Consider the following 72,089-nt stretch of genomic DNA (forward strand, 5'->3'; position numbering starts at 1 on the left):
CAGGCCTTTCATTCAGGATGTTTAAAGGACTTATATTATTGCCTCCACCCTTGTAGTTCTGTTATTAACCCTCATGTTTGTATTTTTTTCAATAAAAATTTGTGAACATGTATCAGCTTTTGATTGACTAAATATTTTAAATGAAGTAGTTCACATTTGTTCTTTGTCATTCATTATAAGATGTTTCATTTTGGGTAAACAAAAACCAACAGGCTTGTGTATGACTGGATAATCACTTTTCTGCCTATCATTTGAAAAGACTTATCTAGGAACATGCATAGACAACAATGTAACTCCACATAAATCATAGCATTTTCTTTATGTTTATATCACCTTAGATTTTACATATCATGAGAAAGCAACCATACTTGTTAATGACTGTACCGAGAGTCCTTTTAGCCTAATAAATCCATATGATTGGCTAAGTAGTCAATGTACTATCATTTCCCAATATATTAAGTTTAATATTCAGTCACCCCAATTTCTCTTAATTGGCAGGTAAATGGTTGTTCTGTTTGACCAAAAATGGTCAACAGGACCAAACATACATTGTGAATATATGTCCTTTCAAAGTCAGAGCTATTGACATAGTTTTAAGTGAAGAAATAGAAAACAAGTTACAATTGCCAGTTTTCTGGTTAATGGCTATCCTATAAATCTTTACAGATTATAGGACCAAACATACACAAGTGTATGTCCTTCCAACTTGTGCAAATGACATTATTTTCAGCAAAAATAACTTCTTGAGACTTTCCATTGAAAATCCTTCTTTTAAGCTTCTATAAAGCTTGAACTGAATAGTATTATCATGTCTCAACACCATTAACAACTTACTCATGTTTTGACCAAAATTGAGTGATTATGCAAAATTTATTAGAAAATTCATTTTACCATTTAATTTTCACATAAAACTCATTTTGACGCAAACAGTTGTAACATATTCAAATCTTAATCATTCTTAACATCATCAGAACAAGCAGACATCTCTAACATTCATAGTCTATCCTTTCCTAATAACATCAAGATGATCAGATAACATACATATTCACGCAATTATTGACACATAATCACTCATGACATCAGATATGCATTTAATCAGTTTAATCAATCCAAACTACTTATCATAATATCAAAAACAGTTAACTGTTAAGCAATCAAAAGTATCGAATGACATATAAATTGTACTGATAATCACTTGAACACATATCAGTTAACATCAAACAAGTAACATATTCATAACATATTCAAACAACATTCAGTGTGTGTGACTTTATTCAAGAATAATCAATTAGCACATAGAGACACACACTAAGCACACATCCTCAATCAGACCTCATCTGAGTTGATCATTTCCAGGGCTTTCAAAAGAAAGTTGAATCTGGTTCTGTCAAGTGGCTTGGTGAATAGGTCAGCCAAGTTTTCACTTGTATCAACTCTTTGCATTTCAATCAAACCTTTTTCACTACAATCTCTTATGAAGTGATGTCTGATTTCAATGTGCTTAGTATTAGAATGTTGCACTGGAATTTTAACAGTAAAATATGCAGCAGTATTATCAATGAAAATAGGAGTGTTCAGAAAATTCAAACCATAATCCAGCATTTGGTTCTGAATCCAGAGAACTTGGGCACAACAAGAAGATGCAGCAACTTATTCAGCTTCTGCAGTTGAGATTGAGACAGTTGTTTACTTCTTGCATTGTCAAGACACCAGTCTGTCTACCAAAAATTGATATCCTCCTGAGGTTGGTTGACTTCTTGCTCACGTTGCAGCCATCATAATCACTGTCTGTGTAGGAAATAAGGTAAAAACATTGGTTCCTTGGATACCAAATTCCTAAGTCTGGTCTACCCTTCAAGCATTCATGTGGGAGACTTTTGGACTTGCTTGGATCTTGCACATACACATACAGAAAACATGACATCTGGTCTTGAAGCAGTAAGATACATCAGAGACCCAATCTTTGCTCTGTATTCATGTTCATCTACTGGCTCCCCCTTTTCATCAGCTACCATCTTTTCTTTTGTGTCCATAGGAGTTGAAGCAGTCTTCAAATCATTACATTTGAATTTGTCTAGGATGTCCTGCACATACTTAGACTAGTAGATGAAAATCCCATCATCTGTATGTTGAACTTGCAATCCATGAAAGAAGTTCATTTCCCCCCATTGAACTCATGCTTTTTTTGGATTTCATTACCCGTTCAAACTCCATGCACATTTGTTGAACCAAAGATGTTATCTTCAACATAGACTTGTAATATCAGCAAGTCTGATCCCTTTCTCTTGTAAAAGAGTGTCTTGTCAATGGCTCCTCTTTTGAAACCATTTTCAAGAAGATGATTTGACAGCTCATCATACCATGCTCTTGGAGCCTGATGCAATCCATAAAGGGCTTTATTTAGTTTATACACTATGTTAGGATACACTGGATCTTCAAACCCTGGTGGTTGAGCAACATACACCTCTTCATCAATCTTTCCATTTAGGAATGCAGATTTTACATCAAGCTGGAACACTCTAATGTTCTTTGTGGAAGCATATGAAAGAAAGATTCTAATTGCTTCAAGTCTTGCAACTGGTGCAAAGACTTCTTCAAAGTCTATTACTTCCTTTTGAAAGCATCCCAATGCCACAAGTCTAATCTTGTTCTTAATCACAATACCCCTCTCATCCCTCTTGTTTCTAACCTTGTTCTTAAACATGTGGATCTTTGAACTATGCCAGTTCCTCCTGCATTGCCTCCACCCAACTACTGTCTTTTAGTGCTTGAACAATGTTCTTAGGTTCTATTTGGGATAGAAAGAAGGAGTATAAATAGATGTTTGCAGATTCAGAAAGACTTCTAGTAACTCTTTCTTTTTTATCTCCAATGATGTTTTCAGATGGATGATTCTTTTCAACATAAGGGGTTTGAACTATCATATCTGCAGACATGTTTGTGTCAAGATTTGATTCATTGAGATCTGGTTCTTCAATGATCAATTATGTTTCAGCATCATGAAACTCTGGTGCTTCTTCAATGTTCCGTCTTGAGGTAGATGCACCATTGTTTCCAATATTCAAGCTTTCAAACAAATACTGAAATTTTGCAGTAGTTACATCTTCTTTAGTTGTTTGGTTGCTTGGGTTCTCTTCAATCTGAACCTGATCATTCTCTACTTCTTGATTGACTTGATTAAGCTCTGCATGATCTTGTTCTTGGTTAACGGTTTCATTTGAGATACCCTTGATAAATGTATACTCCTTTTCTTTGACAACAACCTTCTTCCATAATCCTTCCAAGTCCGATGTTTTCTTCTTGTTCTCTTCATATACACTGGTCTTGTAGAATGAGTGATTAAAGTCTTCAGGATAAATCTTGAAAGACCTTATCAATTTTTCATGATCAAACAGCCATGCTGCACCATCAACTGTATTGAACTGATTCTCATTAAAGATGATGTCAGATGACTCAATAACACTCATATGGTCTTTCACATATACTCTGTAAGCTTTTTAGTGTGTAGAATATCCAACAAAGAAACAATCCAAGGACTTAGTTTGAAACTTGTTCAAGTAATCCTTGGTGTTCAGAAGAAAACATTTGCATCCAAAGGGCTTGAAAAACTTGATATAAGGCTTTCTATTGTTGAAAATTTCATATTGTGTCTTGTTATGCCTTTTATTAACAAGTACCCTATTCTAAACATAGCATGCAGTATTTATGGCTTCTGCCCAAAATGTCACTGGTAAATTTGCATCTACTATCATTGTTCTTGCAGCTTCAATATGTGTTCTGTTTCTTCTTTCTGCGACACCATTTTGTTCAGGAGTTCTAGGAGCTGTGAATTGCTGAAATATTCCCTTTTGTGTGCAGAATTCTTCCATGACTCCATTTTTGAACTCTGTACCATTATCACTTCTCATTGTTTTAACTTTCTTATTCAGTTTGTTCTCAATCATTGTCACACAACCCTTAATCAATTCTGCAGTCTCATCTTTTGTACTTAGGAAGTAGACCCAAGTATATCTTGAATAATCATCAATGATCACAAGACAATATCTTTTCTTTCCTATACTTGGCACACTCACAGGACCAAAGAGATCCATATGAAGTAATTCAAGTACTTGATCAATTGAACTAATGAGTTTTGATTTATGAGTTGATTTGTGCTGTTTGCCCTTTTGACATGAGCTGCAATGATCTTCTAGTTTGAATTCTCTTGTAGGTAATCCAATGACATGCTCACCCTTAACAAGTTTATTCATATTCTTCAGATTCACATGACATAGTTTCTTGTGCCACAATTTGACTCATTTTCAGTGGCTTTGGAAACAAAACATGTACCACCTCTTGAAGCAGCTTCCTTCATGTTGAGTTCATATAGGTTGTTATTTCTAGGTGCCATCATCATAATCATTTCAGGTGGGATAACAAATTTAGGTTTTAAGATGAAACAATATGAGTCATCAAAACCAACTTTGTATCCCTTATCACACATTTGTGATATGCTTAACAGATTGTATTGTAAGCCTTCAACATGAAACACATTATCAAATGAAACTTTTCCATTTTTTAAAATTCCTTTCCCAACTATCTTTCCACCATTTTCATCACTTCCAAATGCCACAGGACCTTCAAACTTTTCTTCATAATCAACTAGTGACCTCTTTTCACAAGTCGTGTGCCTAGAACATCCACTATCCATGTACCATATGTCATTCAGTGGAGTGGACTGTTCCTGCACAAAAAGAAAGTTTGATTAGTTGAGTGATGAAGTGCAAGCTGTATCAACTTGCAACTCATCAGATTCAGTTTCAGAGGTAGCTTGGGAAGTGAGTGTTGTTGGTTTAGGATCTTCATGAGTCAACTCAATATTGTCTGAGTTATCAGTTTCATATCCACACTCTCTTTGAATTTTCACAAATGATGTGGTGATCTTGCTTTTATCATATGTTTTTATAGCTTCTTGCACAACATACTCCTTTTCTTCAGAATAGTCTCTTACTTCAGGAACTTTCTCCACCTTGGTTTCAACCTTAGATTTCCAATGGAATCCTTCAGGTTCAAATCCATGTTTCATCAGAAACTTTTCGTCACCAGTGAGTTCTATTGGTTTCTTTCTAGGAAATGCACCTCTTTTTCTTGTCTTCTCACTGCTTGATGATCCTTGCGAACTATCAGGTTTGACAGATTGAGTATCCTTTTAAGGAATGATTCTCAAAGATTGAGAGTTCTATTTAACCTTCCTCTCATACTTCACAGGAGATTTACTCCTTTGAGCATGCTTATCCACAAGTTCCTTTGCTTTCATTTGAGGCTTTTGGATTTCTTTCTTCAGAACTTCCTTTTCACAAACTTTTCCCTTTCCCAGGTATTCATCATACTTTTTCTTGTACATAACAAAGTCTTGTCCATACTTTGTTTCATCTGGGACATGAAAAGGCTTGAATTTGAGTCTTTCATTACATGAATCTATGTGGTGACCATATTCATCACACTTTTTGCACCAAACCTTTCCTTTGAATCCTTCATGCTCTTTTGGTTTCTTGAACCTTTCACTTGGTTTAGGTGACTTGACTCCAAGAGTCTTCTGAGTCTTCAGACTATCAAAATCAATAGAGAAGGGAACAAACTCCTCAATTTTGATGTCTTGTCTTTCAGCTTTGCTTTTAACAAAGACAATTTTCCCCATAATCATTGGTTCCTCATCACTATTCTCTCTATGCCTTGACTGCCTTTTCTCATATTCTTCCATAGTTTCCATTTCTCCAACATCAAGCACTTCATGACTGGAAATGATTGGATAAACAGGGATAAAATTTTCTGCATCAACTTCTTCAATTACTTTCTCCTTTTTGTTTTGTTTTATCCTTTCCAACACAGCCTTCCTTGGTGGCTTGACTGCATTGTAGCTTACCTTTCTCTTTTCATAACTGTCATAAGAAACATTCTCTCTTCTTATCTTCTCATTCCGTTTCTTCATTCTAGGTGTTACAGGTGGATACTTAGGAAGTTTGTCAATAGATTCTGGTTTTTTGTATCTTCTACCCCTTTCAGCTTCTTTGATCTGTTCATCTGTGATCTGATCACTCAAATCATCTTGATTGAGATCATTAGAATCAAAGTCATCCTCAAAGATTTGAACTCCAATTGACTTATCTTCTTTTACTTCTTCTTTCACAATAAATTCACCTTCTTCATTCACTTCAACATTTCTGTATAAATCAACAAATTCTTCTTTATCTTGAAAGACATTTCTGAACTGTTGCAGGTATGCATCTCTTTTATCTTTATCAACTTTGGGCATAAAGTTGTTGTTGAAGGGAGGTGGAACAGCTTTATATCTGTCTTTTTCATTTACTTTATTTAGAATACCACAGATGTTTCCTATAGAGACCAAGTTTTTCAGGAATTCAGCTTCAACTTGCAGTTTTGTATTCTTCACATTTTCTTGAACTAACATCTTCTTTAGTCCATCTATCTTAGTGATATATTTGGTTTGAGTTCTGTAACTGACCATGCAGTCATCTTCCAGACTTTTAATCTTTTTTTCACTGATTAGTTCACTAGACTCATACCCATTGATAATACTTTGTTTCCCAAAACACTCACTTTCCAGCTTGCCTACTTTTGTTTTCAATTCATTGATAATTTCATTTAAATCAACAGTAGGAGAAGAGTGTACCTGAGATGATGAACCAACTTCTTTTTCAATTAAGGACATGAAAGCCACATTTGCCCTCTTGATGTCATCTGCAATGTCTTCTTCATGATTACTCCAATCAAAATTACCCTCATGCTGTAAAGTTACAGCCACATTCCCATGATTTCTGGGTTGATTTTGGTTTGATGGAACTGAATTGTTTGGAACAGTTTGATTATTATGATAGTTGTTCCTTTGAAATCCTTGATTCTGTGGCACAACTTGTTGATTATTGTTCATTGGAGGCTGTTGGAAGTTGTTGAAGTTGGGGTTGTAGTTGTTAGAGTTGTAATTGAAGTTGTTCCTTGGCTGAGTCTGTTGTTGAAACTGATGCTGCTGGTTTCTTGGTTGGTTTTGAAATTGGTTCACTTGATAGTTCCTTGGCATGTTGCATTCTCTAGCACAATGACCTGGCTGTTGGCAGTTGTAACAGATGGCCCTTGACTTGTCAAACCCAATCCTTTCATTTGGCCCTGATAGAAGTGATCTACCAGTTCTGTTATACAGCCTCATGCTTCTGAGTGCCAACATGGCAGCTTGCCATTTCAAATCCATGTCCTCCAAATCATATGCATCAATTTGCTCCAAATCATCTTGAACAATGCTTGTATGAACCATGTTCTTTGCAACAAAAGCATTATAAGATTCAGTGAACATTGAGAATAAACCATGATAGTCTGATCCATGACTTCCATTGACAACAACAAAAGGTGTATGTCCACTAGCCATTGAGGCTGAATCATGTTCTTCCAAGAGTTGGACAATAAACCTCTGCTGATATTGTGAGTTGCTTGAACCACTACCAACAAAAGCCTTAGGTGTATCAACACCATGCTCATTTGCTTCTTCAATGATGGGAATTTGTTGCTGGTTTTTAGTTGACAAGTTCCCCATATGTGAAATGAGAGCATTGGTTACTTGAAAACATGGCTTCTCTTCTTTGATCATTTCATTCTCAATCATTTCTATTTCTGCAGCTTGAAGGAAGCATACTACAGCATCCACCTTCAACTCATTGAAATTGGGCTTTTGAAGGATGAATATGCAGGCAGTGTACCATTATTTGGGCAATGAATTGAGCAACTTGGTACTCAGGTCAAGATCAGTCATGATATAATCATTTGTCCTCAACTCATTCACAATAGCTAGAAAATGTTCTAGTATTGATTTCAATCTTTCTCTCTCCTTATACTTGAACCTTTCCAACTGCTGCTTCAATCTTTGCTTCTTTATGTTCTTTAGCTCAGTATTCCCCTCATACATCTCAAGTATGGCATCATACATTTGTTTGGCAGTTGTATGATGTGCCACCTTGGTTAAAATCTACCAAGACAGTCCTAGCTTAATCATAGCTAAGGCCCTGTCATCCACCTTTCTCAGTCTTTCTCTTACAGCAGGAGATGCATTTGCATTAGCACGTTCATTGTTGTCTTGTGGACCATTCTTGATGGAGTTCCACATATCTACATCATTGTAGCAAACGGATGCTTCAAACAAGACCATCCATTTAGTGAAATTTTCCTGTCCATACAATCTTGGAATCTTGTTAGTAGACACTTTTTGTCAGGTCCCCGATTTCAGCTGGATCTTACTAAAATCATGCCATAACTCACACAAATGGATGTGTCGACAAGGGAGTTAATGACGGGTTGCTATATTTAGAAAGATTACTGTTTATTAAAGGCGGAATCAATAATAAACAGGGTAGTTGCCATCAATAATCAAATGTAACTAACACAAACAAGATTCACTCAAAATATTTCCATTTATATAATGTTCATCATACAAAGGGTAATCGATTTAGGGTTTCTTGAAGGAAATTTTTATCCGTACTATATTAAGACAGCCGTCACACACAAAAAATATTCTCTCTGAATTAATGTGTCTGCCTGCCTTGGCCGCCGTGTACTCAGGTGTGCCCTAATTATTCCTTTTATAGGCCTGACACCCTTTGACAGCTTTCATTCCTTCTAGAAACCCTAAATTATAAGACATACTCAAATTACATATTCAGAAATAATCCTAAGTGTAAAACAAGTCTTCCGGGTAGGCTTTGCATCAATTTTGTCTTTCCGAGTATGCTCTGTCATCCTTCATAACTTGGTAACATAGAAGTGTGCTTGGAATCAGTTTCCGGGTAGACTTTACTTGAAGAGTATCTTACCAAGTAAAATACTCACCGGAAAGACTTCAATCTTCTTGACTTTGCCAGACTTTGCCCGACAAACCCTTACGAGCAACCTTGCTCTTCAATGGTACCTTCAACTCTTTGTTAGAAAATAACTTATTAGCAAAGTGTGCTCTGTAGCACTGTTCCTTGCTTGAGTTGAACCTTGCCCGATGATACTTGGAGATATATCATTAAAACATCAAGAATACTTGGATCAATTTATTAATCAATACCTTGCCCGGTCTTCCAATTACTTGGCTTCATGAGCTTGGTTAGCCAAAAGCTTACTCGGAAGTGAACTTTACTTGGCTTGAAGAACAGACTTGCTTGATAAAGTGAACCTTGCTCGGATTTGCATAAACTAGTGAACCTTGCCCGGTAATACACTAATTTGCAAACCTTGCTCAGATATTCACTAAAGACGACTTTATGAAGATAACCTTGCCCGATAGACAAAATCTCGTACCCGGCTAAGTAAAAGCTTGTTCGGAAGTCTAAGGTGTGCCCGGATCCATACTTAGCGAATTCTCAGGAGGTTGAGAAGATTCCAATCTCCCATATGTTCCTTAGAACCAGTCTTTGACTTAACAATCTCCCCCTTAGGTCGATTTCATGACTCAACAATCTCCCCCTAGATTGGAACACATCAGTTGACCCAAAACATTTCTACAGTTACTTACATAGGATGAAAATACATATCAAATTAAAGTCAAATTACATATTCAACAAAACATAAGCAAATTAAATATTCAGAATTCTGTCCGAAGACATTACATGACAAAGCCTAATCTAGGAATCTTGTCTCTTCCTTGCATTGTGTGCGGCTTGCCTTCTGTTTGCTATCACTGATGCAGAGACCAAGTCCCTTATATCCATTAGATCTTCAGATGCAAGCAATTCAAGTCTTCATCCTTCTTGATTATCCCCAGTACTTTTCCATCAGAGTTTTTCAACAAGTAATGTTCAACATTTTCTTTGTATTCAACTTCAGTTATGATGCCATTTCTTTGGACTGTGTAGTTGGGGCGTGTCATTCTTCTTCCAAGGCTTAAGCATGTGTTCATGTTTGACACTGGATTCCTGTCTCTGACATTCATTTGGTAGTACAGTTCAGCCTTGTCCATTTTCATTAACTTCTCTGACCTTCTTGATCCGTGAAGTTGAATCATTCTCCAACTTCTCTTTTCTTTTAAGAACCGGAATCCCTTATCAGCTTCTTCCTTCAAAAACTTTGAGAGATCATTCATTTGCCTTCCTGCCATCTTGTTTCTGTCTCTATAATCATACAGGTCAAGTGTGGCCATTCTTTCTAGTTGTTCTTGAGTGTACTCATAAAAGTCACTTCTCACAACTATCTCTCTCAGCTTTCTGCTTTCCATAATCACTCTTAAGAATTCAGATATAGAATCATAGTAGAGTTCTCTTGGAAGATCCACATCTGATTGTGGTCTTGTTGTTCTTTGTAGTACAGACCTACTTGATTCAACTCTTCCACCTTGTTGATATCTTCTTGAAATTGGAGGCCTGAATGGAATAGACTTCTTTGGTTTTCCAGGCCTTAAGTTGAAAGTGTTGATGTAGATTGCCTCTACCATCTCAGGTGGAAGGTTAGTTAGTTCAACCATATCCTGTCCAACTTGTTCATTAAGAGTTTTTATCATCTTAGCTATCCCAGGACTATTTGACAGTCCTGCAGGAACAAATTTTCAATCCACAAAGTTTCTAGGGTTATCTCCTTCCCTTAGAGCTTTCTCCCACTCAGCCTTTTGGATATAGAATAGTGCTTTCAAGTCTTTCTTTTCCAAGACATTAAAAGAGGCTTCATTCATTCCCCTTTGATTAATCATTATCCCCCTTAGAATATTTATCATTTCTTCATTCTCCCAAGGAATAATTAGTTCATCATCAGGTTCAGGTTTGACTTCTTGTGGAGTAGGGGTTTCAACAACAGGTACTTCCTTTGACATTTCCTTATCACTCTGAATCTTCTGTTTCTCCCTCAGAGTCATTATCTTTCTCTTCTTTATTGGAGGCTCAACGGATGTTTCAGATTGTTTAGTGGAGCTCTCAGTTTGGACCCTCTTCAGTTTTTCTTTTCTTTTCAGTTTATTGTATTGGTCCAACACTGATTATCTTGATAGGTTCTCAACTATTTCAGGTTTCAATCCTTTCTCCAGCAGGTATCCACACATACCTCCAAACTTCTCTTTCAAAGTTTCCAATTTTTCAATCTTCTCATTCTCCTTCACACATTTCTCAATCACCTTTTCTCTATCACTGTTGTAAAGGTCTTGGAGTTTATCATGATTAAAATGGCTCAAATCTTTTTCAGAATATCCATGCCTTCTCAGATATTCTCTGTGTTTCTAAGCATCTTTATTCTTTTGTTGCATGGCTCTTTTGATCTTTTCATTTTCATCTTCAAGCCTCTGATTCAACTCACTATCATTCATATGAGTAACACTTTCAAATTTCACACCAAGTGCCTTCAGCTTCTTAATCAAAGGATTGGTTATTTTGGCATTCAACAAACTATGCTCAATGTTTGCTCTCTTCTCATCAGTCATTACTACTTGTGGAGTCTCAACATTTGCAGTCTTGGCAGTCTCTCCTTGATCATCATTAGGATTATCATCATCATCCGAATCCTCATATTCATCCTCCTCTTCAGTTAAATCATTTACAACATCAATCTTGGGTTCATCAGAGGGTGGATGATCTGTATTTTGTTCAGATCTGATAGGTACATCAGGAACACCTTGAACCTTTTGACCTGGTTGCATTGTTTGAAGTGGAATTGCCCTGATTGGGCTTGCCTCATCATCTACAAAGTATTTATTTTGATCATCCCATCTTCCTTTCTTTGCAGACTCAGTACCTTTAGTTGGCCTAAATTTTTCTGGTCTATCACTTTTTCTTAAGTATTTCTTTCCATACTTGGGATCATCCACATACTCCCATTCATCAGGATTTTGTCTAATGTCATCTTTAATCTGTTGAGCCCATTTCTTTGCAGCCATTGAGGCAATGGACTCACCAATTTCCTTTTCATTCATCATTTCAGTATTCAGATTTGTAGATTCAGCAGTTTCTGTTGATTTACTTTCTGGTTGACTTTGAGATTGAAACATGCTAACCACTATGGCTAAGGAATTGTCAACTTCCTCATTTCTCTTCAGATCTATCAAAGCCTCAATCACATCTTGATCAACCACTTCTTCAATAAATTCTTTAGCAAGATTGGCTTGATTGATCAAGGTTTCCTGCTCTGCCAATTCTTCTGCAGTCAAGGTTTGGGCAAGTATCTCCCTATCCATTGTTTCCCTCAAAATATTCTCTTGTTCTCTTAATGCAGCAGCAGCAGCTTCAGCATCATCTTTGAATAAGATGTCTTTCTCTGGATATGCTTTATTAGGCTCCTTTTCAGTTACTTTAGGCTTTCCTTTACTCAGCCTTCTCTGAATCTCTTCTTCTGTTTCAGGCTCAATTACATCAATGTCTCTATCCAGTCTTTCCATCTCTTCATCATACTCTACAGTCTTGGAGCATTCATGTCATACCCCGAGTAGGTAATTGCGGAAGCGTAATACGGGAATGTAACAGACAAATCTGGTATCAACCACATTGTTTATAAAGAAATTCAACAAACTAATTTACATCATATTACATGGATTGGTACTATGTTTACAAACTAGATGAAAATCACATAACCAGTTCATGAGCTTCTTATTCATTACTATGTATTTACGTCTATTCATAGCTATTCAACTTCACTTCTAACACCAAGCACGTAAGCAAATCATTCCAACTTTGGTTTACCTGAAAAACATGTTAAAACGGGTCAACTACGTCTAGTTGGTGGGTTTCAAGTTTCACGAGTACGAACAAAATCAGTATTCGTAAAGTTCACAATACGTATGTATTTATGTATATATGTGCATGATGTTTTTATACTAAGCCACAAGTGAAACCAAGACAGCCCGCACGCATGGCCACCCTTGCCCATGTACTCCCGTTGGCATTTAACAGACATTTTGCCCCCAAAGTATGTACTATGTCTAACACCACATAGCAAAATGTAACAAATTTAAATGACAATGTGCAACTGGGTTAACATGTTCCGGCATACACCTCCGGCCCTGTCAATTGGGTTTGTCAAACCGATAGTACTATCCACACGTCACTGGCACGAAGTTAATCACTTGTGTTTGTGGGGACTTTCAAGTGTTAGTATTTAGATAATTCACATCATCACAAGTTTTCAAGTATATAAGTACATGCTTTCCACCCCAAAAGTTCATAAAAGAGTTTAGAAAGTGGGGTCGTGAAACTCACCTTATCGTAGTTTGAGCTGGTAATACGTGTCAGTAAGTAATATGTCTCGATTATAGCTTGAATCCTATAACCGGTATTGTATTGTTAATACTAGTACAGTGTTTAAACCAAATCGGGCTGTATAACTAGTCTGGGTATAGCTGTTAGGCCCAGAACATGACCATAGTCTAAGATTGGGACGTTGTATACTATGAAATGTTCAAAATCAGACTTGGCTCAGTTTCACCGTTTTCCGAGCCTAGCCAAGTTGATCGTTTATGCGTTCCGGGATTAGGTAAGTTCACACAAACTTAATTAAATATATTGATTGAATAAATCATTTGATTTATGAAAGAACTTTTGAAGTTTTGGTATCTGGATTGATCGCAGGGTTTGTTTCCGTTTTCACACGGGTTTGATTATACAAAACGCGTACAATCCACCCAAATTGTCCGGAATTCTCGTAGAAGGTTCGTTTTTATAAAATTCATTCAAAAATATGATATTTGACCACTTTTGACATTTTGACATACCAGTCAGTCCGTTAAGCACAAAACTGCTGGTTTCGTTAAAATTATTATAGTTTAAATATTTGATTAATCATAACTAATTATGCACTTATATATAAATTATGAAAATTTTGTAAAAATAAATTAAAATATGGAGAACTTCATAAAAATATTTTCAGAAATTTTATGATTAATTATCTATTTATAAAAATTCATTTAATGTGTTATAATTAAGTAATAAATAGCCCGTTTATACCAAACGCATCTGAAAAAAATCCTATAATTTTTCCAAGTGGTTAAAATATCATAACATAGCTCCTGAAAAATCTCTAGAATGTAACGCTTTGGCCAAAATGCCTTTTTGCGTGTTTTTCGGCAGTTAAAACTCGATTAAAACACAATTGCACAAAAAATACCTATGCATCTTCAAATCATTCCAAACTTTTCCAGTGATGTTACCATAACATTTATGGGTTCCAAACCAATTTACATAATTTTTCAAGAGTTTAACTATTTTTCCCAAATAAACGTCAATAAACGGTAATAAATTCGCCAAATATTCTCCGTTTATCGAAAAATTACCAAATTTGAACAGGGACTCACATATGTGATCCCTGATGTCCCTGAAAAGTTTCATAACCTAAAAACAAGCAGGTCACAATCGAAGCACAAACAGCGCCTAAACGAGTTAATCGGTAGTACCTTGTCGGTTTTCGGTGGTTTTTGATTGTTTAAACGACTCTCCAGGTCTTGGGTCGCAACGTCGTATTCATGTTCTAATCCGCATTTTTGACCAAAAATCTATACGGTTCAGATTTGTAAACATGTTTAAGATCAAAAAATGATTTTAGGTGATTTTTAAAAGTTTTGGATGATTAATTATGATTATTAACAATCAAGACATGTTTATATGATTAAAACATGATTAAAACAAGATTAAAAGTTGCAAGAATTATGATCTTACTTGATGTTTTTGCTATGAATTATGAATAGCATGCTGGGAAGTATACGGTTTGAGTTGAAAGTGTGAAAGGGATTGAGTTATAAACATTTTATATGCAAAATATCTAGGGGGTAATCCCCATGGTGTTGGCCGCCATATATTAGGGGCCCATTGGGCCTCTTTTTGGCCCATTCCTGCCTCGTTTGGCGTGCCAAAGTTTGGTCTTGGTCCAAAATTTAATTCGGGTTTGGTTTTTCGCAAGAAAATTAGTTCGGGTGTGAGAAATAGCGCGAAGACGAGTGTTTTTCAGCTTATTTTTTTAAAATAAGAAAAACGTACTGACTCGTTGTAAAATCCAAAATATTTTCACGGATTGCTTAGAACATGTCATATAAGTGTTTTATAAATCTTTTTCGGCTTAACGGATGCTACAATGCTTGTTTTGATGTTAACGATTGCATTTAAACTCATAGCGTAACAATAAACGAAACCTTTTTCGTTTAAATGGTTTTAAACGTACTGGGGCCTAAATATCAATATGTTAGCCTCTATAATATATATATAACTCGTATATGACCCCTTAGGATATATACGGGCCATAATCAGTATCAGTCAGTTACTCGTTTAAGCACTATGAATTAACCGATTTATCGTTTACTCGTTACGTATTAAATAAGGTATACCTCGTTTTGTCACGAATGTCACATTCTCCCCCGTTAAGAAATTTCGTCCTCGAAATTTAATGTGTCATCGGTTTTCTTTTTTAGGGAACAGGTGTGGGTATTTCTTTCGGATTTCGTTCTTTTGTTCCCAAGTATATTTGGGTCCTTGTTTTTAATTCCACCGAACTTTTACCAATGATATTTTGTTGTGTCGTAACTGTTTGGTTTTCCCGTCCACAATTTCTACCGGTTCCTCTATGAAGTTGAGCTTTTCATTGATCTGAACATTTTCCAGTGGTACTATTGTCGTTTCATCAGTAAGACACTTTTTCAGATTCGATACATGAAACACATCGTGAATAGTGCTCAGTTCTAAGGGTAGTTTTAATCGGTAGGCTACGGGACCAATTTTTGCAATAATCTCAAAAGGTCCAATGTATCTCGGGGCTAATTTAGCGGTCTTTCCAAACCTTATAACACTTTTCCACGGCGATACATTCAAAAACACCTTGTCGCCTATTTCAAAAGACAACGGTTTTCTACGAACATCAACATAACTCTTTTTTCGGTCTCGGGCGGCTTTCAATTTTCGTTTAATCTTGTGAATCTTATTGGTTGTTTCTTGAATCAAATCGGATATTGAAATTTGAGTATCACCCACCTCTGTCCAACAAAGTGGTGATCTACAGTTTCGCCCTTATAATGCTTCATAAGGTGCTGCTTGTATACTGTAGTAACTTTTATTGTAAGAAAACTCAATGAGCTGTAGGTGTTGATCCTAGTTGCCTTTGAAATCTAGTACACAAGCACGAAGTAGATCTTCTAAGGTTTGGATAGTTCGTTCGGATTGACCATCTGTTTGGGGATGGTAAGCGGTACTAAGGTCTATTCGGGTTCACAGAGATTTTTGAACTGCTTGCCAGAAATGTGAAGTAAAGTGACTGTCTCGATCCGAGATAATCGAAAGAGGTACTCCGTGTCGAGATACAATTTTATCGATATAAATTTGGCCAAGTTTTTCGGTAGTGTAGTTGTTACGGATCGGAATGAAGTGTGCGGACTTTGTTAATCGGTCCACAATTACCCAAATTGCATTATGTCCTCGGGGGGTTTTGGGAAGGTGTTTCACGAAATCCATGGTAATTTGTTCCCATTTCCATTGTGGGATTTCGGGTTGTTGTAACATTCCCGAAGGTTTTTGGTATTCAGCTTTAACTCTTGCACAAGTTTCACATTTACTTACATATAAGGCTATATCCTTTTTCATGCCAGGCCACCAGTAGAATTCTTTAATGTCTTTATACATTTTATCGGTACCTGGATGAATAGAATATTTGGACTTGTGCCTTTTATCAAGAATCAACTCACGAAGTTTATGAAGTGTTGGAATCCAGACCCGGTTTTTGTAGCAATATATTTCATCAATTTCCTTCTCAAAATTAATTTCGTTCCCGTGTAGTTCTTCCTTTTCTAACTGATTTGCTTTTAAGGCTTCGTCTTGTGCAATACGAACTTGTTCGATTAGGCTACTTTGGACAATCATTCCAACTGCTCGTACCCTTAACGGTTTAACTCTATCGTTTCGGCTTAAAGCATCAGTAACTATATTGGCCTTACCCGGATGGTATTTAATTTCACAATCATAATCATTTAACAGTTCTACCCATATTCTTTGTCTCATGTTCAGCTCCTTCTGATCAAATATGTGTTGTAGGCTTTTGTTATAGATGGTACATTTGGTGCCATACAAGTAATGTCTCCAAATCTTCAATGCAAAAATAACTGTTCCCAATTCCAAATCGTGGGTCGTGTAATTCTTCTCGTGTACCTTTAATTGTCGGGAGGCATACGCTATTACTTTCTTTCGTTGCATCAATACGCATCCCAAACCTTTACGAGATGCGTCACAATAGACCACCAATTCATCAGTTCCATCTGGGAGACTTAATATTGGAGCTTCATATAACTTTTGTTTTAGCGTTTGGAAGGCCATTTCACGTTCTTCTCCCCAATCATACGCTCGATCTTTCTGAGTTAGGAGGGTTAAAGGTTGAGCAATACTTGAAAAGTTTTCAATAAATTGTCAGTAATGCCCGGATAATCCCAAAAATTGGCGAATTTCTTTCGGTGATTTAGGTACTTGCCAATTCTTAATGGCCTCAATTTTACTTGGGTCTACTTGGATTCCTTAGTGATTAACAATGTGTCCTAAGAACTGTACTTCTCGTAACCAGAATTCACATTTGGACAACTTGGCATATAACTTTTCATGCCTCAATAACTCCAAGATTACCTATAGATGTTGTTCGTGTCCGTCCTTACTTTTCAAATATATCAAAATGTCGTCGATAAACACTATCACGAATTAATCAAGGTAAGGTTTGCAAACTCAGCTCATGAGGTCCATAAACACTGCAGACGCATTGGTCAATCCAAACGGCATAACCAAAAATTCATAGTGACCATACCGAGTTCGGAAGACTGTTTTTGGGATATCTTCTTCTTAAATTCTTACTTGATGATAACCCGATCTGAGATCAATTTTTGAAAAATACTTCGCACCCTGGAGCTGATCAAACAAGTCATCAATTCAGGGTAAGAGGTATCTATTCTTTATAGTCACCTTATTCAATTCCTAATAATCAATACACATCCGAAAACTTCCATTCCTTCTTTTTCACAAATAACATTGGTGCTCCCCGCGGCGAATAACTAGGTCTGATAAAACCCCTGTCCAGTAACTCTTGCAACTGGTTGGATAGTCTTGCATTTCAGAAGGTGCAAGTCGGTAAGGTGCCTTAGCAATGGAGGATGCTCCCGGTATCAAGTCAATACGGAATTCGACTTGTCGGGTTGGTGGTAAACCAGGCAACTCATCGGGAAATAAATCTGAATACTCGTGTACCACTGGGATGTTTTCTATTCGCTTTTCATCAGGTTCCCTAACTGTTACGCTCGCCAAGTATAATGTACAACCTTGGCGCAAATATTTTAATGCCTTAAGTTGGGATACGAGAGGCAGTACAATACCATATTTCTCACCTTGAGCAATCATCGCCTCATCATTCGAAAGAGGTATCCTAACAGTCTTATCTTTGCAAATAACTTCCGCTTTATACTTAGACAACCAGTCCATACCGACTTATAACATCGAAACTTCCTAATTCCACTGGAAGTAAATCAGTAAGGAACGGGTGGTCGTTTAGGATAAAGGAATAGTTTCAAATGATTTGTTTCACAATTATAGACTTACCGTTAGCAAGACTATAGTATAGGTATCTGTTCGTTCACTAAACCGTATATTTTCTAAGGGTAAAAAGTTAACAGATACGAAACTTCTATCAACTCCTGTATCAAACAAAACTGAAGCATACTGACTGGAAACTAAGAATGTACTCGTTACTACGTTCGGATCATGAAGCTCTTCACTCGATCCTATTACAAAAGCGCATCTCCTAGCTGCATTGTAAGTTGATGACTGTGCTTGGTTCTGCCGTCTCACTGCACCCTGGTTCAGCTTGGGGCAGTATCTCCGAAAATGTTCCGTATTACCACATTCGTAGTAGGTACGGAGGTTCATGGTAGGTACGGTTTATTGATTGAGTTGTGGTCGGGTTGGTTGAGGTCAAGGTGGGTGTTGAGAAAGAAAGGGTTGGGTTGTTTGAGATTGTCGGTTTGGAGTATTCATTTCATTCTACAATTTGTGGCACAAGGCCCAATTTTCCAAATATTTGACACATAAATGTTCGACACTCACCAGTATGATGTAAATTAGATTTTCACATTTCGGCAACGACCATTTGTATGTATCTTGTTTCGTGTTGGAACTGGTCATAGTATAATTCTGAGTTGCAGGGCGGATTCTTTGATTATGATATTTTCATTTGTGCTCTAGAGGTACAATCAGTTCGTTTCAGACCAGACGATTCCCCTGGTACTCTTAATACACCGTTTCTTGTATGGTCAAAATTAACGACGCCGACTTGTGACACGTCACTTTCTAAAGTTGGGTTAGCTATGGAATTGACTATATTTCTCACGTTTGGGGTCAGTCCCCAAATGTAGTGCTCAATGCGCTTGGGTTCCGGAATAATTGACCATGGTACTAAATGAGTCAATTTGTTGAAATGGTTTGTATAACTTAAATGATCAGGGCCTCTGATTTCCAAGTTCCAGAGTTCGTTTTCCAACTTATGGATCTCATTTCTTGGGTAGAAATGTTTTAATATAAGGGTTTTAAGTTCAGTCCATGTCATAATGTTAATCACTTCTCGTTCCCGAGTTTGTACAATCATATTCCACCACATTAAGGCATGATTAATAAACATGCTAGTAGTATACTTAACTATACAATATGGTGGAGTTGTTTATGTTAATTACGGATTCAACCTTTTCAATACATCTCATCAATCCGTTTAGTTCCTCAGTACCACTGAAATTTATAGGTCTATACGACATAAACTTTTCATACGAACATTCTCGACGTGGGGGATTCGTGTTACCAGAAATATTAGTATATAGTGGGGGAGTAATATTTGTGACATTATTTGTATTCAATGGGGAAATAGTATTCGTAGCTGCATTAGTGTTCGGAGAAGGTGTAGTATTATCGGTGCTCGACAGTTGGTTAACGGTTGTATTTTCAAGTATGCCAGCAGTGACTAGCGCTACAATAGTCAGTATCACTGCTTATAGTTGGCGAGCAATCATTTCGCTCACCTCCACCTCAGATACAGTATTAGTTTTCTCCGGTGCCATTCTATAACAATAATCATAAACACACAGCTATGCCAAAGAACACATTTGTATTACCCAAAACTTTTACTGTACGTATTTATTCCAAAATCAACGCATAGGCTTAACTTGGTATAGGCCGGCGCTTTAAATAGACATACTAAAATTTATAACTATACAGAGACTTAACCCGGTAAGGGTGTCAGTGCTTGTAATAATAGTAGATTATTAACATCATCCATATCAGCGCAATATACTACTGCCAGTGCTGCATAGGGTAACAAAAGACTACGTACAACCAACCAGACTATTTTTATTTCTTTTTATTCATATGTATATAATAAAATAACCACACACAAACAACCATTTAGGTTGCAATAACTGCTTGACAACCACATAACTAGGTTGTCACTCTGTCCAAGAGTCGTAAAGAATGCGTATCGGATCAATGTAAGTTAATTACTACTTGTTGTATATCCAGCATGTAATCATATAGCTCCCGTCTTCTTTGTAAGTTGGTAATTATAGCTATTAAGTGCCCTAGTATCTGATCAGTCAATATAGCTAACCAGGCTGGGTCGGCTAAATGGGGAGGTTCTTGATTGGGTATAGGTATACTCCGTGTAGGGAAAGTTAACCAGGATATGGGAGGTTCTTCCCCTATGATAAGTCAATCTGGGTGGGGAAGGCATACTATCAGGTGGTGGTACTCTCGTACAGTCAGTCTGACTAGCTCTATGAGTGGATGCAGTCATCGGGGTATGATGTGATGATGGTGTGGGAGATCTAGGAGTTCTAGTGGTAAGTACTGGTGAATCCTACCTCATGCTTAGGTGATGTTCTAGGGGAATAACTGTCTCATCTATAGCCTGATAAGTAAGGCTTATCAATGGCGCCTCATATGGAATCACCTCATTTCTCTCATTTCCATATGTTTCTACATATATGTTCTCCTCTGAGTCTTTTTCTCGTTCTTCCTTCTCAAGAGATAGTGTTGGTATTTGATCAGTTGCATCATATCTGGTTCTCGGCATCCCTCTGTATAAAGGTTATTATAACAATAACAATTCTTGATAACATTAATTATAATAATGTATAATATTAGTTACAGTTTAGTACTTACATGTATTTGTACATATTAGCACAGATAATCCTTTATATAGATATATATTTATTTAATATTATATTTTATACACATATGTTGTTGTTTTTACTTATTAGATTGTTCAACGACTCCTTCTCGAATTCCCTCGTACAAACAAGTCCATTATTACGTTCCGGACCATAATAACCCACTTTTCCATTCGAATTCATCCCGAGAATTATCCGTATATATATTATTTAATATTATTTTATTCCCAGAGCTAATCGAGCTTAAGGTTATATTAGGGTATCCTAAGGGACATCCTAATTCTTTATAACCAATGGCTCTGATACCAACTTCTGTCACACCCTGAGTAGGTAATTGCGGAAGCGTAATATGGGAATGTAACAGATAAATCTGGTATCAACCACATTGTTTATAAAGAAACTCAACAAACTAATTTACATCATATTACATGGATTGGTACTATGTTTACAAACTAGATGAAAATCACATAACCAATTCATGAGCTTCTTATTCATTACTATGTATTTACGTCTATTCATAGCTATTCAACTTCACTTCTAACACCAAGCACGTAAGCAAATCATTCGAACTTTGGTTTACCTGAAAATCATGTTAAAACGGGTCAACTACGTCTAGTTGGTGGTTTCAAGTTTCACGAGTACGAACAAAATCAGTATACGAGTTCGTAAAGTTCACAATACGTATGAATTTATGTATATATGTGCATGATGTTTTTATACTAAGCCACAAGTGAAACCAAGACAACTCGCACGCATGGCCACCCTTGCCCATGTACTCCCGTTGGCATTTAACAGCCATTTTGCCCCCAAAGTATGTACTATGTCTAACACCACATAGCAAAATGTAACAAATTTAAATGACAATGTGCAACTGGGTTAACATGTTCCGGCATACCCCTCCGGCCCTATCAATTGGGTTTGTCAAACCGATAGTACTATCCACACGTCACTGGCACGAAGTTAATCACTTGTGTTTGTGGGGATTTTCAAGTGTTAGTATTTTGATAATTCACATCATCACAAGTTTTCAAGTATATAAGTACATGCTTTCCACCCCAAAAGTTCATAAAAGAGTTTAGAAAGTGGGGTCGTGAAACTCACCTTATCGTAGTTTGAGCTGGTAATACGTGTCAGTAAGTAATATGTCTCGATTATAGCTTGAATCCTATAACCGGTATTGTATTGTTAATACTAGTACAGTGTTTAAACCAAATCGGGCTGTATAACTAGTCTGGGTATAGCTGTTAGGCCCAGAACATGACCATAGTCTTAGATTGTGACGGTGTACACTATGAAATGTTCAAAATCAGACTTGTCTCAGTTTCACCGTTTTCCGAGCCTAGCCAAGTTGATCGTTTATGCGTTTCGGGATTAGGTAAGTTCACACAAACTTAATTAAATATATTGATTGAATAAATCATTTGATTTATGGAAGAAATTTGAAGTTTTGTGTTGATGCAGAAATGTCAGTTGTTCATATGTCTAATGTCTGTAATCGAGTCTGTAATATTGTTTATGTATTTGTTTGTATACAGCGAAGTTGTTGACAAGTTCGCTTAGGCGAACTTGTTAACCAAGCGAAGTTGTTGACAAGTTCGCCTAGGCGAACTTGTTGAACAAGCGAAGTTAAGGACAACTTCGCCTGAGGCGAAGTTGTCGTGTATTTATATAGGTTACGGTTACTGTTTACATGTTGGTTTTAGAGTTCGAGTTACGTGTAATTCAGTGAGTCAAGTGACGTGAGGTCGAGAGTCTGTAAGTATCACGTGTTGGGTTATCAATATAACGTGTGTTCGTGTGATTGTGTTCTACGTCCGTAACGATATACACAGGGATTCCGCACCTGTGTATATCGGGATATCTCGTGTGATCCGTCCAGGGAACCTACAATTGGTATCAGAGCTTTTGCTCGATTGTGTGGTTCGGGATATTCACGCGGGTGTAGAATTCGTTCCATTTCGACTATTCACGGGACGAGTTTTTGGTGTTTTTGCTCATTATAGCCTCCTACCAGTGTGTTCAAGCCTTTAAACTGTCAAAAACGTCGTTAAAATCCGAGTTTCAGATCTGCAGAAAGTTTAAGTTTGTCAGGCGAAGTTGCTGTTCATCAGGCGAAGTTGCCGTCAGGATACGTAGGGTTTCGGCGAAGATATAAGGAGAAGCGAAGTTATTTACAACTTCGCCTACCTCCTCAACTTCGCCTAACTCAGCGAAGTTCTCATCAAGTTCGCCTAATTTCTAAGTTCGCTTATCCTAAGCGAAGTTATTCTCAACTTCGCCCAGACACGCGATTTTAAGAAAGAACCAGCGAAGTTATTACTTAAGCGAAGTTATCCTTAACTTCGCCTACAGTACTGTTCAGAGGAAATTTTTTTAACTTCGCCTTTTCAGATTTTTTCGGGTTTCTTAGTCTTCAAGAAGGATGTCGTCGATCAACATTTCGGAGCTTGTAAAGATGGAAGTTGAAACGGGGTCAGCTACAAAGGTCCCAAGGTTGCTGAAGGGAACCGATTTTGTCGCGTGGAAGGATCGGTTCATACAATACGTTAAGTACCAGGATGCGAAAATGTGGGTATGCATTCAAGATGGATATATTCCACCAGTCATGGAGTATGAGGGTCGAGACCAAACCAAGAAATACAGTAAAATGGAAGAGGAGGAGAAAAAGATGTATGAAGCCGAAAGCAAGGCTCATGCTGCAATCACAATGGCTCTTCCACAGGAGATCCTCCATACGTTCAGAAAGTATACATCAGCTAGAGAGCTTTGGGAAGCTCTTGAGAACAGATTTGAAGGGAATGTATGTATTCGGGCGTCAAAGATAAAGTTGCTCAAAACTCAATTTTCAGTCTTTAAGTACTTGAAGAACGAATCTCTTGATGATATTATCACTCGATATTATCATCTAATGACTGAATTGAGTAACTACTCCATTTCCTACCGAGAAGAAGAGATTGTGGAAAAGCTTCTCGATGCCCTCCCACCAAAATGGGAGATGTATACTGTGCTGATGAGGGAAGACAAGGATTTTCCTACTTATGATCTTGAAACCATTGTCAACAAGCTCAGAACTTTAGAGCTTAATATGGTAAGAAAAGAAACATCTATGGATCAGGTTCAAGATCCAGGCATGTACGGTGCTAAAGTAAACTCCAATACAAGTTCAAAGACTGATTCTGCCGCCTACTACTCGAAGGGCGAGTCGGATGCCAGTTCTTCACAGGAAGGGCATGTGTCAGTAAACTCAAATGGGGATGTTTGCTTTGTTGCGGGTGGATCAAGTGGTACTCAACAGACAGCAAGCAAGAGTAGTGGATCTTCAAGTTCCTCAAGCAATAATTACTCTAAGATGCCAATGAGCGTCAAATCTGCTGAAGAGCAGTTTGGCCTCTATGCTTCGTTTATTGCTTCATATGAAAACTATATTCAAGGAAAGGTTGTTGATCCAGAGATGCTGGATGAAGATTATGACCAGATCGATGCTGATGATTTGGAGGAAATGGATTTATAATGGCAGATGGCCATGATAGTGAGGAGAGTGAAGAAGTTTATGAGAAAGACGGGGAGAAAGTTTGTTGGTGGCAGGCCAGGGTTCGACAAGTCTAAGGTGAGGTGCTATAACTGTCAACAAAACGGGCACTTTGCCAAAGAGTGCAGAAACGAGAGAGTTGAACGTGGTCAAGGCAGGTATGCACAGTACACTGGGAGTAGTAAAGAAGTCAATGCCATGATGTCCAGAGAAGCAGGTGAATACAATTGGAACCTGCATTCGAATGAAACTAGTGAACAGGCAAATATGGCTAAGGTTGAGAATGAAGAATGTGAGAAGATTACCGGAGAAGAGAAAGCTACTCGTAAGGAAAAAGCTTTCATGGCAGATAACAATGATCAACTCTCCGAGGTAAGTTCTAAATCTTTTTGTACTAAATGTGAGAATTTGTCTGAGCAACTTACTACCATAACTGATCAGTATGTTCGTTTAGATGCTGAATTTAAAATTCTTAAAGAAGATCATCACTTTATGAAAGCAAGAGAAAACAGTTACAAAGTTAAAATAAAAGCGTGTGAAAAAGATGTTAAAAGCTTAAAAACAAAACTTGCTGAAAAAATTGAAGTAATTGATCTAAGTTATGAGGTTTTAGAAGAAAAGACTAAACTGATTGCTGAACGAGAAAAGCAGATTGCTGACCACCAGGTGAAAGTGGTGGAACTGAACCGAAAACTTGAACAGTTCAGAAATTCCTCAGCTATTCTTGATCACCTTGTTAGTGATCAAGGTACCTCTACGAAGAGGGGAGGAATTGGTTATCACGAGGTTCCACCACCTTATAACCACAATTACACTTTTAACCCTAGTGTTCAGAAATCTGTTGATTTTGAAGTTCCTCAGACAGTTCCAATCAAGGTTACGAGTAAAGAACCAAGTGTTAGTAGTGGCGAAACGAGTTCGCCTGTTTCAAGTGTGAAAATTTATGTTACGAGTTCAGTCTCATCGGATTCGGATAAGTTGTCCGAATCGGGTAAGACAAAAGAGAAGGTAGTGTTACCCACTGGTGGAGAAAAAGATAAAACTTATAAAAGTGTACTCCACTCAACCCGTACGTCCCATCTTATGTGAGACGAACGGCCGGTAACACAGCCTCAACATCCAAAACAACATTTGAAAAGAAAATGGAGCATAGGTGTTGTTTTAGGTGTAATAAGTTAAGACATCTTGTTGCAGATTGCCCTCTGACGCCGAAATTCAAAGGTGTGAGGCCTATTAAAACTGAGCATAAGCCTAATGGTAATTTTAATACTGTTAAAAATGAAAACCCTTCAAAGTTCCGAAATGTAACTAATTCAAGTTTTCACAGAAACAGACCTCAGTTTAACAATGGTAATAACCAAACCGTTAGATATAATACTTTCAATACACATAGGTTTGGAAGGCCTCACACTCAATTTCCAAGGAGATTTCCTAATAGGACTGACAGGAATTATCCAGATGCTAACTTTGGGAAGAAGAAGTACGGGATGTATAGATCCAAGACCAATTGGTCTTGGGTCCCTAGATTCTAATCCTTTGCTTTATTGTGCAGGAACAGTTGAACAGGGCTGCCCACAGTCTTTGGATTGTAGATAGCGGCTGTTCCCGGCACATGACGGGTAACAAATACTTGTTGCACGACTTAAAACCTGTTCAAGGAGCGAGAGTTAGCTTTGCTGGTGAAAGTGGAGGAAGAATTACTGGAAGAGGAACGGTGTCCAATGGGAAAATAACTCTTGAGAATGTGAACTTTGTAGAAGAGTTGAAGCACAATCTGCTGAGTGTGTCGCAGATTTGTGATAAGGAGTACACAGTTTATTTCACGAAGAATGAGGCGATCGTGTTGAAGCCTGGTATTCAGATACCAGACGAGTGGATAGTAATGAAAGCTCCACGTGATACAAATACTTATGTGATGGATATGAGGTCTACTGAAATGGCCACGAGAGAATCATGTTTAATGACGAAAACAAGCGAATCGGAATCCGAATTGTGGCACAGGAGGATGGGGCACATTCATCTTCGGAAGATGAACCACATTGTCAGGAATGGACTTGTGATGGGCGTTCCCTTGAAAAGTTTTAACTTTGAAGACAAATGTATTGCATGCAAGAAGGGAAAGCAACACAAGAAATCCCATCTCACCAAGAAGGTCAACTCTATTGCCAGTACTCTAGAACTGCTTCACATGGATCTCTTCGGTCCCGTGAATGTAAAAAGTCTAGGAGGTACTTCTTACTGCTTGGTGATCACTGATGACTACTCGCGATATTCGTGGGTATATTTTCTGAAATCGAAAGATGAGACGGCTCAAATGGTGAAGAATTTGATTACCAAAGTTGAGAACGTCATGACTAAAACAGTTAAGTTCATCAGAAGTTACAATGGAACGGAGTTCAAAAATTTTGAAATGGAGATCTTCTGTCTTCAGAAAGGAATTGAACACCAATACAGCGCTCCGTATACTCCGCAACATAATGGAGTGGCTGAAAGGAAGAACCGAACTTTAATTGAAGGAGCCAGAACTATGCTGGCAGATTCGAAGCTTCCTGTGATGTTCTGGGCTGAAGCAGTTGCTACAGCCTGCTATGTTCTGAATAGAGTGTTAACCGTTAAGAGACTTGGTAAAACGTGTTACGAGCTTATGCATGGGAGGAAGCCCAACTTGAGTGGTCTTGAACCATTCGGGTCCCCTTGTTCGATCTTGAAGACAAATTCTAAATTTGGAGAAGTAGCCGATGAAGGAATATTAGTCGGTTATGTTGTTGGTACTCCCAACAGACGTGTCTTCAATACTTCGACTTGCAAGGTGGAGGTGGTGTGTAACACCGACATCACAAGTTACCTACCGCCAAAACCAAGCAATGGACCTGCTGAGCTTTTCGACTATGTTAAGCTTTTTAAGTCGTTTAACGTACCGGATTTGGAAATTTCTGAGGAAGAAGAAAGAGCTGCAACGAAGATGATACTTGATGAAGAAGAAAATCTATTGCAAAGACAGCTGATTGATAAATGTCAACCTTCCTCATCAAACACTATCGGTACCCCTGCTGCCTCTGCTGAAGAAGAATTTATCAATCCTTTTCACTCTCAGCATGAAACAACCATTGATGAGATCTCTTCTAATTTGGAAGATAATTTGCATGTCGGTTCTGTTCCGACCACGAGAATTCATAAAGATCACCCTTTGAATAATGTGATATGTGTCCTCAGGTGTACAAACGAGAAGTAGCTTGAATGAACACACATGTGTTTATACAAGCATTAAGGAGACAGGAATAATCAATGAATGCCTGTACACCTGCTTTATAAGCCAGATTGAACCGAAGAATTATCAAATGGCTTTAAAGGACAGCTCGTGGGTCGAGGCCATGCAAGAAGAGTTGGCTCAATTCGAGAAGATGGAAGTTTGGACTTTGGTTGAAAAACCAAAGAATGTGCATGCGATAGGCACAAAATGGGTGTTCAAGTGCAAGAGAGATGATAAAGGGATTATTATAAGAAACAAGGCGAGGCTAGTCGTTAAAGGTTTTAATCAACAAGAGGGGATTGATTATAACGAAGTGTTCGCTCCTGTCGCCAGGTTGGAAGCCATAAGATTGTTTTTAGCGTTTGCTGCTTATGAAAAGATGAAGGTGTTTCAGCTAGATGTGAAGAGTGCGTTTTTGAATGGGAAAGTTGATGAGGTTGTGTATGTTGAGCAACCTCCGGGTTTTCCTGACCCAGACTTTCCAGAACACGTGTACTGGTTGAGCAAGGCGTTGTATGGATTACATCAGGCACCTCGTGCCTGGTATTCAACTTTATCGGATTACTTACTCGAGAATGGTTTTGAAAGAGGGAAAATTGATAGCACGTTGTTCTTCAAAAGAGATGGAAGCGACTTCCTGCTGGTACAAGTCTACGTGGATGACATTATATTTGCGGCGTCAAAAGTCTCCATGTGTCAGGAGTTTGAAGCCGTCATGAAGAAAAGGTTTGAAATGAGTGCTATGGGTGAACTAACTTTCTTTCTAGGATTGCAAGTTGATCAGAAGAAGGACGGGATGTTCATTCATCAGACGAAGTATGTTCATGATGTGCTCAAGCGCTTCAAGATGGAGGACAGTTCTCCATATGATACTCCAATCTGCGTCAATCACAAATTGGGTGCTGAAGTAGACGGTGATGCAGATGTGGACCCAACTCAATATCGGGCAATAATAGGTTCTTTAATATACTTAACTGCATCTAGGCCTGATATAATGTTTGCTGTTTGTCTTTGTGCATGTTTTCAGGCAAATCCAAAAGAATCTCATTTGAAAGGTGCAAAGAGGATACTGCGGTATCTCAAGGGCAAGCCGAAGCTGGGGTTGTGGTACCCGAGAGGAGGAGACTTGGAGCTGGTCGCTTACACAGATTCTGATTATGGAGGGTGCAATCAGAGTCGGAAGTCAACAACTGGAGGATGTCAGTTTCTTGGTGGCAGATTGGTGTCGTGGCAATGCAAGAAGCAGACTTTAGTCGCAATTTCAACCTGTGAGGCAGAATATATGGCACCATCCAACTGCTGCTCTCAGGTTCTTTGGATTCAACAACAGTTGCGCGACTATGGTCTGAATTTCTTACTTACTCCTATTTGCATTGATAACACAGCTGCTATCTCAGTAACTAACAATCCCGTGAAACATAGTAAAACTAAACACATTGACCTACGTCATCATTTCATACGGGATTGTGCTGAGAAGAAACTGATAGTGCTTGAAAAGGTGGATACGCTTGATAATTTTGCTGATTTATATACTAAAGCGTTTGACAAATCCAGATTTCAAAACCTTATTGAACTAAATGGGATGATCAATCCCGAGTAACCATGCTTTTCTTGTGATTTTAAAAATAAAAAAAAAAAAAAAAAAAAAACGTCACTAATCGCTTAAAGATATATCGGTTACATCAGTTTGAAGGACTTGTCTTCGGATATGTTTTGGTCCTCATTTTCTACTTGTAGATTTTGAGGATAGCCATTAACCAGATTACTGATAGTGACCGGGGCGGTTTATGATGAGTTTTTCATTCTTTCGCTTAAAATTAGTCGATCATACTTAGTTAAAAGGACACATACTAGTATGTGGTCGGTCCAGCTGATCCATTGGATCTTCGGGATAGCCGTTTACTTGAAGACTTTGTTTTGTTCGGGGCGATTAATGTTAAAATTTTGAAAAAAAAGGGAAATGAAATTATTTTTCAAGTCTGTTACTTCGTAAGAAGTTCGTTAGCTATGTTTAACAGAAAATTGATCTAACCTTGGAAAATGATTGTTATACTGATTCTGTGTGCTTAACTAGTGAAGTTATTAGGCTTAAAAGGCTTTAGGACAGTCATTGTATGTCATGGTAACTTTTTATGGTGCGTAAAAGTAAATGTGATACAAACTAAATTTATTTGATTTTACGTGGAAACTCCTTAAGAGTTTTGCATGTCTTCATATATATCTTTCCGAATGATAGGCAGAAAATCGATTACCCAGTCATACACGAGCCCATGTGTGTTCTGATTCCCGTGAAGATAGCGTCTCAAGATACTGCAGTGATCCAGATTCGGGACTTGCGGTTAATTTCTACTTTGAAGTCTATGTTTATTCGAAAAAAAAAAAAATATTTGGAGTTATTGAAACATATTAGAGATGACAAAATCAAGACTTCACAATCATTGAGTAAGAGAGAAGAACGGGAAGCAGATCACGAATACTTACAACTTAATCAGACACTATGGGTCGAAGTCAATTCGGGGTGACTTGGGGAAAGCCAAATACGCTTTGAAGATAGATAGGAGACATCAATATTTCTGAGTTGTTGCCCACTTAAATTTTGAGGCTTAATCGAACCTAACTCGTATCACAGAAACGATGAAAACCACTTTAAGTTATACCTGCTTACAACCTGTCTCTATATGTCATAATACAGCTAAACACAGATCTATGTGACAGTCACGTAATTAGTATGATTCCTGTTCGGATCTTTTCTAAAACGTGGTAGTCCCTAACTAGACTGAAATTTGATCCCTTATACTTTAAATTTTTTACGTTCTTGTACTTATATAGTTTTATGATTTTTAAATGGTTACTTAGAATTGATCATGTTATTTATTTCTTAATGGAAAATTTATAACTTAATTGATAACTGTTAACATTTTAAGGGTTAAATTTTGAAATTTTAGGCGATGTTATTGAACAGGCGAAGTTGTGGATAACTTCGCCTAGGCGAAGTTTTCTGTAACTTCTCCTGTACAACAGACTCCCTATATAAGGGATACTTAACGTCAAATCTGGTCCTTATTTTCAATCAGCGAACTTACATTATCCTAGTTATCCGGCGAACTTATCGTTTATTCCGTATCCTTGTTCTTTTTTCCCAGATTCCACTCAGATTCAAAGGTTCGAGATGTCGTTTAATCACATATTACAAGTTCTTTCATGCTAATCAAGGGTCGTTTCGACCCGGTTATTAACCTCGAATCGTCGGACATTCAACCGATTTTCAAAACTTGTTGTTACGTGTTAATAAACATACTGATCGTCAACATGTCCTTAAAACTTGTGTTTAAGAGTACTTAATCGTCTAAACTAGCCGAACCATCAACTGCACGTTGTTCCATAATCCTCACTGTCGCCGATTCAGATTCAGGCGAAGTTAGGGTTTAGGCGAAGTTATCCGTAACTTCGCCTGACGCTTAAGTTCGCCTGGGGCGAAGTTATCCGTAACTTCGCCTGAAGCTTAAGTTCGCCTGAGGCGAAGTTATCCGTAACTTCGCCTGAAACTTAAATTCGCCTGAGGCGATGTTGTGATGAGGTGAAGTTAACATTAACTTCGCCTAAGATCATTTTTACTTAATATTAATTAGACGAACTTAAAGCTGAAGCGAAGTTGTTCCCAACTTCGCCTCAACTTTAACTTCGCCTATACAGAGTTTATCACAACTTCGCTCATGGTAACCAGCGAACTTGTGTTATTCATTAACGTTTATCTAACTTGGTTAGTTTGTTGCAGATATGGCTGCGGTAGCGGGTGCTGGAGGTGCAGGAGGAGACGATGGTGATAACCAACGTCAATTTTTTCCGGGTCACAATATGTACATCACTTTAGACCCGGAGGCGAGCGGTGTGGACGATTATCGCGAGATCATAACTTTCCTCCTACGCTCGAGGATTTTTCATGCCATCACAAACACTCTGCCGATATCTCTACCAAATATCGAAGACTTCTGGCAGACGGTCGAATACGACTGTCGTGTTGAGCCCCCGGTCATGCGAGCGACTGTGAACAATCAGCAAGTTCAGTTCAATTCTGAACAGATACGAGTGGCTTTACGATTCGGTGAAGAGACTAGGGATGACCCTACAGAGTTTGTGGCTCCGTTCCGTGATGGAGCGTTTCTCCGAATGGGCTACTCTGGTCCATTAGGTGATACCCAGAGGAGGAAGGGTTTCCTTCTAGATCAGTGGCGCTTCCTCATGCACGTTATGATAGTTTGCATGTCTGGGAGGAAGGCGGGCACGGATGGTATGGGTGCGACCATGCAGTCTGCAATGACTGCACTGACTTACAATAAACGCTACAGTTTCAGTCAGATGGTCTTTTACGAGATAGACAGACAGAGGAGGGCGATGTCTCGGGAGCGGTTCATTATGTACCCACGTTTTATCCAGATGATATTGAACCATGTGGCTCCGAATCTACCTCAGAGACGCCCGATCAGATACGTAGAATCTGTGAGCAAACGTATCTTTGCTCAATGCCGCACTTCAAGTGCGAGGAGCAACCCTGAACGTCGTCCCAGGCATACTCCACTGTTTGGGTTTTTAATTAACCTAGAGTATGTTCCTGCTGGTGGGGACGAGTTCAGAGATCCTCAACTGTGACACCCGGTAATTTCCCAACCCCTTAAACCAAGTAATCAACCTAATTATTAGGTGATTATGTTATATGCGCCCTGCGCGAGCGCGCTATGTTAATCAGCGTGGGCATTTGTTATATGCGCCCTGCGCGAGCGCGCTATGTTAATCAGCGCGGGCATTTGTTATATGCGCCCTGCGCGAGCGCGCTATGTTAGTCAGCGCGGGCATGTTATGTGCGCCCTGCGCGAGCGCGCTATGTTAGAATCAGCGCGGGTATTTGTTATGTGCACCCTGCGCGAGTGCGCCACGTTAAGAACCAGCGTGGGCATATGTTATATGCGCCATGCGCGAGTGTTTTGGCTTTATGTTTTCATGTAACTTAACTTTATGATGGGTTGACCGTCCCGCATGATGCTAAGGCGGGTGCATCCCAAATCGATTAAGCGCGTGCGGAAGGGGAACTAACCTCCCCGCATGGCGGGAACATTGAGAGCTAGTTTGTCTGAAGCTCCAAGATGGAATTGACTTCAACATGACTGATCACTATGTTGAAATACCAAGACCACCTGGAGAATCTACAAATGAAACTCAATGTCCCTAACTGCGAGAAGGTTACGCACCTACCCGCAGCAAAGAAATGTCCTTCACGCAGAAAGCTATGCGCACCAAGTTATACGCGCAGAACACTTAGTCTATTCTCCAGATGTAAGGAGATTATTCCCGCCCAAAAGGAAACAGTAGCGTGTTTCAGAGATTTCCACTTTTTACTGTACAACTGACAAAAGCACCTGAAAGAGCACACTGTAACATGAAAAGTCAACTGTCAGCCACCCTACTCCCACCAACCACAGACCTGCATGTCCTGTCCAAATCAAATCAAAATCTTTTATCCACTCCCCCACTTTTAAATAAATAATAATAATTTCCATACTTTATCATCATTACACCTAGATATGAAAAGATTACAATCCCCTAAAGCAAGGGATTGTGTTCCCTTGAGTTTGTCTATAAATATGTAACCTAAATTATCACCCAAAACACACTTCAAACTTCTCTCTTAAAGTTGCACGCACTAATCATCGCCCAAGCATCCGTTTGATTTTCAATTCCGTTCCTGTTACTAGGTAAGCCGAGATTATAACCTTGAGATCTACTTTCCAACCCTTATATTCTCCTATTTCTTGATCTTAATATATATACTTCTTGTTATTTAATCGTATTCTAGACCTTCAATTCCGAGGCCAACACCAAGAAAACCCGAATCTCGATTAATCCCTTAACAAGAACCACAGGTGAGTCTCACAGCCCCTATTTTCACTATTTTCACTGTTTTTAAACTGTTTTCGGGGCGAGGACACGTACTTAAATTACGATTTATCATGGTATACTTACAAGTCATGCAAACGATTGTGTTTAAATTATGTTTCATGATGAGCAATGCAAACGGTTATCTATGGTTTACGATGTATGTGCGCCAGAATTCGAGTAAGTGATCACTTTACCATTGGAACTCTAAGGGTAGGGACTGCTGGTTTGATCCACCCACTCGTAGGGGTCGCGCCTCTTACACAGACGAGTGCCTAACATGTCACGGGGCAGTACTATGGGATTGAGCCCGCTCGTAGAGGTCGCTCCTCTTACGCAGACGAGCGCCTTGTTTTCCGGCACAACGTCCGCGCGTAACCCGCGGGACGGTATTATTAGCTCGCGGGACGGTATTACTTATTTCGCTCGTAGTGGCAGCGCCACTTACACAGACGAGCACGGTTTTTCAGAAGTGTCCGCGCGTAACCCGCGGGACGGTATTACTTATTTCGCTCGTAGTGGCAGCGCCACTTACACAGACGAGCACAGTTCCCAGAAATGTTCGCGCGTAGCCCGCGGAACGATTTTATCAGAATATGTTATCAGAACTATGTTTTACTAAGCATGTGTTTAAATGATGCTATCAGAATTATGTTTTAGAATGATTTTTATCAAGACTATGATGCAATACGATTTATCAAGTTACTAAAACTGGTGAACTCACTCAGTTTATACTGATTCAAATGTTTTACGTGTCTTTCAGGAGATAACTAGGTAGCGCATGGAGTCACACCTAGAGCACCTCACGCTGAACATCTAAAACTAGCTTTTTGGAAGATTTTGGTTCTATCCCTTCGATGCGCGTGGTTGTTCCCGCCGCGCAAGGGGATATGGCGTGGAAATCTTCAACAGTTTTATACTTGGATGTTTTTATGTAATTTTTAAACGATGTAATGTATTTGTATTAAACATTTCATGCGCAATGAAAATCTTACTTTGAATGTTTGCAATGGCCCGTGCTTAATTATCAATCCCCACTCGCGCGCGCCCGGCTGTTTCCGCCGTTTAGGGCCGGGTGTGACAGATTGGTATCAGAGCACTGGTTATAGCGAACTAGGAAAAGAAGTTTTAACCTAGACTATAACCGTTGGGGAATCGCATGAAATATTTTTCAAAGAAAATATTTTCAAAAGAAAAACCACACACACACTTAGGAACACGGGTCACACAGTGTCTAGTGAATAAAGATAAGAACATTATGTGCTCAGAGTACATGCGCTAAGTTTGATATATTTTCATTCTCTTTTAAAGCGAGAATGCCTCCAACTAGAGCCAAGGGAATCACCATGACACCCGAGGAACTCGCGGAAATAATCGCGCAGGCGATCGCGACACATGAGGCCAGCAAGGCCGAATCTAGTCAGGGTCGTCAGGAGAACGAGACCCCAGAACCCGAATCAGGAGCCTTGGACAAAGGGTGCTCCTATAAGACCTTTATGGCCTGTAGGCCTTGGCCATTCAAGGGTACCGAAGGGGCCATTGGGCTCTACAACTGGATTGACAAGATGGAGACAGTTCTCTCCATTAGCGGATGTAGTGAGAACCAGAAGGTCCTTTACGCGACCTGCATGTTCCAAGAAGCAGCTTCGTCTTGATGGAAGCTTCAAGTGAAGACCTTGGGGTGAGAAGTTGCTCTTCACAAGACCTGGGAGGAGCTGAAGGAAATGATGATAAGAAAGTTCTGCTCTCGCGCATAAATTCAGAGTCTACAACAGGAATTCTGGAACCACACCATGGTAGGAACGGATATCGACGCCTACAACAACCGGTTCAACGAGCTTTGCCAGTTGGTGCCAGACATGGCAAACACGGAGGAAAAGAAGATCAAGAGGTATATCTTTGGGTTACCTCCTGTTGTTAGGGTTCCGCTCAACGCCGCAGCGCCTCCAACCTCTGATGAGGCGGTAGCGCGGGCCATCACCCTTACAAGGGATACGGTCCGTGCGGGTATGTTGACTACGCGCGGAAACGAGCAGCGAACCTCTGACTCCAAGAGGAAATGGAACTCTCACCACCGAGGGTCCGACTCCAAGCAGCCACCGTTCAAGAAGCAGGAGAGCGCAAGGGTTTACGCGATCCAAGCCGCGGAGCCATCATGGAAAGGATACAGCGGGCCTTACCCATGGTGCAACAAATGCAAGTTTCACCATGAGGGTGAATGCGCGAGCGTCATGTGCGCCAAATGTAACAGGCCAGGGCACAAGACGGTGAATTGCCGTGCTAAGGAAGCTGGAGCCAGTGACAACTGCTACGCATGCGGAAAGCCAGGGCATTTCAGTCGGGATTGCCCGCAAAGGGGAAACCAAGCTCGCGGGAGAGCTTTTGTGATCGGCGCGGGCGAAGCTAAAGAAGAGCCGAATGTGGTAACCGGTACGTTTTCGCTTAACGGCCATTTTGCATCTGTCTTATTTGATACTGGCGCTGACCTAAGTTTTATATCCGCTGAGTTTAAAGACTCCCTAGGCCTAGCAACCAGTAGGCTAGACACACCTTATACTATAGAACTAGCCAATGGTAGGCAGTTATGCGCGAACGAAAGAACTGAACAATGTGTAATAGTCATGGGAGGTCACGGGTTCAATGTTAACTTGTTGCCAATAGACTTGGGAAGTTTTGACATTGTGGTAGGTATGGATTGGTTAGTCGAGAACCACGCGGAAGTTATTTGCCATGAGAAGCAGGTTCGGGTCCCATTGTTGAACGGAGAAATCTTGGTGATTCAAGGGGAAAGAAGGGGAGTTGCGACGAAACTGATTTCGTGCCTAATGGCGCGCAAGTGCCTAAGGAAAGGGTGCTACGCCTTCCTGGCGCATGTAGTAGAGAAGAAAGGAGATGAGCGAAGAATTGAAGACTTACCGGTAGTGCGCGAATTTCCAGAAGTTTTTCCTGAAGATTTGCCCGGATTACCGCCGCCGCGACAAGTCGAGTTTCGTATTGATTTAGTCCCAGGAGCTGCGCCAGTAGCTCGAGCGCCTTATCGACTAGCTCCATCTGAGATGCAAGAGCTATCCAATCAGCTACAGGAACTATTGGATAAGGGTTTCATACGCCCAAGCTTTTCACCTTGGGGAGCTTCAGTACTGTTTGTTAAGAAGAAGGATGGTTCGTTCAGAATGTGTATTGACTATTGGGAACTGAACAAGCTGACAGTCAAGAATCGGTACCCCTTACCGAGGATTGACTACTTATTTGACCAGTTGCAGGGATCCAGTTATTATTCGAAGATAGATCTACGGTCAGGATACCACCAACTTAGGGTCCATGAGGAAGATGTGCCGAAAACAGCCTTCCGAACTAGATACGACCATTATGAGTTCTTAGTGATGCCTTTCGGGCTAACTAACGCGCCGGCTGTATTCATGGATCTGATGAACCGCGTGTGCAAACCATACTTGGACAAGTTTGTGATTATATTTATAGATGATATTCTGATTTACTCTCGGACCAAGGCCGAGCATGAGCAACACCTGAGATTGATTTTGGAATTGTTGAGGAAAGAAAAGTTGTATGCGAAGTTTTCCAAGTGTGAGTTTTGGCTTAGAGAAGTTCACTTTCTCGGTCACGTTGTAAACGAGAAAGGAATACACGTTGATCCTTCCAAAGTCAAGGCCATCGAAAACTGGGAAGCGCCAAAAACCCCAACTGAGGTGAGGCAATTCCTAGGACTAGCTGGCTACTATCGACGTTTCATTGAGAACTTCTCCAAGATAGCTCTACCTCTGACCGCGCTAACTCGGAAAGACAAGAAGTTTGTTTGGGGCGAAAATCAGGAAGCGGCGTTTCAAATGTTGAAACAGAAGTTATGTAGTGCGCCAATTTTGTCTCTGCCCGAGGGGACGGATGACATCGTCGTTTAATGCGACGCTTCACATCAGGGACTCGGATGTGTCCTTATGCAGCGAGACAAAGTCATAGCGTATGTCTCGCGCCAACTCAAGACCAATGAAAAGAACTATACAACGCATGATCTGGAACTTGGAGCGGTTGTCTTCGCGCTAAAAATTTGGCGCCATTACCTCTATGGTACAAAGTGTATAATCTTTACGGATCACAAGAGCCTTCAACATATATTTGATCAAAAGGATTTAAACATGAGGCAAAGAAGATGGGTGGAATTGTTGAATGATTATGATTGCGAAATTAAGTACCACCCTGGAAAGGCGAACGTGGTAGCAGACGCGCTAAGTAGGAAGGAGCGAATAAAAACGCTACGAGTCAAGGCTCTAAGGTTGACCATTTGCGCAGATCTCTCTACCCGCATCCGAGACGCTCAGCAAGAAGCCTTGAAACTAGAGTTTGTTAAAAACGAATCCCTTGGGGGTATGATTAAGAGTTTGGAACTTAAAGGGAACGGCAATCTATATTTCGCTAACCGCATATGGGTCCCTCTCAAGGGAGGATTGCGCGAGCAAATATTAAACGAAGCTCACAAGACGCGGTATTCCGTACATCCTGGCGCAGACAAGATGTACCAAGATGTTAAAGCGCTGTATTGGTGGCCCAATCTTAAAGGCGCCATCGCGACGTATGTCAGTAAGTGCCTGACGTGTTCGAAGGTAAAGGCTGAATACCAGAAACCATCAGGGTTGCTTCAGCAGCCAGAAATTCCCATGTGGAAGTGGGAACAAATCTCTATGGACTTCATCACCAAACTGCCAAGGACACCTGGGGGTTATGACACGATCTGGGTTATTGTAGATCGGCTAACTAAATCAGCGCACTTCCTGCCGATCAAGGAAACCGATAAGATGGAAAAGTTAGCCCGATTGTATATTCGAGAAGTAGTTTCAAAACATGGAGTCCCAGTGTCCATCATTTCTGATAGAGATAGTCGGTTCACATCAAGGTTTTGGAGATCGTTACAAGGGGCTTTAGGTACTCGTCTTGACATGAGTACTGCATATCATCCCCAAACGGATGGACAAAGCGAGCGAACAATCCAGACATTGGAAGATATGCTGCGCGCGTGCGCAATCGATTTCGGAGGTAGCTGGGATACTCATCTCCCATTGGTTGAATTTTCTTACAACAACAGTTATCACACAAGCCTCAAGGCTGCGCCGTTTGAAGCTTTGTATGGGCGCAAGTGTAGATCCCCACTGTGCTGGGCTGAAGTGGGTGACAAGCAAATGACTGGTCCAGAATTGATCCAAGAAACAACAGACAAGATTTTTCAGATACGGGATCGCCTTATAACAGCGCGCGACAGACAGAAGAGCTACGCAGATGTGCGAAGGAAACCGTTGGAGTTTCAAGTAGGGGATAAAGTACTTTTGAAAGTCTCTCCATGGAAAGGAGTCCCCCGTTTCGGCAAGCGAGGGAAGTTGAATCCGCGCTACATTGGACCATTTGAGATCCTGGAAAGGATCGGTCCGGTTGCTTATAAACTTTGTCTACCCGCCGAACTCAGTGGAGTTCATGATACGTTCCATGTGTCCAACCTCAAGAAGTGCTTATCCGAAGAAACGTTAATTTTACCGTTGGACGAGATTCACATCGACAAACAACTGCACTTCGTAGAAGAACCCATAGCAGTAACCGATTGGAAAGAACAAAAGTTACGCAGAAGCAGAATCAAGTTAGTAAAGGTTCAATGGAACTCAAGGCGTGGGCCTGAATTCACTTGGGAATGAGAAGATCAAATACGCAAGAAATACCACACCTCTTTCAGAACATGGCTTCTGCCAGCGACGTCCCCAAAATTTCGGGACGAAATTCTTTTAACAGGGGGAAAATGTGACACCCGGTAATTTCCCAACCCCTTAAACCAAGTAATCAACCTAATTATTAGGTGATTATGTTATATGCGCCCTGCGCGAGCGCGCTATGTTAATCAGCGCGGGCATTTGTTATATGCGCCCTGCGCGAGCGCGCTATGTTAATCAGCGCGGGCATTTGTTATATGCGCCCTGCGCGAGCGCGCTATGTTAGTCAGCGCGGGCATGTTATGTGCGCCCTGCGCGAGCGCGCTATGTTAGAATCAGCGCGGGTATTTGTTATGTGCACCCTGCGCGAGTGCGCCACGTTAAGAACCAGCGTGGGCATATGTTATATGCGCCATGCGCGAGTGTTTTGGCTTTATGTTTTCATGTAACTTAACTTTATGATGGGTTGACCGTCCCGCATGATGCTAAGGCGGGTGCATCCCAAATCGATTATGCGCGTGCGGAAGGGGAACTAACCTCCCCGCATGGCGGGAACATTGAGAGCTAGTTTGTCTGAAGCTCCAAGATGGAATTGACTTCAACATGACTGATCACTATGTTGAAATACCAAGACCACCTGGAGAATCTACAAATGAAACTCAATGTCCCTAACTGCGAGAAGGTTACGCACCTACCCGCAGCAAAGAAATGTCCTTCACGCAGAAAGCTATGCGCACCAAGTTATACGCGCAGAACACTTAGTCTATTCTCCAGATGTAAGGAGATTATTCCCGCCCAATAGGAAACAGTAGCGTGTTTCAGAGATTTCCACTTTTTACTTTACAACTGACAAAAGCACCTGAAAGAGCACACTGTAACATGAAAAGTCAACTGTCAGCCACCCTACTCCCACCAACCACAGACCTGCATGTCCTGTCCAAATCAAATCAAAATCTTTTATCCACTCCCCCACTTTTAAATAAATAATAATAATTTCCATACTTTATCATCATTACACCTAGATATGAAAAGATTACAATCCCCTAAAGCAAGGGATTGTGTTCCCTTGAGTTTGCCTATAATATGTAACCTAAATTATCACCCAAAACACACTTCAAACTTCTCTCTTAAAGTTGCACGCACTAATCATCGCCCAAGCATCCGTTTGATTTTCAATTCCGTTCCTGTTACTAGGTAAGCCGAGATTATAACCTTGAGATCTACTTTCCAACCCTTATATTCTCCTATTTCTTGATCTTAATATATATACTTCTTGTTATTTAATCGTATTCTAGACCTTCAATTCCGAGGCCAACACCAAGAAAACCCGAATCTCGATTAATCCCTTAACAAGAACCACAGGTGAGTCTCACAGCCCCTATTTTCACTGTTTTTAAACTGTTTTCGGGGCGAAGGACACGTACTTAAATTACGATTTATCATGGTATACTTACAAGTCATGCAAACGATTGTGTTTAAATTATGTTTCATGATGAGCAATGCAAACGGTTATCTATGGTTTACGATGTATGTGCGCCAGAATTCGAGTAAGTGATCACTTTACCATTGGAACTCTAAGGGTAGGGACTGCTGGTTTGATCCACCCACTCGTAGGGGTCGCGCCTCTTACACAGACGAGTGCCTAACATGTCACGGGGCAGTACTATGGGATTGAGCCCGCTCGTAGAGGTCGCTCCTCTTACACAGACGAGCGCCTTGTTTTCCGGCACAACGTCCGCGCGTAACCCGCGGGACGGTATTATTCGCTCGTAGTGGCAGCGCCACTTACACAGACGAGCACGGTTTTTCAGAAGTGTCCGCGCGTAACCCGCGGGACGGTATTACTTATTTCGCTCGTAGTGGCAGCGCCACTTACACAGACGAGCACAGTTCCCAGAAATGTTCGCGCGTAGCCCGCGGAACGATTTTATCAGAATATGTTATCAGAACTATGTTTTACTAAGCATGTGTTTAAATGATGCTATCAGAATTATGTTTTAGAATGATTTTTATCAAGACTATGATGCAATACGATTTATCAAGTTACTAAAACTGGTGAACTCACTCAGTTTATACTGATTCAAATGTTTTACGTGTCTTTCAGGAGATAACTAGGTAGCGCATGGAGTCACACTTAGAGCACCTCACGCTGAACATCTAAAACTAGCTTTTTGGAAGATTTTGGTTCTATCCCTTCGATGCGCGTGGTTGTTCCCGCCGCGCAAGGGGATATGGCGTGGAAATCTTCAACAGTTTTATACTTGGATGTTTTTATGTAATTTTTAAACGATGTAATGTATTTGTATTAAACATTTCATGCGCAATGAAAATCTTACTTTGAATGTTTGCAATGGCCCGTGCTTAATTATCAATCCCCACTCGCGCGCGCCCGGCTGTTTCCGCCGTTCAGGGCCGGGTGTGACATCAACCACGACAGGCAAGAGCAACTCAAGCTGTTCCTGCTCCTGCTGTGCCTGTTGTGTCGGCTGCAGAGGATATAGATCTTGACGCTGTTTTTGGAGGTCAAGGTTATTTTGATATGGATCAAGTTGAAGTGGTGCAGGTCTCGGCTGCACAGGGTTCGGGTGTAAGTGCTACTAGAGCAGCAACTTCGATAGCTGACTCAGATTTGGATGAGATCATGGATGAGGGGAGACGGTTGATGGTGTCTCGAGAGAGAATTTATGGGAAGAGAAAGAGAACGGAGGATGATGATGAGTCAGAAGAGGAAGAAGATATACATAAGCTGATAAGAAGATCAAGACGGGAAAGGACAGGTGCTGGCATGGGAGCTGGAGAGACTTCAAGGACGGTACGTTTCGCTCCGGCCGCACTGTCTGGTATGTCTATCGTTCCTTCTTCTGTACAGGTTACAAGTACAAGCGCTGCGGATGTTCCCGTGGTGGCTACATCATCTGTTGGCACTCCATCCATCACTGCTATCCAGACGTCGACTCCGGAGATCGTGTCTCTACCACCTCCAACGCTTACTCAGTCGGTGGTAGCTGCACGATTTGTAGAGTCTAAGGTCGTCACTGCTGCAGGGTTATCAGGTATGGTACCACCTGCGGTTACGCCTGCTTCTGATGTCTCGCCTACGCCTATGTCAGACTCAGAGAGAATAGCTTCACTAGAGCGGATCATGGCAGAGCAATCGAAGACTATTCAACGCCTAGTGGAAGCAAATCAACTGCAGTCATCCCTCCTGGTTGAGCATGGGAAAATTATAGATGCCTTGAAGGAGTTCTTGGCATCTCAGGGGGAGATGAGCTGTAAGGGCGACGAGCTCAGGACGAAAAGAAGAAATGACCGAGACGATGATCCCAATGCATCGAAAGATGCAGGTGGTGAGCTGCCAAGAACTTCTCAAGCTCTTGGTACTTCCACAGCTGAGGGGGAGTCTACCGACGCGGCTGGTGGTGATGATGTGGTGTTGGTGGAGGATGACGTGATTGATGCGTTGAAGGAACTTGACGATGATATGTTCAGCGATGATGTGTTGTTTGATGAAGATGTGCTGCCGAGTGATGTGATTGAGAAGATCGGTGAGCAGATTGAGATTGAGAGTGAAATTGAGGAAGGAGAGATAGTAGTAGAAGACGTTGAACACGAGATCCCTGATGTTGAGAAAGCCGACATGGGTACTGAGATGGATGAGACTGAGTGGGAGGAGCAGCCTAGGTGGAAGGAAGGCTGTGCTCATTGGTTTATTAAGACCAAGAAGCCTGCTGTTCCAGCCATGTTCAAGAAGAGTTATAACATCAAAGGCTATGCTGAGTCGAAGAAGGGAATTATCTGTTGGATATATGATGAACAGATAAAGTTGTTTTTGGTGAAGCGTTATGATGGTATTCAATACTTCAAAAGAATGTTGAGATCTCTCAATACGTTGCCGGAATGTGAGGTGAAGGATTTGGCCAGGTTGGGCTAGATAAATAGAAGTGACGACAACATGGCAAGAGTGATTGGGAAGATCGTGTGGAAAGAAAGCATAAAAGAAAAGAAGTTTGAATTATTAAAGCCACAGAAGGGAAAGCTCGTGGAGGATACAGAAAGGGGAATGAGAGCAGATGGCAAGCCATGGATGGTGATGAAGTACAAACCGATCCGATGCATCAAGGAGGTTCCAATGAAGACTATGCCTCAAGATGTGTTGAAGAATCTAAAATGGTGGTACGTTGATTGCCAGACTGCTGAAGCCGTGATGGAAGATGAAGACGAACAAGAAGTGCTGAGGGTGTATGATCCGATGCATCTTGTTAACTTATCGAAAGCTGATCTGCAAGTGTTGAATGAAAAGAAGATATTCTATATTCCTGCTTGGAAGGATGAAGCAAGGAAATATCAGCGAGTAGTCACGGTGTGTGTTAGAGAAGGAGTGCACGCGTGAAGATACAGGATTACGAGACAAGAGCTGAAAGATCAAGATATGAAGCTACTGCCAAGGGGGAGTCTGTTGATGCAGAAATGTCAGTAGTTCATATGTCTAATGTCTGTAATCGAGTCTGTAATATTGTTTATGTATTTGTTTGTACACAGCGAAGTTGTTGACAAGTTCCCTTAGGCGAACTTGTTAACCAAGCGAAGTTGTTGACAAGTTCGCCTTGAACAAGCGAAGTTAAGGACAACTTCGCCTGAGGCGAAGTTGTCGTGTATTTATATAGGTTACGGTTACTGTTTACATGTTGGTTTTAGAGTTCGAGTTACGTGTAATTCAGTGAGTCAAGTGACGCGAGGTCGAGAGTCTGTAAGTATCACGTGTTGGGTTATCAATATAACGTGTGTTTGTTCGTATCGTATTCGTGTGTTCGTGTGATTGTATTCTACGTCCGTAACGATCTACACAGGGATTCCGCACCTGTGTATATCAGGATATCTCGTGTGGTCCATCCAGGGAACCTACATTTTGGTATCTGGATTGATCGCAGGGTTTGTTTCCGTTTTCACACGGGTTTGACTATACAAAACGCGAACAATCCACCCGAATTGTCCGGAATTCTCGTAGATGGTTCGTTTTTATAAAATTTATTCAAAAATATGATATTTGACCACTTTTGACATTTTGACATACCTGTCAGTCCATTAAACACAAAACTGCCGGTTTCGTTAAAACAATTATAGTTTAAATCATTGATTAATCATAACTAATAATGCACTTATATATAAATTATGAAACTTTTTGTAAAAATAAATTAAAATATGGAAAAATTTATAAAAATATTTTCAGAAATTTTATGAATAATTATCTATTTATAAAAATTCATTAAATGTGTTATAATTAAGTAATAAATAGCCCGTTTATACCAAATGACATCTGAAATATCCTATAATGTTTCCAAGTGGTCACAATATCATAAAATAGCTCCTGAAAAATCTCTAGAATGTGACGCTTTGGCCAAAATGCCTTTTTGCGTGTGTTTCGGCTGTTAAAACTAGATTAAAACAAAATTGCACAAAAAATACTTATGCATCTCCAAATTATTCCGAACATTTCCAGTGATGTTAACATAACATTTATGGGTTCCAAACCAATTTTCATAATTTCTCAAGGGTTTTAACTATTTTTCCCAAATAAACAGTAATAAATTCCCCAAATATTCTTCGTTTATCGAAAAATTACCAAATTTTAAAAGGGACTCATATATGTGATCCCTGATGTCCCTGAAAAGTTTCATAACCTAAAAACAACCAGGTCACAATCGAAGCACAAACAGCCCCTAAACGAGTTAATCGGTAGTACCTTGTCGGTTTTCGGTGGTTTTTGATGGTTTAAATGACTCTCCGGGTCTTGGGTCGCAACGTCAGTATATCTACATATCATATAACATCAAACCAAGAACAAATCATTCATTGAAAAACCTTGTTAACTAGGGTTTCGGTTTTGGTTTCAAACCGAACTATCGAACCGTAAAAACGTCGTATTCATGTTCTAATCCGCGTTTTTGACCAAAAATCTATATGGTTCTGATTTATAAACATGTTTAAGATCAAAAAATGATTTTAGGTGATTTTTAAAAGTTTTGGATGATTAATTATGATTATTAATAATCAAGACATGTGTATATGATTAAAACATGATTAAAACAAGATTAGAAGTTGCAAGAATTATGATCGTACTTGATGTTTTTGCTATGAATTATGAAGAGCAGGCTGGGAAGTATACGGTTTGAGTTGAAAGTGTGAAAGGGATTGAGTTATAAACATTTTATATGCAAAATATCTAGGGGGTACTCCCCATGGTGTTGGCCGCCATATATTAGGGGCCCATTGGGCCTTTTTTTGGCCCATTCCTGCCTCGTTTGGCATGCCAAAGTTCGGCCTTGGTCCAAAATTTAATTCGGGTTTGGTTTTTCGCAAGAAAATTAGTTCGGGTGTGAGAAATAGCGCGAAAACGAGTGTTTTTCAGCTTATTTTTCTAAAATAAGAAAAACGTACTGACTCGTTGTAAAATCCAAAATATTTTCACAGATTGTTTACAACATGTCATATAAGTGTTTTATAAATCTATTTTGGCTTAACGAATGCTACAATGCTTGTTTTGATGTTAACGATTGCATTTAAACTCATAGCGTAACAATAAACGAAACCTTTTTCGTTTAAATGGTTTTAAACGTACTGGGGCCTAAATATCAATATGTTAGCCTCTATAATATATATATATAACTCGTATATGACCCCTCAGTATATGTACGGGCCATAATCAATATCAGTCGGTTACTCGTTTAAGCACTACGAATTAACCGATTTATCGTTTACTCGTTACGTATTAAATAAGGTATACCTCGTTTTGTCACAAATGTCACAATTTATGCTGTTCAGCTTCTGATTTAGTAAGTATCAGCTCCTCAGTTGTAGTACCTCCCTCATTCATTACTTCAGTTTTTTCATCTGTCTGTTTGTCAGTTAAGACATCAGTTGCTGCATCGGTCATAGTATCAGTAGCTACATCAGTGGCGGCTACATTTTCTTCAGCATTTAACTTTTCAATATCATTCTCGTCTCATCATGCTCTTCAGTCCATTCAACATTCATTATTTCATCATTATAGTCATAATCTTGCTCTCCAATATCTGATTTGTCACCTTCATACTTATCATCTTCAACTCTTCTCTCCTCACTATCCTCCTCACCATCATCATAAGCATTTAAAATCAGTTTCAAACTGTCTACAGTCTCTATACCTATTTCATTTTCAGTCTCAAAATCTACCCTTGAGTCAGTTGGCTAATTTTCATTCTCCCCCTGTTTTGGTCTTCTCAACCTCTTGCTCCAGGGCTCGAATTCTCAATTTTGCACGTACCAACTGATCTAGAAGCATTACATTTTCATTGGTAACCTCCTCATTTCTTCTCTTCAACTCACCATTTTCTTTCAACAAGGTCAACAAGTCAGTGTTAGTGGGTGGTGATATAGGTGGTGATATAGAGAAAGGTTCATAATCATGTTTTTCTTGGGTTGTGGTTTGGGTTTAAATAATGGGTTGGTGTGGTGATTGTGTATGAGGTGGGCTTGAAATAAATGGATCAGTGTGAATTGGGCTTGATGTTGGTGGTGTTTGTGGTGTTGGGGATACATGTGTTTATGTTTCAGGTTGGTTTATGGTTAGGGTTTTTTTGAGAGTAAGCAGTTGTAGTGGAAGGAGAGAGAGAGAGAGGGAAAATAATGTTGAAAATATCCCTAACTCCCCCCTATATACCTTTTGAAAGTGGGTTTTAAATGCATTTTTCGTGTAGTGAATTATTGGTTGTCACACATAATAATCTTATCCAATTTAAACTTTACCGGATAATATTAAAAGATTAAACTTTTCCCGGAAAAATTTACATTATTAATTGACAAAGTTTACCAGACATCTTCCACTTACAAATCTTGCTTGGTCAAGTTAACTAATTTAAAGTCAAGTAAAGATGAAGAAAGCTTACCCGAAATACCAGATTTCTTGAGAAATTAATCTCAAGATAAATAATCAAGTATAAAATAACAAATAAGCATCCTTGCTAGGAATCAATTAAGATACCCAAATAAATTTCTCAAATATAAATCAAGTCACTTAATCTAGCATAAACCCTATCAAAATCAGAAACACATTCAATCAAACATACTTTGATGGACAGTATGCCCGAGCAACCTTTCTAATGTATTGTGTGCCCGAACAACCTTCATAAGCAAAGTATACCCGAATAACCTTCCTAGAGTATAAAGTGTGCCCGAAAAGATATCTAGCAGACAGTGTACTTGGAAAGTCAAATTTTGAAATTACCAAGTATATTGAGGGAACAATAGTGTACTCGGAAGACAAAGTCTGCCCGAAAACACTTGTAATTTCAAGGAAATCATAATCACAAATAACACATAGCATGCTCGGAAATAGATTAAACATAAAACACCTAAGTGTACGATAGTCTAAAAATTTCAAAGAGCTTGCCCAATAGTCCTATATTAGCACTAAGCTTGCTAGGACAATCATATTCAAACATCAGGTATGCCTGTGAACTAAATTAAATAGTTTAGTCTACCCAAGAAAATTCAAATCATCAAATCATACCCGAAAGAGACAAACTTAGATAAACCAACTAAATGTTCCCGGAAAGGTTTTAAAAGCATAAAACCTTACCCGAAAAACGTATTCAATCATAAACAATCAGGCTTGCCCGGAAAGTGACTAAAATAGTAACTCTACCCGAAAAGTATCAAATACTTAAAAGCATGCCCGAAAATAGTAAACTTAGATAAAAGTATCTAAGTGTACTCGGAAAGGTTATAAAGCAGTAAATCTTACCCAAAAATACATATTCAACCATATTCAACTGTTTTGTGCCCGGGAAGGTTAGAGCACATCAAACCTTGCCCTAACTTACATATTCAACCTATTTTAGGCAAAATGCAACACTGTTTGACTTAAACCACTTGTCAAAGACATTTCAAAGTTATGTATCATTTCAGATCATAGTTTAAGAGCAAATGGTGCATTTAGCGATCAAATTTCAGTTGTGTATCTTTTCAAAACAATTTCTTTTATAAACTGAAAAGATCTTAGGAATGGGATCATATTGATTAAGTAGCTTTCTCAATACTTCATTCTCAACATTATTATGACTACAAAGACAGGTCAACAGCAGGTCTAGACTTAACATGATTTTCATTTCTTTTGGTGATATGATTAATTTTCAATTAAGTTGCAGAAAATTTAATGGATAACACATGTTGTGTTTTGATGCTCCTTATCTATCCTCAAGGCTTATTTGGCTTTCTCCAGATCACCTCAATTTGACTTTAAACCCCTGGTTTTGGTTAAAACTTATAATGACAGAATATATTTTTGAAAATTTATAAGATATTTCTTTTCAAATCTACAATCATATTTGAGGTTGAAAGTTGGACTTGCATGCCACGCAAGTCAGACTTACAGGCCTTTCATTTAGGATGTTTAAAGGACTTATATTATTGCCTCCACCCTTGTAGTTCTGGAATTAACCCTCAATGTTTGTATTTTCTCAATAAAAATTTGTGAACATGTATCAACTTTTGGTTGAATAAACATTTGAAATCAAAGTAGTTCACAGCTGTTCTTTGTCAGTCTTTTAAAAGATGTTTCATTTTTGGGTAACCAAAGACCAACAGGCTTGTGTATGACTGGATAATCACTTTTCTGCCTATCATTTGAAAAGATTTATCTAGGAACATGCATAGACAACAATGTAACTCCACATAAATCTAAGCATTTTCTTTATGTTTATATCACCTTAGATTTTACATATCATGAGAAAGCAACCATACATGTCAATGACTGTGCTAAGAGTCCTTTTAGCCTAATAAATCCATATGATTGGCTAAGTAGTCAATGTACTATCATTTCCCAATATATTAAGTTTAATATTCAATCACCCCAATGTCTCTTAATTGGCAGGTAAATGGCTGTTCTGTTTGACCACAAGTGGTCAGCAGGACCAAACATACATTGTGAATATATGTCCTTTCAAAGTCAAAGCTATTGACATAGTTTTAAGTGAGGAAATAGAAAACAAGTTACAGATTGCCCCAAAAGCCTTCAGTTTTCCAGGTTAATGGCTATATTGTCTGTCTGAAAACATATGACAGGACCAACATATACAATTATATGTCTTTCCAACTTGAGCAAATGACATAATTTTCAGCAAAAGTATCTTTTGAGACTTTTCATTGAAAATCCTTTTAAGCTTCTTTAAAGCTTGAACTGAATAGTATTATCATATCTCAACACCATTAACAACTTGCTCATTTTTTGATCAAAATTTTGTGATTATGCAAAAATTCATTTGAAACCTTCAGATTTGACATAAAGACATATTTTGACACAAACAGTTGTAACATATTCAAATCTTAATCATTGTCAACATAATTAAAACAGGAAGACATTTCCAACATTCACAGTCTATCCTATTCTAATAACATCTAGATGATCAGATAGCACACATATTCAAACAATCATAATCAAGTGATCTCATGATATCAGATAATTATTTTAATTCACAAAGACATGTCAAACTACTTATCATAACATCAAATCAGTTAACTGATAGTCAATCATTAGCATTAATAACACATAAATAGCACAGATAATCAATTAAGCACTAATCAGTTAACAGCAAACAAGTAACATATTCATAACATATTCAATCAACATTCAAAGTATGTGATCTCAAGTAAGAATAGTCAATTAGCACATTGAGACACACACTAAGAACACATCCTCAATCGGACCTCATCTGAGTTGATCATACCCAGAGCTTTCAGAAGAAAGTTGAATCTGGTTCTGTCAAGTGGCTTGGTGAATAGGTCAGCCAAGTTGTCACTTGTGTCAACTCTCTGCATTTCAATCAAACCTTTCTCATTACAATCTCTAATTAAGTGATGTCTGATTTTAATATGCTTAGTCTTTGAGTGTTGGACTGGATTCTTTACAGTAAAGTATGCAGCAATATTATCAATGAGAATAGGGGTATTCAGAAAATTCAAACCATAATCCAGCATCTGGTTCTGAATCCATAGAACTTGTGCACAGCAGACAGATGCAACAACATATTCAGCTTCTGTAGTTGAGATTGAGACAGTTGTTTGCTTCTTGCATTGCCATGTCACTAGCCTTTCTCCCAAGAATTGACATCCTCCTGAGGTTGACTTCCTACTCATGTTGCAGCCATCATAATCACTGTCTGTGTAGGCAATTAGATCAAAAGATTGATTCTTTGGATACCAAATCCCCAACTCTGGTCTTCCCTTCAAATATCTGAATATTCTTTTAACAACATTCATGTGGGAGACTTTTGGACTTGATTGGAATCTTGCACAGACACACACAACAAACATATTGTCAGGTCTTGTAGCAGTCAGGTACATCAGAGATCCAATTTGGCTCTGTATTCATGTTCATCCACAGGCTCCCCCTTTTCATCTGCAATCATCTTTTCTTTGGTGTCCATTGGAGTTGAAGCAGTTTTGTATTCATGACAGTTGAACTTGTTCAAGATGTCCTGCACATATTTAGTTTGGTGAATGAAGATCCCCTCATCCTTTTGCTGAGCTTGCAGTCCAAGAAAGAAGTTCATTTCTCCCATAGAGCTCATGCTATATTTGGATTTCATCACCCCTTCAAACTCCAAACACATTTGTTCATTGGTTGAACCAAAGTTGATATCATCAACATAGACTTGTAACAGCAGCAAGTCTGATCCCTTTCTTTTGTAGAAGAGTGTCTTGTCAATGGCTCCCCTTAGAAAACCATTTTCAATAAGATGATTTGACAGCTCATCATACCATGCTCTAGGAGCCTGATGCAATCCATAAAGGGCTTTGTTTAGCTTATACACCCTGTTTGAATACATTGGATCCTCAAAACCTGGAGGTTGAGCAACATACACCTCTTCATCAATCTTTCCATTTAGAAATGCAGACTTTACATCAAGCTGGAATACTCTAATGTTCTTTGAGGCAGCATATGCAAGAAAAATCCTGATAGCTTCAAGTCTTGCCACAAGAGCAAAAATTTCCTCAGAGTCTATTCCTTCCTCTTGAAGGCATCCCAGTGCAACAAGCCTAGCTTTATTCTTAATCACCAAACCCCTCTCATCCTTTTTGTTTCTGAAAAACCATTTGGTTCCTATTGCATATCTGTCAATTGGTCTATCAACAAGATCCCACACATGTAGATCTCTGAACTGTGCCAGTTCTTCCTGCATTGCTTCTACCCAACTATTGTCTTTTAGTACTTGAGCAATGTTCTTTGGCTCTATTTGGGATAGAAAGCAGGAGTAAAGACAGATGTTTGCAATTTCTGAATGACTTCTTGTGACTCTTTTATGCAAATCTCCAATGATGTTTTTAGAAGGATGATTCTTTTCCACATAAGGAGTTTGAACAATCATATCTGTAGACACAGTTGTGTCAAGATTTGACTCATTGAATTCTGGTTCTTCAATGATCAAATCAGTCTCTACATCATGAAATTCTAGTGCTTCATCATTATGTTGTCATGAAGTAGATGCACCATTGTTTTCTAAATTCAATCTTTGAAACAAATGCTGAAATCTTGCTGTAGTTACATCTTCTTCAGTTGTTTGGTTTCTTGGGTTCTCTTCAGTCTGAACCTGATCATTCTCTACTTCTTGATTGTCTTGATTAACCTCTGCATGATCATTCTCAGACCTGTGATTGTTTTCTTGATCTTGATCAATAATATCACTTGAGAAGTTCTTCACAAAAGTATATTCCTTTTCTTTTCTAGCAACGTTTTTCCACAATTCTTCTAAGTCTAGTGGTTTCTTCCTTTTCTCTTCAATAACACTGGTCTTGTAGAATGAGTTATCAAAGTCTCCAGGGTAAATCTTAAAGGACCTTATCAACTTTTCATGATCAAACAGCCATGCTGCACCATCAACTGTGTTGAATTGATTCTCATTAGAGATGATGTCAGATGATTCTATGACACTCAAATGGTCTTTCACATATACTCTGTATGCCTTTGAGTGTGTAGAATATCCAACAAAGAAACAATCTAGAGATTTTGTTTGAAACTTGTTCAAATAATCCCTTGTGTTCAGAAGAAAACATTTGCATCCAAAGGGCTTGAAAAACTTAATATAAGGCTTTCTGTTGTGGAATATCTCATATGGAGTCTTGTTATGCCTTTTGTGGACAAGCACCCTGTTCTGAACATAGCAGGCTGTATTTATGGCTTCAGCCCTGAAAGTAACAGGCAAGTTAGCATCTGCTAACATGGTTCTTGCAGCTTCAATTAAAGTTCTATTTCTTCTTTCTGCAACACCATTTTGTTCAGGAGTTCTAGGAGCTGAGAATTGTTGAAGTATTCCCTTTTCTACACAAAATTCTTGCATAACTCCATTCTTGAACTCAATACCATTGTCACTTCCCATCATTTTAACCTTCTTATTCAATTTGTTCTCAATCATTGTTACACAACCCTTAATTAACTCTGCAGTCTCATTTTTGGTACTTAGAAAATAAACCCAAGTATATCTTGAATAGTCATCAATGATCACAAGACAGTATCTTTTCTTTCCTATACTTGGCACACTCACAGGACCAAACAGATCAATGTGAAGTAATTCAAGTATTTGATCAATTGAGTTGATGAGCTTTGAATTATGAGAAGATTTGTGTTGTTTTCCTTTCTGACATGAATTACAATGATCTTCCAATTTGAATTCTCTTGTAGTTAATCCAATAACATGCTCACCTTTCACAAGTCTGTTCAAGTTTTTCAAGTTCACATGACACAGTTTCCTATGCCAGAGTTTTGACTCATTTTCAGTAGCTTTGGAAACAAAACAAGAACCTCCCCTTGAAACAGCCTCTTTCATATTCAGTTCACACAAATTACCATTTTTTGGTGCCATAATCATAATCATTTCAGGTGAAATCACAAACTCAGGTTTTAAGATGAAAAGTGAGAATCATCAAAACTGACCTTGTAACCCTTATCACACATTTGTGATATACTCAGTAGATTATACTGAAGACCTTCAACATGAAACACATTGTCAAATGAAACCTTTCCATTTGTCAAGATTCCTTTCCCCACAATCTTTCCATCATTTTCATCACTCCCAAATGATACAGGACCTTCATACTTTTCTTCATAATTGACAAGTGATCTTTTGTCACAAGTTATATGCCTAGAACAACCACTATCCATGTACCATATGTCATTCAGAGGAGTGGGCTGTTCCTGCACAAAATCAATTTGATTAGTTGAGTGATGAAGTGCAGGCCATTACAGCTTGCAACTCATCATTTTTAGTTTCTGAGAAAGCTTGAGAAGTGAGTGTTGTTGGTTCAGGATCTTCATGAGTGACTTCTAAGTTGTCGGAATTGTCTGTTTCATATCCGTACTCTCTTGGGGTTTTAACAAAAGAGGTTGTGTTATGGCATTCAGCTGAGTCATTGGCATACTCTTTTATTACATAGTCCTTCTTTTCAGAGTAGTCTCTCACATCAGCAACTGTATCAACCTTAGTTTCTGTCTTAGGTTTCAACAGGAAACCTTGTGGTTCATAACCATGTTTTAATAAGAACTTCTCATCACCTGTCAGTTCTGTTGATTTCTTTCTTGAAAAGACACCTTTGTTTCTTATCTTTTCATTTCTAGGTGAACCTTGAGATTCATCAGATTTGACTGATTGAGTATCTTGTTTGATTCTTAAAGGCTGAAAGTTCTTTATGGTCAAATTTTCATGTTTCTTAGGAGACATAATTCTTCTTACTGATTTAGTCACTTGTTTATTTGATTTGACTTCAGTTTTCTTCTCACTTCTTGTCTCTTCAGCTGATTTCAACTCATCTTTCTTTGTGGTGTCATTTTCACATACCTTTCCTTTTCCCATGTATGCTTCATACTGAACAAAGTCTTGGCCATACTTAGTTTTATCTGGGACATGAAAGGGTTTGAATTTGAATCTTTCATTACATGAATCTGGTGATGACCATACTCATCACACTTTTTGTACCAAACCTTACCTTTGAATATTTCATGCTCTTTTGGTTTCTTGAACCTTTCACTTGGTTTAGGTGACTTGACTCCAAGAGTCTTCAGACTATCAAAATCAATAGAGAAGGGAACAAACTCCTCAATTTTGATGTATTGTCTTTCAACTTTGCTTTTAACAAAGACAATTTTCTCCATAATCATAGGTTCCTCATCACTGCTCTCTTTATGTCTTGACTGTCTTTTCTCACATTCTTCCATGGTTTCCACTTCACCAACATCTAACACTTCATGACTAGAAATGATTGGATAAACAGGGATAAAGTTTTCTGAATAAACTTCTTTAGTTACTTTCTTCTTTTTATTTAGTTTTATCCTTTCCAACACATCCTTGCTTGGTGGCTTGACTGCATTGTAGCTTACCTTTCTCTTTTCATAACTGTCATAAGACACATGCTCTCTTCTCATTTTCACATTCTGTTTCTTCATCAGGTGTTACAGGTGGATACTTAGGAAGTTCGTCAATGGATTTTGGTTTCTTGTATCTTCTTCCTCTTTCAGCTTCTTTGATCTGTTCATCTGTGATCTGATCACTCAAATCACTCAAATCATCTTGATTGAGATCATTAGAATCAAAGTCATCCTCAGAGACTTGAACTCCAATTGACTTATCTTCTTTCATTTCTTTTTTCACAACAAATTCACCTTCTTCATTTACTTCTACATTTTTGTATAGATCAAAAGAATCTTCTATATTTTGAAAGACATCTCTGAACTGTTGCAGGTATGCATCTCTTTTCTCTTTGTCAACATTGGGCATAAAATTGTTATTGAATGGAGGTGGAACTGCTTTGTATTTGTCTTGGTCCTTTACCTGGTTTAGTATACCACATATGTTGCCTGTTGAGACCCAGTTCTTCAAAAATTCAGTTTCAACTTGCAGTTTAGTGTTCTGCACCTTTTCTTCAACTAACATCTTCTTTAATCCATCAATCTCAGTGATGTATCTGGATTGAGCTCTGTAACTGATCATGCAATCATCTTCCAAGCTTTTAATCTTTTCTTCACTGATCATCTCACTAGCCTCATACCCATTGATGATACTCTGTTTCCTAAAACACTCACTTTCAAGTTTGTCTACTTTTGTTTTTAATTCATTGATAATTTCATTTAAATCAACAATAGGAGCAGAGTGTACCTGAGATGATGATCCAGATTCTTTCTCAATTATGGCCATGAATGCCACATTTGCTTTCTTGATATCATCTGAAATATCCTCTTCATGATTGCTCCAATCAAAATTTCCCTCATGTTTTATAGTCACTGTCACATTTCCTTGATTTCTAATCTGATTTTGGTTGGCTGGAACAGTGTTGTTTGGAACATTTTGAACTGTTTGAAGGTTTTGATTGTTGTTCATTTGAAAACCTTGATTCCGTTGCATACTTTGTTGTTGATTGTTCATTTGAGGCTGAAAGTTGTTGAAGTTGGGGTTTTAATTGTTGCTGGGATTGAAGTTGTTGTTGAAACTTGACTGATTTTGTTGGTATTGCTGCTGACATCTTGGCTGTTGATTCTGGAATTGATTCATCTGAAAGTTTCTTGGTTGATTGCATTCTCTTGAGAAATGACCAGGTTGCTGACAATTGTAGCAAATTGCTTTTGACTTGTCAAAACCAATCCTGTCATTAGGACCAGAGACTAGAGACCTACCAGTTCTGTTGTACAACCTTTTACTTCTCAAAGCTAACATGACATCTTTCCATTTCAAATCCATGTCTTCCAAATCATCCGCATCAATTTGCTCCAAATAATCTTGTACCACACTCGTGTGGATTAAATTCTTTGCAACAAAGGCATTATATGACTTAGTGAACATATACAGCAAGGCCTGTGTTTCTGTTGGTGCATGATGTCAGTAGTTCAGTATCTTGTGTTTTGCATGTGTCTGTAATCGTTCTAGTTTGTTTCGTTTTTGATTGAATATTGTTTTATGTAAGTTCGCCATGTATGTTAGCGAACTTGGGAATAGCGAAGTTAGACAACTTCGCCTAGTATGTTAGGCGAAGTTGTCAAAGTCTATATATACTTCGGCTTAGGTTTGTTTGGTCAAGGGTTTTTTGGATGGTAGAACGTGTGTTAGTGATTATTGATATCACGTGTTGAAGCTTTGCAATATAATAGAGTTTATTAGTATTGTTCCGTGTGTTATACTTTACCGATTCAACGCATAATTTATCTTATACTCGTATCGTATTACGTGGGGATTCCGCACCCTCGTACTATGAGATATTCCTGTGTGATCCGGCTGGGAACCTACAATTGGTATCAGAGCATTTGCTCGTGATTGTGTGGTTCGGGATTATCACACTAGTGTTAAGATCGTTCCGTTCGACTATTCGCGGAACGAGTTTACGTTGAAATACCTAGTTTTTGTGTCTTGCCCATCTTCCACCATCAAATATACCCCAAAACACCTTCGCATACCTCGCAATACACCCAACTAAAATCTGCAAAACCTCGTGTTCATCAAGCGAAGTTACTGTCAACTTACGTAGGGTTTAAGCGAAGTTACTATGAAGCGAAGTTAGGAAGCAGCGAGGTTGAGTGTTCAGCGAAGTTAAGCTTCATGCGAAGTTGTAACAACTTCCCTCTCTGCTCACTGTTCACAGAAAGTATATTTTTTGTAATTTTGAGTTTCGTTTCTTTTAACCATGACTTCATTAAACATCACTGAACTAGTAAAGATGGAGGTTGAAGCTGGGTCTACAACTAAAGCTCCAAAACTGCTGAAGGGTACTGATTTTGTTGCATGGAAAGATCGGTTTGAACAGTATGTAAAGTATCAAGATGCTAAGATGTGGGTGTGCATTCAAGACGGGTATATTCCACCAACATCCATGTTTGAAGGTCGTGAACAGATTAAGAAGTACAGTAAGATGGAAGATAATGAAAAGAAAATGTATGAGGCAGAAAGTAAAGCGCATGCAGCTATAACAATGGCACTTCCACAAGTGATTCTCCATACTTTCAAAAAATACAAAACTGCTAGAGAGCTATGGGAAGCACTAGAGAATAGATATGAAGGAAATGTTGGGAAACGTACCTCCAAGACAAAGCTGCTGAAAACTCAATTCTCCGTATTCAAGTATCTGAAAAACGAATCACTTGATGACATAATCACACGATATTATCATCTGATGACCGAGCTAAATAACTACTCCATTGAATACACGGAAGAAGAGATAGTGGAAAAGCCTCTTGATGCTCTCCCACCAAAATGGGAGATGTACACAGTTATGATGAGAGAATATAAGGACTTTGAGAAGATTGATTTGGATACAGTGGTAAATAAGTTACGGAATTTTGAACTTAACATGGCTCGAAAGGAGACATCTACTGATCAGGTTCAGGTTCCGGGAATGTATGGTGCTAAGGTCACTTCAAACTCAAGTTCAAAAACAGAATCCAATGCCTACTACTCAAAGGGGGAACCAAAATCCATTCCAGATGGTCATGTGATTCTCAATATGGATGGTAACGTATGTTTTGTAGCAGGAGGTAGTAGTTCCTCAAAACCTCAAACCACATATGGTAATTTCTCAACCAATGCTTCTAGCAAGAACTACTCATAGATGCCTATGAGTGTGAAATCAGTTGAACAACAGTTTGCTCTTTAAGCCTCCTTCATTGCATCTTATGAGAACTACATCAAAGGAAAAATAGTCGACCCTGCAACTTTGGATGAAGACTATGCTCAGATCGATGCTGATGATCTTGAAGAAATGGATCTGCAGTGGTAAATGGATATGATAGTATGAAGGGTAAAGAGATTTATGTAGAAAACTGGTAGAAAGTTCGTTGGAGAAAGACCGGGGTTTGATAAGTCAAAAGTTCGTTGTTATAATTGTCAACAGAATGGTCACTTTGCTAAGTATGTACAAATGAGAGAGTTGAACGAAGTCAGACCCGGCCTGCACAACAGAATGGGGGTGGTAGTGAAAATAAGGATATGGTATCTCAACAGAACGGTCGATACAACTGGAATATAAAAGTTGAGGAGATGTTCGAACAGGCAAATCTGGTAAACATTGAAACTGGAGGAAGTGAAAGGGAGACGGGAGAAGATCAAGCATACATGGTAGAAGTGAACAATCAGCTCTCTGAGGTAAGTTCTGAACTTCATTGTGAACAATGTGTAAACCTATCTGAACAATTGAAAATATTAACTAATCAGTTTGTTAGTTTGGATACACAATTTAAAACCTTAAAAGAAGATCATCACTATACTAAAACTAGAGAAAACAGTTACTCGGTAAAAATAAAAGCTAGTGAAAAGGATATCAGAAGTCTTAAAGCCAGTGTAGCTGAAAAAATACAAGTAATTGATCTTAGTTATGAAGTGTTAGAAGAAAAGACCAAACTAATTGCTGAAAAAGATAAACAGATAGCTGATTACCAAGTAAAAGTGGTGGAACTAAACAGAAAAATTGAACAATTTAGAAATTCTTCAGCAATGCTATATCACATCATAAGTTTTCAACGTTCCCCTGTTAACAAAGGGGGAATTGGATTTTCTGAAGTTCCACCACCGTACAACAATAACTATACTTATGATCCTAGTGATCAGCAATCTGCGAATGTTGAGATTAGGCAGACAGTTCCAATAAAAGTTTCTACTAAAGAAACTGAAGTTAATAAGAGGGAAACGAGTAAGTCAAGTTCTAATGTTGCGATTTCTGTCCCTAGCTCTGTCTCATCAAATTCGGATGTGAACACACCAAATTTCAGTCATTGGACTAATCCTAGATTTCAAAGAAATCAGTCTCGTTTTTTCCCAGTAAACTACCAAACCAACAATTATAATTCAGTTAATTCACGAAGGATTGGATGGCCTCATAGCCAGTCCTCTAGAAGGTTTCCGTTCAGAACTTATAGAAACCATCCTCAAACTGACTTTGGGCAACCAAGGTACTGGATGTCGGACAACAGATTTAATCGACCCAAGGCTAGTAGGTCTTGGGTCCCCAGATTTTAATCTATTTCTTTAATTGTGCAGGAACAGTCAAACAGGATTGTAAACAATATGTGGGTTGTTGCAGTGGCTATTCCCGGCACATGACTGGTAACAAGAAATTGTTACGAGACTGGAAATCTGTTCAAGGAGGAAGGGTTAGTTTTGCTGGAGAGAGTGGAGGAAGAATCAGTGGTATTGGAACTGTGACGAATGGAAGAATAAAGTTAGAGAAGGTGAATTTTGTGGAAGAGTTGAAGCATAACTTGTTGAGTGTATCTCAGATTTGTGACAAAGAATACACAGTGCATTTTACTAAAAATGAGGCAATCGTTCTTTATCCTGGTTTCAAGATACCAGAGGCCTGGGTTGTGATGAAAGCTCCAAGAGAAAAGAACACGTATGTAATGGATATGAGGTCAACTGAGATGACAACAGAAGAGTCATGTCTTCTGTCAAAGGCAACTGAGTCTGAGTCAGAGTTGTGGCATCGAAGAATGGGACATATACATCTTCACAAAATGAATTACATTGTCAAGAATGGGCTGGTACTTGGGGTTCCCTTGAAGAATTTTAACTTTGAAAGTCAATGCTTGTCGTGCAAGAAAGGAAAGCAACACAAAAAGCCTCATCACTCCAAGAAGGTTAACTCAATTGTCAGCACCCTAGACCTACTTCACATGGATCTCTTTGGTCCTGTGAATGTAAAGAGTCTAGGTGGAACGTCATACTGCTTGGTTGTAACCGATGATAACTCTCGATACTCTTGGGTAAATTTTCTGAAGACTAAGGATGAGACAGTTCAGTAGGTAATTAACTTGATTACCAAGGTGGAAAATATTATTGGGAGGAAGGTTAAGTACATCAGGAGTGATAATGGGTCAGAATTTAAGAACTATCAGATGGAGATGTTTTATCTACAGAAAGGGATAGAGCATCAGTACAGTGCCCCATATACTCTACAACAAAATGGAGTAGCTGAAAGGAAGAATAGAACGCTAATCGAAGGAGCCAGAACCATGCTGGCAGATGCTAAACTTCCCGTGGTGTTCTGGGCTGAGGCTGTTACTACAGCCTGCTATATCCTTAATCGTTTTTAACTGTTAAAAGATTAAATAAAACATGTTATGAACTTATGCTTGGTAGAAAGCCAAACCTGAAGGGTCTTGAACCTTTCGGATCCCCATGTTCGATATTGTCACACCCTCAAAATCCACTAACGGAGTTTTACCGTCAGAGGGTGTGAACTAACAGGATCGGATTCATTAGTTATAATCAAACCATAAAAACGTTTACGAGTAATTAAATGCGGAAGCGTAAAACCATAGAAACCAATGTTGCGTCACGCAGGACGACTTAAAACCCAATGATAACAGTTTAAAATAAGTTTGCATAAGTAAAAGTGTTTCAAGCAATGCATGATCCTAAACCGCGCGCCCGCCCGCCTCGGCTACCTGAGAACAACATACTAAAAGTGTCATCACGGGGTTGGTGAGTTCACAAGTTTATATAAAATAAAGCGTTTAGCATTTGCGTTCAGCGTTTTGCGTTCAGCGTTTTGCGTTACCAGATAGTGTTATGTCAATTATATATCTATAGGTAGCTAGCCTATAAAACAATTATTACTAAGTGTTCGACACCGAAGCTGACTGTTTATCATTTGCCTTGCCACCAGGTCTATCCCGACCATGGTATGTGTTTAGCCAAGATTACACCCACTCGACCTCCAGTCGAGTTTAGCGTTGGGTGGGGTTTGTCAAACCCAGTAGTACTACTCAACAATGACTCGCTATTAACCAATATTAAACGGTTCGATGTGAATGAAGGACTTTTGTTATTGCGTTTGCCACTTAGTCTTTACAAGTGATATATAATCTATATTAACAAAATCTTAAATGCGTTTTCGGAGTATGTTATCTCCCCCAAGTGAAAAGCGTTTGAAAACAGTTTAAAAGGGGTAAGTGAACTCACTATTTGCGAAGTATTCCCAAAATAATTCACCAAGATGCGCGTCACAGAAAAACTCTCTCTAGCGTTCTAAAACAACAAAGAGATTTTTCTAAGTGTCGGAATATTATCGAGTCTCTAGACCCGGCACATAATACCTATGCACACAACATGTTTCGTGTTTTGTTTGTGAATCGTGTGTGACTTTAACAAGTGTATTTGTGATACGTTACATGTGTGAGCAGTTATTTACGTGTCATGTATTCATAATGTACATCACTAGCAATTATTCCCCGCAAGGACATTTTGGTCAAAACACAAAAATTAATTAGCAATCATTCCCCTCAAGGGCAATTTGGTCAAAACACGATAATAAATTAGCAATCACGTTGTTTCATGCAACTTTCACAAAATTCAGCAACTAGTTTCTTAACGACAGAATTCTACTTGAAAAACTAGTCTATCCTACCAATCATAGCATCACAATTAATTTACCAAAAATCATCACAAAAGCATATATGTCTTAGGTTTCCAGGACATATTTTATTATATTTTTATTCCACATAGGTTTCTCACAATAATCAAATCATTACAGCAAACTCATAACAGTCAAATTCATGCGCAACAGAATGTTATTTGAAATTCCTGTTAAACGAAAAATCCAATAATTGCAAGACCACTTGGGTTAGGTTCCTAACTCAACAAGTCAACTTTCAGAAGTGGAACCAACCCAATTGGTCTCGTAGTTCATGAGATATAACATTTACAAAACAACCTAACAGCAGGTCTAACAACTCAGCTTTGCACAACGTTTTTGTAAAATCATAAAGGTTAACTTTTACACGTCCAAAAATTTCAAATTTATATTATTTAGAAACTAGACTCAACCTAGTTTACTGTAGTATCAATTATCTCAACCAATTTTCAAATTTACACCCTGTTACAGTCATTTGAACATCAACAACACAATCTGTCAAGAAACTGTTTGCATCCAAACTCAACATATTAACCATCTATGGACCACAAATCATTCATATAACATTCTAGACACTATAACCACTATCCATGCATATCAATTACACCATACACACATGGTTAGGGTTTTATTTGATCTCAAACTCAAAGACACAACAATTAACATGCAATAGCACCAATACTAGCTATCAATTCAACAATCAATACATCTTTCAATTAAAACACGACACATGAACACCATCACATATAAAAATCAGACGTAGGGTTTATAATTAACCCATTAAAATCAAAATTAAGCATAGAGGATGCATAGGATAGTTGTTTATACCTTCCTAACACCTTAATCTTCAATTAAACTTCAACAATCTTGATTGTATGTGTGTATATGAGGCTGATCGCAATGGGGGGGGGGGGGGGGCTTAGAGCTGCCGTCGGTTTTGGGAGGGAGAGAAAGAGTGTTAGAGTTTTAGTTTATGTTATTATTTATAATAACATGTTACACGTTAGTCCCTCAACTTCCAAAAGTTACTTTTCTAGCTTAAATAACAAGTTCTAGCACATTGAGTTAACGTTTATACCATGTTATCACATAACACATAAGTCTAACACATAATTATCACATAATTATTGTTTTGATATTTTTCGTATATTCACCAATCGTTTGCGTCAACTCGTTTGCGTTTCGGTGCAATTCCCGAAAGACTACACATGTAGTAAGTGTTAAGTGTCATTTAAACCCTAGTTTAAATGTAATGAGGTGTGCGTTATAGATTCAGTGATCTTTAAGTTTGAATTGATGGAGTTGAGTTAGCGGAGTTAACCTTAAATTGACGATTGTCACATCATTCCCATGTTAATGAATTTTCGTCCCGAAAATTTGAGTCAAGTCGTGATGAGTGTTTGAAAAAGTAAGAAAAATTTTCAGTTTGTCATATCATCCCCTAGTAGAAAGAAATTTCGTCCCGAAATTTAATTCAGACCTCCGGTGATTTCTGACGGTTTGTCGGGTTTCGCGGTGTTCTGTGTTTGGTCAGTCCTTCAAAAAGGTGAGGATACTTTTTCATCATTTGATCCTCGCGTTCCCACGTGAACTCCGGTCCACGTCTTGAGTTCCAACGAACCTTAACGATTGGAATTTTGCTGTGCTTGAGTGTTTTGGTTTCCCCATCCAAAACCTCGACTGGTTCTTCAATGAAGCGTAACTCTTCATCAACTTGCAATTCGTCCAAAGGGACCACTTAGGTTTCATCAGATAGCCATTTCTTCAAATTGGATACGAGGAATACATTGTGTACGCCACTAAGTTCCGTTGGTAGGTCCAGTCGGTACGCCACCGGACCACTGCGTTCCGTTATCCGGTAAGGACCAACGTATCGTGGGTTGAGTTTGTTTCGCTTTCCAAAGCGAACCACACCTTTCCAAGGTGAGACTTTGAGTAACACTTGATCGTTCACTTGAAATTCGAGAGGTTTTCGACGCTTGTCGGCGTAACTCTTTTGGCGATCTCGTGCTGCTGCCATGCGATTTCGGATTTGAACAATCTTTTCCGAAGTTTCGAGTACCAGTTCTGGACCAGTGATTTGGCTGTCACCCACCTCTGCCCAGCAGAGAGGTGATCGACACTTCCATCCGTACAGTGCTTCAAACGGCGCTGCTTTAATACTTGCGTGGTAGCTGTTATTATACGAAAACTCTACCAAAGGTAAGTGAGGTTCCCAACTTTTTTCGAAATCCAACACACATGCACGCAACATGTCCTCTAAGGTCTGAATAGTTCGTTCACTTTGCCCATCCGTCTGAGGATGGTATGCTGTGCTCATATCAAGACGGGTGCCTAGCGCGCTTTGCAGTGACTTCCAAAAGTGCGAAGTGAAACGGGAATCTCGATCAGAAATGATTGAGACAGGCACTCCGTGTCTAGACACTACTTCCTTCATGTAGACGCGAGTCAGTCTTTCCATTTTGTCCGATTCCTTAATCGCTAAGAAGTGTGCAGACTTAGTCAACCGGTCAACGATCACCCAGATGGTATCGCATCCCGTCGGTGTCTTAGGTAAACCCGTGATAAAATCCATTGAGATGTGTTCCCATTTCCATATTGGGAGTTCCGGTTGTTGCAGTAGACCAGATGGTTTCTGGTATTCTATTTTGACTCTAGCATAAGTCAAGCATTTGCTCACGTAGGTGGCAATGTCGGCTTTCATGTTTGGCCACCAGTAAAGTGCCTTTATGTCATGATACATTTTATCTGAGCCAGGGTGGATAGAATATCGGGACTTGTGTGCTTCGTCCATCACCGGAGTTCTCAACTCTCCGTATCGTGGAACCCAAATCCGGTTCTAAAAATATCGGACCCCGTCCGATTTGGTTTCAAGTTGCTTGTTCATGCCCCGCATGAGTTCTGATGGAAGATTATCATCTTTCAAAGCTTCAAGTTGTGCATCGCGAATCTGATCGGGTAAGCTGACATGAATCGTGAGTTGCAATGCTCGCACTCGCCTGGGTTTATCGGTTTCTTTTCTACTGAAGGCGTCGGCCACTACATTGGCCTTGCCAGGGTGGTACTTGATGGCACAATCATAATCTTTAAGCAACTCGACCCAACGACGCTGTCGCATGTTCAGCTCCTTCTGATCGTAGATATGCTGGAGACTCTTGTGGTCGGTGTAAATGGTAAACTTGGTACCGTACAAGTAATGCCTCCATATCCTAAGGGCAAACACCACAGCTCCGAGTTCCAAATCATGGGTCGTGTAGTTCTTCTTGTGAACCCGTAGTTGTCGAGAGGTATAAGCTATAACCTTCTCGAGTTGCATCAGCACACAACCGAGACCTTGTATCGATGCGTCACAGTGTACCTCGAAATTTTCCTTTCCCTCGGGGAGGGCTAGAATAGGGGTGCAACAGAGTTTGGTTTTCAACAGTTGAAAAGCGGATTCTTGCGCGTCACCCCAATTGTACTTAGTGCCTTTGTGAGTCAAAGCGGTGAGGGGTTGAGCAATCTTTGAAAATCCCTCGATGAAACATCGGTAGTAGCCGGCCAGTCCTAGGAATTGCCGCACCTCAGTCGGAGTCTTAGGTGCTTCCCAGTGTTTGATGGCCTCTACCTTACCGGGATCGACATGGATACCATTCTCGTTGATCACATGTCCTAAAAAGTGAACCTCGCGAAGCCAAAACTCACATTTCGAGAGTTTAGCATACAGTTGTTCCTTCTTCAATAATTCCAGAATTACCCTTAAGTGTTCCTCGTGGTCAGCCTTGTCCTTGGAGTAGACGAGAATATCATCAATAAACACAATTACAAACTTGTCGAGGTACGCCTTGCACACTCGATTCATAAGATCCATAAATACGGCTGGTGCGTTAGTTAAGCCAAAAGGCATAACCGAAAACTCGTAGTGACCATACCATGTTCTGAAAGCCGTCTTTGAGATATCTTCTTCGCGCACTCTTAGTTGTTGGTAACCGGATCGCAGATCGATCTTCGAGTTGTAACTCGATCCTTGGAGCTGGTCAAACAGATCATCAATTCGGGGTAAAGGATAACGGTTCTTGACCGTCACCTTGTTCAACTCCCGGTAGTCGATGCACATGCGGAAATTCCCGTCCTTCTTTCTGACAAATAAGACAGGGGCTCCCCATGGCGATGAGCTAGGTCGGATAAAACCCTTATCCAACAAATCCTGCAACTGAGTGGACAGTTCCTGAAGCTCCGCCGGTGCGAGCCGATACGGGGCTCGTGCTATGGGTGCTGCACCGGGTGTCAACTCGATTTGGAATTCGACTTGACGAATAGGAGGGAGTCCAGGAAAATCCTTCGGGAAAACTTCCGGAAAATCTCGCACAATCGATATATCTTCAATTCGCTTCTCCTCCGCGGGTTTCTCAACAATCTGCGCCAAAATTGCCGGATGACCCTTTCATAGATACTTCTGCGCCTTCATGAGGGTAATGACGCTGGTGGTCATGCCGCTTCTCTCACCTCGGATCGAAATGATCTCTCCGGAAGGGGTAGTAATGTGGACTATCTTATCGTGACATATAATCTCCGCTCGGTTCTCGGATAACCAGTCCATGCCGACAACGACATCGAAACTACTAAGCGTAAAAGGAATAAGGTCGATATCAAAAACATGAACTGATAGTTTCAACTTGCATCCCGCAAGTACATGAGTCGTTACTATAGTCTTTCTGTCAGCTAATTCAACAGGAAACTTAGCATCTAACGGAGTTGGAGTTAGGTCTAAGAGTTGGCTAAAGGCTTTCGACACAAAGCTCCTATCAGCTCCAGTTTCAAACAATACAGAAGCAAAACAATCGTTCACAAGGAACTTACCAGTCACCACGTACGGATCATTGCGGGCTTCACCCGACCCAATAACAAAAGCACTTCCTTTACCATTGTTTCCACCACCACTGCCACTTCCATTACCTCCATTGTTGTCGTTCTGTTTCAGCTTAGGGCAGTCCTTCTTAAAATGTCCCTCTTGTCCACACTCAAAACATCCCTTGGTTGTCATGGGTGGTTTTGGAGCACCCTTTGCCGCAAGGTCTCCTCTACATTCCTTTGCCTGGTGATCCATCTTTCTACATCTCTGACACTTAACACGGTCACACGGGCCAGCATGATGATAATTGCACCTGTTGCACTTCGGATATTTCCCAGCATATCCGCTCGAACCCTGTCCGCCACCATTGTTATTGTTTTGTGACCCTGATTGTTGAAGCTCCGAATGGGTTCGGGCTTACGGTAGTGGTGTTGCTGTGGGGGATTCGAGGATGAGGATCTGGTATTGTCAAACTTTCTCTTTCCATTGCTCGGGTTGTTGCTGTTGTTGTCAGAACTCGGGTTGTCACGGGCTTTAGTGGTTGAACCCCTAGGTGGTAACGCACCTTGGGTCACTTCTTGATCCGTCAGTTTGTGAGCTAACCGAATCGCTTGTTGAATCGTGGCTGGTCTGGAAGACGTCACCATGCCCTGAATCTGCGGTGCTAATCCATCAATATACATTTCAATCCTCTTACTCGGCGGGTCTACCATCCGCGGACACATCACAGCTAACTCGTGAGAACGGATAGTGTAGGCTTCGATTTCTGAACCCACCATCTTCAATGACCAAAATTCTTACTCCAACTTTGCAATCTCCTCTCTCGGACAGTACTCCTCTCGCATCATGTTTTTGAACCCCTCCGAGTTCATCGCGTTAGCTAGTTCCAATCCAAGAATCTGTACATTCGAATTCCACCAAGTGAGGACAGAATCCTCAAGTCTTCCAGCGGCGAATTTGACCCTACTGGCAGGGGGACAATTACACATCTCAAACGCCGATTCGGCCTTCTCAGCCCAACGCTGGAAGCCTATAGCTCCCTCAGTGCCCTTAAACGAACTGGGCTTGCAGTCAAGGTAATTCTTGAAGGTACACGTTCCAATTGGACCTCCAGCTTGGTTCTGAACATGTGAGGCTAGAGCGGCCGCCGCATGGTCGTTCAGCAGAGTTTGGAGTTTTGCTGCAGTCAAGTTGATGTTACCACGTCCGTGTCCAGCGTTTCTTCCAGCCATTTCCGAGAATCACAGTATAAAATGTTAAACATGAATTTTTCTTTCATATACAACACACCATACATGTAATAAAAAGATAGGTAAGAAAGAAATAAGAAACAATCACATCACAACCATATATTAATCCAAATAATAATTCATGATTAAAACCATTGTATTCGGTACAAAGTATTTCCAATCAATCCTTAAAATCATAGAAAATAATAGTTCGGATGGAGACAACCCCTCCATCTAGGTGTCATCATCACTAGATGTCATCATCTGAGGACACCTCTGAGTGTGCCTCCTCCTCAGCCGGTTCTTCCTCCGGTTCTTCTTCAGGTTCCTCCTCGGGATCTTCCTCGGGATCCTCCTCAGGCTCCTCTTCGGGATCTTCTTCGGGTTCCTCTTCAGGCTCTGCCTCAGGTTCTGCCTCAGGCTCGGCTGCGTTCTGAGCAATTTGCATTTGTAAGACATCGCAGCGCTCTAAAGCTATCTCGGTTCAGGTCCTTGCTACTTGGAGTTGCTCTTGCAAGTCTATCATCTCGGCTTGCATCTTTCTCATAATCTTCATCTGTTGATCACTAGCCTCTTGCATTTCCTTCATTGCCGCTGTCTTGCGGGAAATATCCTCCTTAGTCTCGGTTCCATCTTTTAACAGTCCGGAAACGTTAGCTCTCGTATAGCGCATGTAACCCACATCACGCTCCAAACAAAAAACGACAGCTATGAGAACTCGCTCTACAGGTTCGGTTATGGGTGGTAGGGTGTTGGGGTAAGCAGGGTGGTTCGGGTGAGGTAGCGGGGGAACTTGTTCACGGTAGACCATACGCCTGATCATATTAGGGACCAATCCCAGCTAACTTCGTTTTCGTACATGCCTCCGGATAAGCGATACCTCTTCGGTGCAGGCGCTTCGAGTTCAGGGACTACACGGGGTGGCGATGAGGTAGGTAACTGCGGTTCCTTCCCATGTGCATCAGTCATCGGATCGGATGATGATGATGGCGGCGTCGACATTCCTACAGGTAAGCCATGTATGCGCGTATGAGTGAAAGAGGTAAAGAGATAAGATAACAAAGACTACACAAACATATGCAGTTCGTATCATTTTAACTAATGGGTTGTCGCGGTTATAGTCTAGTATGCATGCAGCTTCTAGTTCGCTATAACCAATGGCTCTGATACCAATCTGTCACACCCTCAAAATCCAATAACGGAGTTTTAACGTCAGAGGGTGTGAACTAACAGGATCGGATTCATTAGTTATAATCAAACCATAAAAACGTTTACGAGTAATTAAATGCGGAAGCGTAAAACCATAGAAACCAATGTTGCGTCACGCGGGACGACTTAAAACCCAATGATAACAGTTTAAAATAAGTTTGAATAAGTAAAAGTGTTTCAAGCAATGCATGATCCTAAACCGCGCGCCCGCCTCGGCTACCTGAGAACAACATACTAAAAGTGTCAACACGGGGTTGGTGAGTTCACAAGTTTATATAAAATAAAGCGTTTAGCGTTTGCGTTCAGCGTTTTGCGTTCAGCGTTTTGCGTTACCAGATAGTGTTATGTCAATTATATATCTATAGGTAGCTAGCCTATAAAACAAGTATTACTAAGTGTTCGACACCGAAGCTGACTGTTTATCATTTGCCTTGCCACCAGGTCTATCCCGACCATGGTATGTGTTTAGCCAAGATTACACCCACTCGACCTCCAGTCGAGTTTAGCGTTGGGTGGGGTTTGTCAAACCCAGTAGTACTACTCAACAATGACTCGCTATTATCCAATATTAAACGGTTCGATGTGAATGAAGGACTTTTGTTATTGCGTTTGCCACTTAGTCTTTACAAGTGATATATAATCTATATTAACAAAATCTTAAATGCGTTTTCGGAGTATGTTATCTCCCCCAAGTGAAAAGCGTTTGAAAACAGTTTAAAAGGGGTAAGTGAACTCACTGTTTGCGAAGTATTCCCAAAATAATTCACCAAGATGCGCTTCACAGAAAAACTCTCTCTAGCGTTCTAAAACAACAAAGAGATTTTTCTAAGTGTCGGAATATTATCGAGTCTCTAGACCCGGCACATAATACCTATGCACACAACATGTTTCGTGTTTTGTTTGTGAATCGTGTGTGACTTTAACAAGTGTATTTGTGATACGTTACATGTGTGAGCAATTATTTACGTGTCATGTATTCATAATGTACATCACTAGCAATTATTCCCCGCAAGGGCATTTTGGTCTAAACACGACAATTAATTAGCAATCATTCCTCTCAAGGGCAATTTGGTCAAAACACGATAATAAATTAGCAATCACGTTGTTTCATGCAACTTTCACAAAATTCAGCAACTAGTTTCTTAACGACAGAATTCTACTTGAAAAACTAGTCTATCCTACTGATCATAGCATCATAATTAATTTACCAAAAATCATCACAAAAGCATATATGTCTTAGGTTTCCAGGACATATTTTATTATATTTTTATTCCACATAGGTTTCTCACAATAATCAAATCATTACAGCAAACTCATAACAGTCAAATTTATGCGCAACAGAATGTTATTTGAAATTCCCATTAAACGAAAAATCCAATAATTGCAAGACCACTTGGGTTAGGTTCATAACTCAACAAGTCAACTTTCAAAAGTGGAACCAACCCAATTGGTCTCGTAGTTCATGAGATATAACATTTACAAAACAACCTAACAGCAGGTCTAACAACTCAGCTTTGCACAACGTTTTTGTAAAATCATAAAGGTTAACTTTTACACGTCCAAAAATTTCAAATTTATATTCTTTAGAAACTAGACTCAACCTAGTTTACTGTAGTATCAATTATCTCAACCAATTTTCAAAGTTACACCATGTTACAGTCATTTGAACATCAACAACACAATCTGTCAAGAAACTGTTTGCATCCAAACTCAACATATTAACCATCTATGGACCACAAATCATTCATATAACATTCTAGACACTATAACCACTATCCTTGCATATCAATTACACCATACACACATGGTTAGGGTTTTATTTGATCTCAAACTCAAAGACACAACAATTAACATGCAATAGCACCAATACTAGCTATCAATTCAACAATCAATACATCTTTCAATCAAAACACGACACATGAACACCATCACATATAAAAATCAGACCTAGGGTTTATAATTAACCCATTAAAATCAAAATTAAGCATAGAGGATGCATAGGATAGTTGTTTATACCTTCCTAACACTTAATCATCAATCAAACTTGAACAATCTTGATTGTATGTGTGTATATGAGGCCGATCGCAAGGGGGGGGGGGGGCTTAGAGCTGCCGTCGGGTTTGGGAGGGAGAGAAAGAGTGTTAGGTTTTTAGTTTATGTTATTATTTATAATAACATGTTACACTTTAGTCCCTTAACTTCCAAATGTTACTTTTCTAGCTTAAATAACTAGTTCTAGCACATTGAGTTAACGTTTATACCATGTTATCACATAACACATAAGTCTAACACATAATTATCACATAATTATTGTTTTGACGTTTTTCGTTTATTCACCAATCGTTTGCGTCAACTCGTTTGCGTTTCGGTGCACTTCCCGAAAGACTACACATGTAGTAAGTGTTAAGCGTCATTTAAACCCTAGTTTAAATGTAATGAGGTGTGCGTTATAGATTCAGTGATCTTTAAGTTTGAATTGACGGAGTTGAGTTAGCGGAGTTAACCTGAAATTGACGATTGTCACAGATATTAAAGACTAACTCTAAATTTGGTGAGAAAGCCGACGAAGGCATCTTAGCTGGCTATGTTGTTGGGACACCCAACGAAAGAGTCTTTAATTTATCGAACAACAAGGTTGAGGTGGTCTGTAACACTGACATTACTAGTTACAAATCACCAAGGCCTAGCATGGGACCGGCAGAGGCTTTCGACTATGATAAGCTTTTCAAATCTTTTAATGTGCCCTACTTAGACTTTGCAGACATTGATGAGAAAATTGCTTCACAGATTTTGTATGACGATGAGGAGAACATTGTGCAACGTCCATGATGAAAATCAACC

This window comes from Bidens hawaiensis, unplaced genomic scaffold (assembly GCF_021521415.1).
Source record: "Bidens hawaiensis isolate Kalapana, Puna unplaced genomic scaffold, B.hawaiensis_p1.1 tig00004477_1, whole genome shotgun sequence".
In the NCBI taxonomy this organism is placed as follows: domain Eukaryota; kingdom Viridiplantae; phylum Streptophyta; class Magnoliopsida; order Asterales; family Asteraceae; genus Bidens; species Bidens hawaiensis.